Consider the following 72,089-nt stretch of genomic DNA (forward strand, 5'->3'; position numbering starts at 1 on the left):
TGGAGGCGTGATTGACATAAAATAGACTGCACATAAAGTGTACACTTGGTAAATTTTGACATATGGTTTCACGTACGTGTGAAACCATCACCACATTCAACGAACATAATGAACAAAGCTATTGTCTCCAAAAGTTTCCTTCCACCCTTTTGTAATTCTGTCTTCTTTTCCCTCCCCACTTCTGTCTTCTCCCTAAACAACCTTTTCTCTAACTGTAAAACAGACATGGTATTGGTGAGATGGTGTTGATCCCTTGTTCAATACAACGTTTAAGAGGATGCCACAAATTAAACATAGAAGGAACCGGAGTTCTTATATAATTGCATCAGTGGACTGAATACACTTTGCTCATTTGTCTCTGGACTGTCAGGTGAGGGGAAAAAATGACATAATTGAATAGGTGCACTCCATTTTCTGTTTTTTTTTTTTTTTTTTTTTTTAATTACCTACACCACTAACTAGTAGGATCCTTTCTTCTTAATACTCAAATGAATACTTTGTTCAAAATTAAATCAACAAAATGTGGGCACATTTCTTACTCATCGAGATATTTCTTGTTTTATCTCCCCAGGGCTCTCATTTTAAAAATTAAGGTCCTCATTTTACTGTGAAATAGTATCTAGTCAACATATTTCCAGAAAATGTATCTTCATTATTATTTTCTTGTATTTTCGAGTTTTGGTAAATTTGGTTTTGAAAAGACTGATTAATATTTCTTTCCAGTGGATTTCCTCTCTTATAATAAGGTGAATTTAAATATATCTTTAAATCATAGTGGCATTAATTCTTCACAGCGAAATCCAATGAAGTTTAGCAGCATTTTTGACCTACTTTCAAAGTGGATTTTCTCTGTCGAAAGATGTAGCTTACCTAAAAGAAAAAAAGAAAAGAAAAGAAAAAGAAAAAAAGAAATATTCAGAAAGATTAAAAATAAGTGTGTTATGACTCTACAAGTGTAGGAAATATTACTTTATTTCAGTCTCAAGTTCTTTTTATGTACATATCCAAATTCATTCAAATATGCTGTTTATAACATGTAAATGTGTAGATAAAATGGTGTTTAGAAAATATTATATAAATAGTATAAAGATAAATATATCATATATAAATGTATATTTTATTTTAATATTCACTAAACTTATTTTTAATAGCACTATTTAACTTATAGAAGGGGGATACAAAAATATGTAGATTAGAGCAAGCTGGTTAAAGCGTAACTTCTGGATCCAGAATGCCTGGTTTGCATTCGCTTCCTCTCAGCAGTGGGACCTTGGCCAAGTTTACCCAGACATGCTGTGCTTCAGTTTCCTCATTCATGAAGTGGGCAATAATAGAATCTTTTCTTAGTATAGCTGAGAAGATAAAAAACATTTTTCAATAAAATCACTTAGAACTTAAGGCCAAAAAAAAAAAAAAAAAAGCACAGATTGTCTCTGATTAGGATGAGGATGATTTGACTTACAAATTTTCAACTTTATAATGGTGTGAAACCATTGCAATTTCAACATAAGGTTTTCAATAAACTATATAACATAGTAAACACCTTATTACAAAATAGGACTTGGATAGATGATTTTCCCTAACTGTAGGCTAATGTAAGTGTGAGCACATTTAAAGTAGGATAGGCTAAGCAATGATGTTCAGTAGGGTAGGTCACATACACTAAATGTGTTTACCACTTACCGCATTTTCAATTTATGATGGGTTTATCAAGACATAAGTCAAGGAGTATCTGTACATATTTTTTCCTTTTTTCATTAAAATTATACACCACCTTATATTATAGGTGACTTTTCATTTTAGCATGGTATGTCCCATCACATTTTGTGCTCTGATAGAAAAAATTCTGACTGATTTACTCACAGTTAAATTAACTATCACACTAAGAATGGTTTGAAGATGTTATATTCCATGTTGACTTTATAAAACCGCAAAGAGTCACTTTTAACTAAGTACAGGAAATACAAATTCAAATGAGTTTATACATATCAAAGCAATGTTTATAGCAAAATTGTTCTAATCTTGTAACAGGGTTTGATTATCCCTCAGTTTAATTTGTGTAAGCATCAATTTTTATTGTAATAATTTCTTATATTCTTAAAATATTTTGATCTTTTGTATAATTTATGTAATACATTTCACTAGAAAAATGAAAAAAGTTTGAAAGGACACCAAGAATAATTATTTCCCATCTGCTTAATTAAATGAACAACAAAAATTATTATTTTAAAGCAGTTATTTTACTCTGTTGAATATAGAATTGCAAGGTGGTTCAATAACAAGGAATTAATAATTCAGTTACTCTAAGTGTCATTTAAAAAAACCTACCTATGTGCAAAAATATTTATCTTTATAAGTAAGAATGTTTTGAGTCGAATATACACCGGCAAATTCTTTTTTTTATCAATCATGGCCACTCAACCAGTGGGGAAACAAGGACATATTAGACTATGGAGTGCTATGTGGTCAAAAGGTATAGATTCTTGTGCAAGTTGGTCGCTGTTAATTTGGGGATCTGGAGAAATGCTTTGATTTCCTAAGGGAATTAGTTTCCATCTGTAAAAATTAGAGAATTAAACCAATAATTTTATTGTTTTAATCTGAAGCTTACCCTTTTGATCATGAAAATCTTATATACCCAGTAACATTACTGAGAGAAAAAAAATAAATGAATAACCCGATTATGAGCATCTTTGTCTCATTAGGTGATTATAATGAACATAACACAAAGTTCTCTTCATGAACCAGAGGCATTGTTGTGCACCTTGATCAGAGTATCAAGTTATACCCAATGACAAATTTTATGGAGACTAATGTGTTTTAAAAAGTATTTGTTTCTACAACAAATGGTCCAGGGTAGGTGTAATTTTCATGCCTTCTTTCTCACTCTTTAGTGTCTCTCTATTTTATTTATTTGTGTATCTATCTCTGACACCATCTTTACTGTCCCATTTTAATAGATTCCACTCTGAAACTATGTGAACTAAGAAAGGAGGACACTGATTTCTTATAGAAAAATCAGTGAACTATTACTAGAACAAGTGGAAGGACGTACAGAATGCTATGGTTTGAATGTGTCCCCTGTAAAATTTAGGTGTTGACAATGTGATAGTATTAAGAGGTGGAGCCTTTTAAGAAGTGATTAGGCCATGATGGCTCCTCCGTAATGAATGAGAGTAAATGCCCTTATAAAATGGCTAGATGGAGGTGGTTTGTCTCTTTTGTCTTTTGTTTTTCTGTCATGTGAGGGCACAGTATTCTTTATCTCGAGAAAACACGCCATCAAGTCACCATCTTAGAAGCAGTAAAAGCACTCTCCTCAGACAGTGAACCTGCTGGCACCTTGAACTTGAACTTCCCACCCTCCAAAACGGTGAGAAATAAATTTTTGTCCTTTAGGGGATGTTCTACTCTGAGGTATTTTGTTATAATAGTACAAATCACCTAAGACACTGATAAAAACAAACAAGAGAACAGCCAAAGCAAATAGCAAAGATTCACACACTCTAAAATAGATGGCATTTCATGAAGTGAATCATCTTTTACTTAATCCTAACAATATTGCAGAAATATCAAAATGATACCATTTTTGGACTTTGTAAACCTTACAGGGATATTTTTCTTACTATATGGTAATTGCATTATTACTATTATTTCTTTTCCCTCTGTAAATGTGTGCAATGGTATGTAACAAGAGTGGATTCCTTGTAAGGATAATCATATTAGATCTAAATTAGTGCTCTTCATTTGCTTTTAACCAATTGTGTGACTTTGGTCATGGAAACATGACTATTAATCTCTGTCAATTGCAAAGGAAGATAATAAAGCGATATTTGCCTCAATTTTCACTTACAATTAATAAATATCCTGTTTCATACCACTAAGGTTTTAGTATCATGATTTCAAATGCCTGGGTAATACATGCATTCTGCTTATATGTGATGAAGGTGATTTCTCTAATCTTGCTTTGTCCCTAGAAGAAAAGTAGAAATGAAAGTCCCAGCACTCATGTTTGTCCTCCATTACTATATGTTTATTTCTGGGAAAAAAAAAATAACTCATTTCTAAGTCATCCAGATTAAAATAGAGCCTCTCAAGGCACCAATTAACCTCAGCATTAAATTATTTTAATCTTCATTTTTTTAGTTCTCCAAATTTCAACACCAATCATGTTTGATTATATTTTCTCTGTTAGTGAAATTGGAAGGAAAGATTATCTGTATAATCTCCTCATATATATCATGTATATGAATATTTATTTCATTATATTAATGTATAATATAAATATAATTATATTAATATGTAATATGTAATATAAGCATATTATATTAATATATCATACATATTCACACAGCGAATTTTAATGGACTATTACAATAAATTCTTAGTTTTATGGCATATGTATATGGTCTAGAAAACTGACCAGTATTACTTTAATTCACAGCTAATAGTCTATCTTGGTACAGATGGTTGGCTGGTTACATGTGTCATTTTTCATTAAGTTTAAGATTAGATTAAATATAACTATACCTGAATATTTCATGAAAATATTTTAGGAAACCAATTGTAGTCTATTAGCTTCACTAGCACTTAATTAATGGAAGATTCTGGAAAACATAAAAAAGGAAGAGGAACATATACAGGTCATTTAACCTCCTAATGATGCAATAGAGTACTTCTGCAGATCATTAATATAGTCATCATGCTGGATCATTTTTCTATTGGAACAAAATTTTCTAAAGTAACAAACTTCTTCATAGAAATTCAGGAATTACATTGCTTTATTAAGAGTTATTTTAGAGGCTGGGCGCGGTGGCTCAAGCCTGTAATCCCAGCACTTTGGGAGGCCGAGGCGGGCAGATCACGAGGTCAGGAGATCGAGACCGTCCTGGCTAACATGGTGAAACCCCGTCTCTACTAAAAAATACAAAATAACTAGCTGGGTGAGGTGGTGGGCGCCTGTAGTCCCAGCTACTCGGGAGGCTGAGGCAGGAGAATGGCGTAAACCCCAGCAGGCAGAGCTTGCATTGAGCCGAGATCTGGCCACTGCACTCCAGCCTGGGTGACAGAGCAAGACTCTGTCTCAAAAAAAAAACAAAAAAAAAGAGTTATTTTAACCAGTTGAGATTCATAACAGTGATAACTTATATCCTAATTCTGTGTAATGTAAATTTTAGGAGAACTTTTTGTTTCCAATATAATAAACCTTCTTAATATTTTAGGAATAAAGGGGTTGCGATTGTTGATAAAAACATACAAGAATGTCTCCTAAAACACAAGATCATGAATAAAATCTGAAATTCCTACAGGAACCAAACTGTAAATGATAAAACTGTCATGGTCCAAAGTCATTCTACCCAATCTTTCTTTTAAGGACATTTTTATAATTATGTAATACTGTAAGCTACAAGATCTTATTTTAGAAATTGAATATGAAAAAAGAAAAATAATTATTTGCATAGGAGAAATGCGGGTAAATTGGAATCAATGGGTGAAGGACAATTTGAAAGAACTTTCTATTTTAGTTGCATGAGCTCTGACCTCAGGATCTGATAGTCTATCTCTAGGACTGTACATGGTGCCTTGAGTTTGTTTGGTTTGATTATAGTATTTAAAATATTTGCATGAGAATGTAATGATTCTGATAAAAAAATGAGACCATATTTTGACTAGAGAAAAACTTTTGTTACTGGGGTGTCAGAAAAGTTCATGCTTACAGTAAAAACAACTTCTGGCCGGGCGCGGTGGCTCAAGCCTGTAATCCCAGCACTTTGGGAGGCCGAGACGGGCGGATCACGAGGTCAGGAGATCGAAACCACTCTGGCTAACACAGTGAAACCCCGTCTCTACTAAAAAATACAAAAAAAAAAAAACTAGCCGGGCGAGGTGGCAGGCGCCTGTAGTCCCAGCTACTCGGAAGGCTGAGGCAGGAGAATGGCGTAAACCCGGGAGGCGGAGCTTGCAGTGAGCTGAGATCCGGCCACTGCACTCCAGCCTGGGCGACAGAGCCAGACTCTGTCTCAAAAAAAAAAAAATAAATAAAATACAGTAAAAACAACTTCTAACTGAGACCTACTGCTTTAATCTGCATTACTCATATGCTAGTAAAAGATTTATGCTAATGTGCAAAAGACTCCGGGCTTATCATAATTTTAAAAGATTTCATCTATATCTATTTTGAAATATGTGATGAGAGAGTACATGCTTTAGCGTGATTATAATTAGTTCAGCCACATTAATTGTTTATTCTAAAATCTGTTTTTTGAGGATTTTGTGGGGCTCTTACCTTTCAATTTCTTTTTCATCACTGATAAGAGCATATATAAAATAATGTATATACCATCCTTCAGCCTCTTATCCTTCCCAGAGCATATATAAAATAATGTACATACCATCCTTCTGCCCCTTATCCCTCCCCCTAAAAAAGATCCTTAATCAAACTTTGATCAGTCCCATTGAAATAAGTATGAATTAGTAGGGCCTTATCTGTCTCTGGGAAATACTGACGCCAGAAGTTTTATAGGTTAATTCATTCTTACTTTCAGACTTTTTAAAAGAGCTAACATCATTGAGTCTTTAAAACCAAATCCTGTTATATATGATTTCTTTTCCATTCATTTACAACTGTCATTTTTAATTCATTTTTAGATTGCAATTAATTGAGAATAAAATCTAGACCTTGACTATCATGAGGGGCACATTAATTTTAAAGTTCATTTGTGTAAGATTTGTTTTTAATCACAGTGATTTTTCCTTTTCATCTCTGTTTTAGGGCTGGGCAAAAGGGCAAGAAGAAATATTGAGTCCATCTAACTTGTATTGATTAAGATGATGTGAACAACTAACAAAGTTTCATTATCTAAACTGCTTACTCAATACTCAGAAATATGGACATTTAATTATGGTATTCCATTGGCTGAAACATTACAGTAACTTCTTGTGTTGACATTATTGCAGATGCATAATGGGGTGAAATTCTAAAATTTTCATGATCCATGGCCTATATGGGTGAAGAAAAAGCATTGGAATATTTAAATGAAGGCAGGAGAAGGGAGCCATGCCATAAAATGAAATAGATTTTTTGAAACATATATCCAAACTATCCCAATTCGGTGCATTAAAACCCAATGATGGTGTTCTAATTCTGCTAAAATAAAAGGCAAAAATCTGTGACTGTCCACTTTGAAGTCACCACCAGTTCTACACTCTGTCCAACTCACTAGCCTCATCTTAGGTTACTTTTTACATCCCTTTGAAGGCTCTGGACATGTAGGAGTTCTTTCAGATCTGCATTTCTCTAAGCTTTTAAGCAACCTAATTTGTTCCAGAATGCTTTTTCCCAGTGCCAGAAGTGCCTCCCTCTACTTTCTCATCCCTGCATTGTATCCCCCTTTGCTTTGGGTAACTCTTGTGTCTTCTGCTGTATCAGTCATCTTAATGCCCAACCCAACTTCCTCAGGATAAACTAGATGTTTTTCTTTTCATACTTTTGCATCACCATCTAACGGTACATGACAGAAACATCTTAACAGAGTCATGAACTTAGATTTAGCCAACTTCTGATTATAAATCCTATGGATATTATTTTTATAGAAGAAGTTATGTGCTTTTCTATTTCTTCTGTAACATAAGAATTAAGTAGCTTAAACAACAAATTATTATATCAAAGCTCTGAAGTTATTAGTTTGAAGTAATTTTATGGGGCTAAGGTCAAGGTGTCAATGGAACTGCTTTCCTTCTGGTGCTCCAAGGAAGAGTCTATTCCTTGCTTTTTCCAGCTTCTAGAGGGTGGCCATGTTACTTGGCATCCTGACTGCAGCACTGCAACTTCTGCTTCCATCAGCACATCACCTTCCGTGACCCTGACTCTCCTGCTTCTCTCTTATAAGGACTATCACAGAAATTAAACAAACATTTCTAAATAACTCATGAGCCGAAGGAAAAAAAATAAAAATGTTTTAAATTATAGCTACATTGTAGTTGAAATTCCTTCTACTAGAACTTTTGAACTGCAATAAAATAGTGCTTAGAACAGAAATCATAGCCTTACGTTTTCTTTAAAAAATAAAGTTGAAAATTGTATGAATTACAAAAAGAGGAGAATAGACATAAAGACAATGGAAGAAAGAATGATAAATCAGAATGCAAAATCAATAAGCTAGAAAATAAAGTCAGAATAGAGGATAAAAAGAAGAGAAAGTTCTTAGAAAAATATAAATAAAATAAACAACCCTTTTGAGAAGGAAACCATGTATAAAAACTACTAAGAATAAACAAGGGAATTTAACTACAAATATAGCAGAGATTTATAATTTTTTTAAATTAAAAAATAATTTTATACAATAATTTTGAATTCCTATGTACAATGGGAAATTTCTTAATAATTAAACTTGCAGTATATTGAAGAAGAAATTAAAATACCAAAGAACCGTATAGAATTAAACAAATTGTCATATTTTGAGATGTTAAAAGAAGGAAAAATTATCCCTTGAGCGATTTGTAGGTGGTTCTCTCAGATTTTCAAAAGTTATCTAATTTCAGTTATATAAAACTCTGAGGACAGAAAAAGTTGCACTTACTTTATTATTTTTAGATTAGCATAATGTTGTTACAAACCCATGTAAAAACAGTATAAAATGGAAAATTAAAGGTCAATTTCATTAATAAACATGAATAAAAATATCCCAAATATAATTTTTAATATTTTGCAGCCATGTGTAATAGATACAAATTTAATCCAATAAAATTGAATTCAATCCAATGTGGATTAACATTATAAAATTTATAAACGAGCATTATTGTTAATAATATCAATGGAGAAAAAATTATGACAATGTCAGTAAATAATGAGGAATTATAGTACACATTCATGATTAAGAAAATGTAAACCTAATTTTGTGTTGAACTTGCTGCTTTTTTTCATATTGAAAAGATGACATCGCCCCAAGAGCCAAAAATAAATGGGAATTGAAAAAAGCTAAAAAAAAAAAAAAAAAAAAAAAAAGAAAATGTAAACCTAGAAAACTGTGAATAGAAGGTGACTCAATCCAGGATTACACATTGGATTTCCTTTTATTTATCTTTAATCTTTTCTAGTGTGAAACAGTTTATTAGCCTCTCTTTGTCTTTCATGATTTTGAAACTTGTGAAGATAGTCGAGTATTTATTTGGTACAATATCTGTCAATTTCAGTTGGTCGATGTTTTCTTCTGATTTTTCTTATGCATTTTGGAGGAAATTCCACAAAAGTGAGGCTATGTTCTTCTCACTGTACCACTTCAGGAGACTCATGAGGTCTGGTGATGTTAACTTGATCACTGGGTATGGCGGCCTCTGCCACATTTTTAACTGTAAAGTTAATCAATTTCTTGTTATAATTATGAGTATCCTGTGAAGAGATATTTTGAGATCTTGCAAATATCTTATTTCTAATCCATTAATTTAGTATTCTTTGATAATTCTTGTTGGCAGCAATTAATACTTTCGTGTTTGCCAAGGCAAACTTTCCTCTTAATAGTACAATTTCAGAAATATTCCCATAGAAATTTTTTAAATGGTGCATGCCTTAGTTTCCTTGGGCTATCATAACAAAGTCCCACATTCTGTGTGGCATGAAACAACAGATATTTATTCTTTCACAGTTTTGGATGCAAGAAGTCCAAAATGAATAGTTGGCAAGGCCATGGTCTCTCTAAAGCCTTTAGGGGAGGATTTGTTATACCTTTCATTTAGCTTCCAATGCTGTCAGCTAATCTTGGGGTCCCTGGTCCTGTAGATCTATCTCTCCAATCTCTGCCTCCATCTTTAGATGGTATTATGCCCTTTGTATCTGTGTCTCTGTGTCTTCTTTTTTTATAAGGACACCAGTTAGATTAGATTAGGTCCTATCCAATGACCTTGTTTAACTTAATTATATCTGCAAAGACCCTATTTTCAGACAAATTCACATTTGCAGGTACCAGGGGTCAGAACGTCAATATATTTGGAGGGGGGCACAATTTGACCCGTAACAGTGTCAGTGGATCTTCACTTCTGCAGAAAATTGAATTGGTTGCACTAGCCAATACATGAAAACCAGCTAAAAATTATCAGACAATAAAACATGGTAAAAAGTGTAAAGCTTTAGAAGAATAAAAAAAAACCCTTACAGATAATATGATTGTTTATATGAAAATGTTTTAAATCTACAAAATAACTTTAGAATTATTAAAATAGTTTAGCAAAGTGGCTAAATAGAAATTATATGTTAAAATCAATTCCACTATTATAAACTACAGACAGAATGTGACACTTAAAATATATACCAATTACAATAATCAACACATTGAGTACATATGTGCTTCCTCTCTGTCATATCTACCTATACAAATATATATACAGATTATACATGCACATATAACCTTTACATTTTTAAATGTGTACTATATAATATGATGCATATGTATACATATTTGAGAATAAATAGGAAATTATAAATCCTTATTTAGCAACATTAAAGATTATCTAAATTGGGCCAGGCATGGTGACTCATGCCTGTAATCCCAGCACTTTAGGAGGCTGAGGTAGGTGGATCATTTGAGATCAGGAATTCAAGACCAGCCTGGTCAACATGGTGAAACCCCGTCTCTACTAAAAATACAAAAATTCACCAGGCGACCGTGGTGTGAGCTTGTAATCCCAGCCATGTGGGAGGCTGAATCAGGAGAATCACTTGAGCCTGGGAGGTAGAGGTTGCAGTGAGCCAAGATCGCGCTACTGCACTCCAGTCTGGGTGACAGAGGAGTGAAGTCCTGTCTCAAAAAAAAAAAAAAGATGATCTAAATTACTGCTGAGCCAGACATGTGAAAAATAATAAATATACAATTTTATTTACAATTATAAAAGGGACAATTCTATCCCACATCTTCGTCTTTTTGTTATATTTAAATTTCCATGATTTAGAGAAGAAAGCTTGAGAAAAATGTACTGAAATTGCTAGTTGACTAATACAGACATTCCCAATCCTCTTCTCTTTTATTCATCTCACATTGTAGACTAAGGTGAAGAACTGCCATTCTGAAATCCTAACATGGCTAAGGGTGTACATGTGACCACGACCTACTCAGTGAGGTAGAAAGAAGTCTGTTCTGGGGCTTGTGGGAAGGGTTTTCTTTCTACTTAAAGAGACAGAGCTTAGGAAGGAAAAAGCATTTTTTTTTTTTCTTTTCTTTTTTTTTTTTTTGAGATGGAGTCTCACTTTGTCACCCAGGCTGGAGTGAAGTGGCATGATCTCGGCTCACTACAACCACCACCTCCTGGGTTCAAGCGATTCTCCTGCCTCAGCCTCCTGAGTATCTGGGACAGGCATGCCACCATGCCTGGCTAATTTTTGTATTTTTAGTAGAGACGGGGTTGCATCATATGGCCAGGCTGGTCTCGAACTTCTGACCTTGTGATCCACGCCCCTTGGCCTTCCAAACTGCTGGGATTACAGGTATAAGCCACCACGCCTGGCCGAGAAAGCCTTTTTGACCCGTCTTTTGCTTCCTGCCTTTGGACCCAGCAAAGGAATGTGACACTAGAGTTGCTGTAGTCACTCTGAACACAGACAATAACATGAGGTGAACAACCAACACAGGCTGATGAAGCCGAAACTGGAGGAAGAGTTGTCCTCAGTAGCCTTTTTGAGTTGATGACCCAGCCCTGAAACTACCTCCTTCCAGTGTTTCTAAGTGAGATAACAGATGTTGCTGCTCACATTCATTGTGAATCTGGAAATATCTTGTTTACAGAAATGCATCATAAAATGTGCGTATGTGAAACATTATAGAGAAAGAAATGAATCAACTAACAATAAAAATACTGAAAAATGAGAAAATTGTGATAAACGTAAAAAAATAAAACCCAGCTTCTTCACAGCTATATATTCTCTCTTTTAAAAAAAAAAAAAAAAGGTACATGTGTTACAGTGACAAATTTTACATTTATTTTTGTAGAAGAGTATTTTCTTAAGACCAAATATTTCATAAGAGTTAAATATATGAAATGGAAATAAAATTTGCTATTATCCAGCTTCCTAGAATTTCTAGGGCTCAGAAAGACAATTAACCATTAGCTCTCTCCTGCCTCTGGCCTCCATTCTATATCACAACGCACGATGGATGAGGGATTTCAGAATAAAACCAAGTGGAGGTTTGAATTCCACTTTTGTAATTTGATAGCCATTGATCCTGAACAATATTGCTTAATTCCACTCAGCTTCAATTTTATAATCTAAAAGTGGTGTTATATATCTAACCTTAGGTATTTATTTTGGGGATTAAATGAGATGATATATGTAGTTCACCAAGCATATGCCTGACACATTGGAAAAGATGTAAAAGAAATTTCCTTTCACTATCTCCCTTCATTTTTAAAATTTGATCCTTTCTATCATTTAGCAATTTTCTAAGTAGTAAAGAACAAAGTAAATCATATCTTGAACCCCCTTGTCTCATCAGAAGTAGAGATATAGATTCCTGATGAAAATGTTTTACAAATGTAAGCACCAAAGCAAAAGTGCATTTCTATTGGTTAGCGTACACATTGTAGAAACTAGAAAATCTCTACAGTGAATATTCTCTGAGTGGCTTTTCTTTTCTTTTTTCTTTTTTTTTTTTTTTTTTTGAGATGGAGTCTCGCTCTGTCGCCCAGGCTGGAGTGCAGTGGCTGGATCTCAGCTCACTGCAAGCTCTGCCTCCCAGGTTCACGCCATTCTCCTGCCTCAGCCTCCCGAGTGGCTGGGACTACAGGCGCCTGCCACCTCACCCGGCTAGTTTTTTGTATTTTTTAGTAGAGACGGGGTTTCACCGTGTTCGCCAGGATGATCTCGATCTCCTGACCTTGTGATCCGCCCGTCTCGGCCTCCCAAAGTGCTGGGATTACAGGCTTGAGCCACCGCGCCCGGCCTCTGAGTGGCTTTTCAATAGAATCTGCTTATATGTGAAGATGCAGAAGTGAAACTGCCACTAACACACAGAGAAGTGCATCTTTGTTTGCAGCCTGTTCCCCTGCCAAGTTTCAACAAAAGCCCCTCCAAAAATAAGAGCAGGGCTTTCCATCGTGGTTGGTGTCACAAAATGGGGAGTTCTGTTCTGGAAACAGTAATAAAAAACAAACGCTTTCTCTAATTGCATGAATCAGTCGATTTCCATTCAAGACTCTCTTATCAATGAACCGACTGATAATATTATACTTCACTCTCAAAGATGGAAAAAATCAAACAGAAATAAAAATAGATAAATATTTAAGCCCAAGACACAAGGAAAGTGAGACAAGTGTGTGTTTTACTTAAAAGACCTGATGGTATCCAAACACATATACCTAATTTTTTTTTTTTTAATGTCGTTACAGAGGATTAGGATAGCTCTTTAAAATCATACGTCAATATAGGCAGTGGTGGTGCAGCTGTCCATAGCCTCACTCACTTACATAGCATGGCATGGCATGGCATGGCATGGCACAGCACAGCACAGAATAGCATAGCATATAGCATAGCATAGCATAACATAGCATGGCATCAACTTTAAGTTTTAAAATATTCTAATTTTAATTTTTTTTATTTTCCTGTACCCACATACTTATAATTTAAAGGAAGCATAGGCTTAGGTAGTTTTATTTTACTATCTGCATCTTTTGTTGCTAAATTTAGATGAAGATTGACCGAACTTCATTCGGACTGTTGAAGCTCCCCTCTCACTATCAGTGCACATCCTTGTGAAATACTGAAATATCGTTTTAGCTAAAACTCTGCTGATGTCTTTTAGCTAGAATCTCCAGTGCTTCATAAGTGATCATCCTAGATATCTCATCAAATTCCTCATTCTCCAGCATTCCCCAAGTGATGTCTGGTCTCCCTGGCCCATCTTCTGCAAAATCCTGTTAGGTTGATTAAGCCAACATCCCCCTTTACACTTGATGTTTCCTCTTAGTAATTTCCTACCCACTGATCACCACTCTGTCCTTGGCTATCAATTTCCATATGTCTATGCTGTATCTAGAGCTGGGCTCACTAATGTACAGATCTCTTTTCCCATATTGCAATAGTTCTGAATAACATCTGTTTTTACCACTTTAACTACTGTCCAGCTCTGATTTTCTCTGACAGTTATATACTAAGAAGTTATCTGATGTAGTAATATTAAATTGCTTTTTGATAACAAAATGTGATCCATTGAGGAAACAGTTTTATTAGATTTAACAGAATTACTGTATTTTTCTTGTTGTGTTATAACAATGTGTAATTTTATTGAATAATGAGCATTTAAAATCGTTCCTGTTTACTTCATTTTCATTTCATTGAACTTGTAATGGAGTAAATTGAGACTCATCCTCTACATACAAACTACCGTCCTTCCTGCCTCAGTTGTGGACATGATTTGGAAACAACAGGCAATAGCTAATTTTTGGCGGAATGAGAGTAACACCTGAATGGCTTAGGCATGAAAGGTGATTTTCAGGGTCTCTGAAGAAAATGAGAGATGTGTGAACTGAAAAGGGAGAACTTCGAGTTGCTTGATGAAGAAGTTTATGAGATTTCAGTAGAAATGGCAAGTTGTAAAACCTATGTCTCATCTCCTTACTAAAATGCTTGTGATTTATTAATGAGTTAGAAAACTCGATTGGTTGTTGTGATGTGTGGAACAGCAGTATTCTGCTTTAAAATGGGTTAATATTACAACAACAATTTCCCTGAGAGTTTCTGCCACTCTTAGTTCAACTCTTCAAAGTAACAAGCCATTCTCTTTCAAAACCTCACTACACTGTATGGATAATTTTCTAATTGTCATTAGTTATTTTTATGATTTTTTCCTCCTGTTAGTCAGTCAGTAGAGTAAAGTTAGAGGAAGACTGAAATATTTTAAGTACAAATTATATTACGGGATCCGTAGACCCTTTACATATTATAAAAATAAGGAATGTTGGCCGGGCGCGGTGGCTCACGCCTATAATCCCAGCACTTTGGGAGACCGAGACGGGCGGATCACGAGGTCAGGAGATCGAGACCATCCTGGCTTACATGGTGAAACCCCGTCTCTACTAAAAAATACAAAAAAACTAGCCGGGCGCGGTGGCGGGCGCCTGTAGTCCCAGCTACTCGGGAGGCTGAGGCAGGAGAATGGCGTAAACCCGGGAGGCGGAGCTTGCAGTGAGCTGAGATCCGGCCACTGCACTCCAGCCTGGGCGACAGAGCGAGACTCCGTCTCAAAAAAAAAAAAAAAAAAAAAAAATAAGGAATGTTTTCCACAAGCACAAGAAAACAAACTAAAAACTAATCATGTCTTAAACAAAGGCTTTATTTTTCTCACCACACACGAATTCTAGAGGTAATAACCCAGGGTTAGCTCAAATATTAAAAGATGTTTATTAGAAAAGAAATTATTTTCCTCATTTGAGCTTCACCATCCCTAGCACATGGCTTTTATCCCCCTGATGGCAAGATTAATCTTCCATCTTTTCGATATTTGGGGCAGCAAGAAGAGTAACAGGCCCAAGGCATACCCAATTCAGCCTATTTCATAAACAAAACATTCTCAGAAGCCTTACCCAGACCTTGACATGCATCTCACTAGTCAAAATCCAATAACGTGTCTACTTCTAGATGCAAGGGAATCTGGAAAGGAGAGTGGTTTGACTTAGTCCACATAAAAGAAGAAGTAAGTTAATATTTAATAAACTTCCATATATATGATATATCATATTTATCTCCTATTAGTTCTTTACTTCCAGAGATAATATTATACTTCTAAAGAACCCTAATTCAGTGGTCATACATCAGTTACAGGTATAAAAATGATGCATTAAAATATAAAGCATAGTAAAAGAAACAGCTCTTTTAGCTTAAATGTAAACATAAAAACATGAATAATATTTATGGATTGATTAGGAGGAAAAACACATGAAAGATAAATAAAGCTTCACTTCCTACATTAATTATATTTTAAAATCGTTATCGAAAAATTGCATAGAGGTTTTAACTCAAGTTTTTCTGAAAGCTTTTCTGTTATCTATCTCAGTTGGTCCAAAGACAATTCAAAATCTCACTATTACCGTATGTACTTGCTGTATCATAAAGTATCAGGGAACAGGGGCCATCGAATTCTGCTAATACGATTGAAGTCCTAAAAATACAATTTACATGTTTCCATAAATTCCTATGATAGAACATCTAATTCAGGTAATTCACTAGCAAAACTAATTTAAAAATTAAGTGACATTTGAGAAAGAAAGTATAGGTATGTTAGCGGATAACAGAGCTTTGTATCCTTCAATCCAATAAAGTTGACACTCAGTAAAAACCATCACAAGTTCACCCCTTGCCAACCTGAACCCATACACATCTCCTGAGATCATGCATAATCTTCAAATAAAGACAATAATAAGGTCAAAATTACACCTAAAATAATACAACTATCTTTTGTACAACCGGAAGTACACTAATCCCCAACCCAAATAAAGTTAACAATACTTAAATGCTACCATGAAGTCAATAAATCTTATGTCACATTATAAAGGAAAAGGGAATACAATGAAGATATTTTCTTAGTACAAGTGTATACATGCACAAACATGTTTTTAACAAATGTTAAAGCATTTGTTACAGTCATGACTCATGACTGTTACAGTCCTTGTTTCTGCAGCTGGTCACATGGTCATAGCTGGTACTGTTGACTACCTTCTACCACCCATTCTGTATTCCTTTTGCCTTCAGCAAGCACCTCAGAAGGTCGTGATTTTTTTCCTGGTGAAGTGAACCAATTCTTGATTCTTGAGGCATCTGGATCATTTGTAATCCTGTCTGAATCAGGCTGTTGTAGTTTCCCATTGACCTTACTCACAGGGCATGGTAATACAAAGACGTCTTAATGGATCTCCTGTATTCCATGCATACTCTTCCTTACCGCCATTATGGAGTAGTTGACTGATTTCATCGTGATAGTTTGGGTCAATCACCTCAGTCAATAATATAATTCCCTTCTTAGTAAGAGGAGCCCAAAGTGTCCAGGTGGCAATTTTAACTTCTATTTTGATGGAATCATTGTAAATCTGTATTAGTTAAGGTTCTCTAGAGGGACACAACTAATAGGATATATATAGTGTCCAGGTGGTAATCTTAACTTCCAGTTTAATGGAATCATTGTAAATCTGCATTAGGGTTCTCCAGAGGGACAGAAGTAATAGGATGTATGTATGTGTATATGTGTGTGTGTATATATATATGTAAAGGGGAGTTTATTATGTATTAATTTACATGATCACAAGGTCCCACATTGGGCTGTCTGCAAGCTGAGGAGCAAGGAGAGCCAGTCCGAGTCCCAAAACTGAAGAACTTGAAGTCCGATGTTCAAGGGCAGGAAGCATCCAACATGGGAGAAAGATGTAGGCTGGAGGCTAGGCCAGACTCCCGTTTCACATTTTTCTGCTTGTTTTATATTCTCTGACAGCTGATTAGATTATGTCCATCAGATTAAGGCCACACTTAATCTGATGGGGTGGTCTGCCTTCCCCAGCCCGCTGACTCAAATGTTAATCTCCTTTGGCAACACCCCCAGAGACACACCCAGGATTAATGTTTTGTGTCCTTCAATCTAATCAAGTTGACACTCAATATTAACAATCACAACAACTCTCACATTAATGTTCTCATTTTAACTTTACACTTAGGTTATCTAAATATCACTATTATTTGTTGTTTTTGCTTTTACACATAGAGACACACAAAAAGACAAAGAAAATAACTCAGAGAGGAGAGAGAAACACACAAAGAGGAACAGAGAGAGGGAATTTTACGTATGTGATATATATGATAATATGCGATATATGATATCACATTATTTTGGTAACATAAAGTAGGGTTAAGTTTTGGAACACATGTATACATAATGTCAACACTAAAATAAGGAGACGATGTGATGTTTTATTTTCAATTTCATCAGATGATTGGCCTCTCACATTTGTCCTAATTTAAGTCTAGAGACAGATTAGTGCAGAAAAGATAACGATCTAATTGAAAAACTAATGCCTGAGTCTTAAAATCCAGTTTCTCATTGATTTTGCCAAGTAGACAAAGTGTCATCTCTAGCATATTATCTTTCTCTGTAAAGCTTCTCAAACCACTTAGACTCACTTTGCCAATTGAAAACATTCCTCTTCTGCTTGAAAAGACTGTGATGAACTTCAAAACCAGAAATGTAGTGCATCTAAAATGGCCTATAATTTGTAGCATGTATTTGAAGGAGAGCAGATTTTTAAAATTGATATAATAGGTAAAAAAGTTATGACCATTTCCCTCTCTCAGGTTTTATTTTATAAAAATAATGTATCAAAAATCATTGATTATACATAAAACAATTCTTTTTTTTTTTTTGAGACGGAGTCTTGCTCTGTTGCCCAGGCTGGAGTGCAGTAGCGCGATCTCGGCTCACTGCAAGCTCCACCTCCGGGTTCATGCCATTCTCCTGCCTCAGCCTCCGGAGTAGCTGGGACTACAGGCGCCCTTCACCGCGCCCGGCTAATTTTTTTGTATTTTTGTAGAGACGGGGTTTCACCGCATTAGCCAGGATGGTCTTGATCTCCTGACCTTGTGATCTGCCCGCCTCGGCCTCCCAGAGTGCTGGGATTACAGGCGTGAGCCACCGTGCCCGGCCTACATAAAACATTTCTATAAATTCATCTTAAAGGGCTGCTTAGACAGTATGTCCCTCCAACCCTCCAAAATATTCAACAAATGTATGAAAAAAATCACTGAATAAGAAATGCATTTCTTATTACCCTATAAAATACTTTCCAAGTACATAGTTATGCAATGCGGGAACATTGCTATCAAGGATTATACAAGGTATTATTTATTCTATTTTTCCCATGGCTTCTAGAATGATCACCTAAAAATATAAATTGGGTAATATCCAAGATTGCAATACTCATAAGTTTTATTTCCCTCTAGGAGAAAATTGTAAATCCTTCTCTTGGGACATACATATTGTCTGATCTTACTCCTGTCACACTCACTTGCTTCTCAGTGTTTACTTTGTGTAAACTTGTAATAAAATGTACATTCACATCCAAATTTAAATTTATTTCCATGTCATCAAGTAGTTTTACCATGTTTATAATAATTTAGCCCTGAAAAGGTATTCCATATTCTACCATCAGGTCAGAAGTCCAAAGATGTTCCCTTTCATCAGAGTCATATGTTTGGGACACATAAATAGTTGAAATCCCTAATCACATTCTTAGCAAGATTTACAGTCTATATAGAAATTATCTTCTATTTTCCTACAAAGTCTATAGCGAAAGCATGTAATGTCTGTAAGGAAATTTTTCTATATACTTATAAGCAAATACACATGTACAAACACACATGTACATACTTTACAAAAAGTAGTACTCGTTTTCATTTTCCCTTCAAACTTTGATGATAACCATGAGATAGATTTTACTATGTTTAAACCATTTCTACATCACTTCTATTCATATTCTACCCTTCTGAACTTTAAAGCAGGACTCTTTGAGGCCATCTCTACTATTGCCCAGTCCTATCTTATTTCCTTCTCTTGAAATATCGTTCGTGATTAGTTTTTTTTGAGACGGAGTCTCGCTCTGTCGCCCAGGCTGGAGTGCAGTGGCCGGATCTCAGCTCACTGCAAGCTCCGCCTCCTGGGTTCACGCTATTCTCCTGCCTCAGCCTCCTGAGTAGCTGGGACTACAGGCGCCCGCCACCTCGCCCGGCTAGTTTTTTGTATTTTTTTTAGTAGAGACGGGTTTCACCATGTTAGCCAGGATGGTCTCGATCTCCTGACCTCGTGATCCGCCCGCCTCGGCCTCCCAAAGTGCTGGGATTACAGGCTTGAGCCACCGCGCCCGGCCTGAAAAAATTTACATTTAAGCCAAATTTTTCTTTAAAAATGTTTGCTAGGTAATTATTTCTTTCCAAATGGATTCACATTAGTTTATTTACTTATTCTACTGATAAGCTGTAAATCATGAATATATTTCCTATTCCTTAATCCTATGTAGTTATCATTGTTGTACTTCTTTCTACTCAAAAGTCTAACTAGATGAAAGGGTATGATCAGTATATGTTCTTTCAATGACATTAAAACATTTCCATATAGATAGACGGATAGGTAGGTAGATTTCAGATTTCTTCTGGACTAATCTATAGGTCCTAAGTAAGTGAAGTAAGCTTTCTGATTATCTAACCATTAGCAAAAACACAGCATTTTAAATACATAATCTACGAGGACAATTCTCTTTGTTAAATAAACCATGCTTTCAACACATTTTGTACTTATTTTTATGAGATATTTAATAATTAAAATTTACCTAATAAAATTTATCTAATTTAAAATTAATACCTCAGTGTATAAATTCATTAAGTACTATATTTTGTTACTTCTTTAAAATATCTGGAAAAAGACTATGCTGAATTTGAAATACTTCCCATGCTTTAATATGCAGATTTCCTCGCATATTATTTTCTTAAAATTTTATATTAAATTAACATTGCCTGTGGTAAAGTTCATTCTGTTAAAAAATAATAAAGTAATAACCAGAAATCCAGAGACCCTGGTAACAAAGTTACTTAAAACCAAAGGGAAAACTAAATCAAGTATCAAAGGAATTAATCAAGTTAATGTTAGCATTTAAAATATTCTAGAAAGACATAATAAAACGTATTTTTCACCTAAAATCTCAAACTTCATTACTTCTAACGGAACTCCCATTCATATCACAGACCCAAGACTATGTGAGACCAACTCAAATCAGTATTCTTTTTAAATTGAATTTTTAATGCCTTTCAGATAGATCTCATTATGATTATATGAAGGGATAGAGAGAGAGGCAGAGAGAGAGAAAGAAAGGGACAAAGAAATTGATCTCATTATGATCATATGAAGGAAGAGAGAGAAAGAGAGAGAGAGAAAGAGAGAGATGGAGAAATTGGCCATTGCCTTAAAATATTACTGACTTGGTCTGAAGAAAAGAGGAAATGCTTTTCGTCATGTATAAGCATCCTGTTAATTGTGTCAATTTTTGCTACCAACCTTATTCTTAGAACTGCCAAGTTTTAAATATTTCTCTTATGTTTTTTCTCAAATTATCTTTCAGTGACCTAGGAATAAAAATTTCAAATAAGCCCATCTTTGTTTTAAATTCACCAATGTTTCAGATGATTACATAATACAAATATTAATTATATAATACCAATTACATAATACAAATATGGATTAGTTTTTAAAATATATACTGTGCATAAATCATAAGCAGGGATTAAAGCAAGATAAATGCAGTTGAAGATTCAAATATGCATATGTTTTAACACCAAATAGTCTTTATCTCTTTAATGGATATTAATTAATATTCAACATTAGGAATTAGTCTTCTATTACTGCCTACCTGCTAAGGCATAATTACTAGACTGGAACTATTCATTTTTCTGATTTCTTTGTGTATTTGCTTAGTACAAAAATAAAATCTCAGATTATTAAAGAGGAGATTTACAGTATGTTATCAGTTTAAAGATTCAATTTTCCCCTACATCTTAACAGCTCTGTTACTGGTATATGTCTTACAAATGATAGTATTGCCATAATTTCACTGGCTAAGCTTGGATCGTTTGATTTTCTTTCTTTTTTTCATACTTAATAGTACATAGAATAATGATGCATCCTTTGATTGATTGGCAGAATCTTAGATTTGATGAAACATGGTATTGTCTTTAATTCAAACAACATAATGTTGGAATAAGAATACAATATATATTAGAGAAAGAAAATCACATGTGGGCTAATAACATGGTCAAAATCTTTCTGACCACATATTGTTTCTATCTCTAATACAATGTCAGAACAGACTAGGTCCAGGCTCCAGTCTCCGGGGCAGCCAGATATGGGCAATAAGATACTGCCATACAGATTGTTTATAGAAGTACCCAACCCACCACCATACAGAAAAGGTTCTCTTTAATGTTAACCGAAACATCTTGTCAGATTCAGTAGTCAATTTTCTGCCTTTGATTTACTCAATTTCACATTATAGTTTGTCAGTTAACCACAACATTCTTGAAATATTTTTCGTATATTGTACAACATGCTCCTGAGTTTCTTCCTGTGTCGTCACTCTCTCTTTTTTCTCAGTCTCTTTTGAGGGATAGAGTTAAGCTTCACAGTGTCTAAGTGCTCCCCTTAACCCACCTCTGCCATTTCTGCATGCCTTACCTAGATGATTTTTCACAAAGACTCTAAACATATAGGTATAAGTAAAGAAATTAATACAGATATAGATGTAGCAATAGATAATACATCTCTAGTCTTGGACATTTTTACTCAGATTCCTTTTGGACTCAAGAGCTATTAACAGCATTACTTTAAAACTATGTAGATGTTTATTATTTTTGATTAACTGAACATTAATTCTATATTAAAATTTGTCGTTATTTTCTTTTATTTTATACATTATTTTATGTTATTGTTACACTTAGCACACTGGCTGTAGTCATGAATTATAAACATCTGACCATTCATTTATCTATATATTATAAATTAGAATTATGATATTAATTAACTCAATTGCCAAAGTCACCATATAGCATCCAAAAATCAGATTTTTTTGTATCTTCCCTGCAGTTTAAAACTTTAATTCAGTTGGCCGGGCGCGGTGGCTCAAGCCTGTAATCCCAGCACTTTGGGAGGCCGAGACGGGCGGATCACGAGGTCAGGAGATCGAGACCATCCTGGCTAACACGGTGAAACCCCGTCTCTACTAAAAAAAATACAAAAAATTAGCCGGGCGAGATGGCGGACGCCTGTAGTCCCAGCTACTCGGGAGGCTGAGGCGAGAGAATGGCGTAAACCCGGGAGGCGGAGCTTGCAGTGAGCTGAGATCCGGCCACTGCACTCCAGCCTGGGCGACAGAGCGAGACTCCGTCTCAACAAAAAAAAAAAAAAAAAAACTTTAATTCAGTTAATGTTTTTGGATAAGAAAGTTCAAGATTATAATGAATACTGGTAGTCACTCATCATGCAGTTACTTAATCTCATTTATGGAAAGCCTATTTTCAAAGATTTATCATCAAGAATGATGTTTGTTGTAGGTTTTTAATAGATATCCTTTACTTCTTTAGGGAAATCTCCTTCTACTCCTTTGTATGTCAAAAAAGGAAAACTTTAGCATGTCTTAAAACTTTTTAAATTCACTATCAGTATTGATTAAATTTTTCCATTTCCCTGTGTTGAATTGTCTTACTATATTGTTTTGTTTGAAAATCAATGTAAACATTGACAGAAAATTGTTTTTAACTGCTTAATTAATCTGTTCATATTTTATTTAGAATTTTCATTTTTTTAGTAATATTTGTCTTTAATTTTCTTTATGTGTAATATCTTCCTCTGGTTTTCATACCAGGGTTACATTTGTTTCTCAGACATATACAGAGCAGAAGCATCATCTTTTGCCTCCTCTAGAATTTAGGTAAGTGAAATGTTAAAAGAATAAAATAATAGCGTTTTTAAAATAAGGAAATAAAGAAGCAGTAGACCAGGAAATTTGAAGATACCTAAGAAAATAACTGGTACTGCAGCAGTCTCCAGAAGAAAAATCAGTCGTTTCCAAGATGGTTCAGAAGAAGGTATAAACTTAAAGGAAAACAACAACAACAAAACCTTTTATAAGCATTAGCAGGCATTGGCTTTCAGGTAATCAATGATCATCCTGCAATTATAACAGCTAGGTTGGCTGGCTTCTAAAACAATTGATAATATCAATTGTTGGCCAAGATATAAATCAATAGGAACTCTCATTCATTGCTAAGTGGAAATGCAATTTATACAGCCACTTTAGAAAACAGTTTGGCAGTTTCTTAAAAACATAACATACTTCTAATATATAACCCATCAATGACATTTCTCTCTATTATCCAACTGAATTTAAAACTTATGTCCACACAAAATCATGGATTCAAAGTTTCATTTATAATTGTCAAAAGCTAGAAGCAACAAAAATGTCCATCAGTAGGCCAGTGGTTTTATAAATTGTGATTCATTATACAATAAAATATTATTTTGCCATATAAATAAATGAGTTGAACTATCAATTCATAAAAACACATAAAGCAACCTTAAACACATATTACTAAGTGAAAGAAGCCAGTCAAGAAATACTATATATCATATGATAACAATTATATGACTTTATGAAAAAGGTTGAACTGTAGAGACAATAAAATGATTAGTGAGTACTAGAGATTTAGGCATCATGAAAAGGGTCGACTAGGTGAAGCACACAGAATTTTTTAGAGCGATGAAATTGCTCTGTATGATATTGTAATTGCAGATACATAAAATAATGCATATATCAATGCCAGCTGACATTTAAAGAAAAACTTTAATGTATGGAAATTGAAAAAAATAATAATTTAAGAGGTTGAGGGATTTCAAAGATAGAATGTAGAATATGACAAATCAATCTAATTGTATTATAGATGTACAAAAGAGCCTCACTGAACTGTGTTGGATACAATGTCAATGTTGGCAATAAGGGGAGTCTTAAAATCTAATGGCAAAACAAATGGTGCATAAGGGCTGCACTCTAGTTGAAACCTGGATACTGTACAGGTTATTCACCTAATAGATTTTGAGAAACGTCTTGGCTTATAAGCAACTGTAATGATGTGTGCCATTCATTTTTACTTTTGCTCCTCATAGTCACCAAAGAGTGTCCAATGAACAAACTAAAAATAGAGAATTGATTTACTAGAAATCTAGTTAGAAAATACAATTTGGAGAAAATAGTCAGCAGGAAGGTATTTTAAATGTGAGGGAATAAATTCCTTAATCTCCATTAGTAAGAAGTTAACAAAAGTAAAAATCACAATCAAGAAATTGAACAATTATATATTTGAATGTGATTAACATCAGAAGCCAAAATAATGAGAAAACAGGAAAATTAAAAAATTTTAAATTTCCTGTTTGTTACATCTGATCAGTGGGACTAAGTGTAGGGTCAAGAAAGGATCATTTTAATTTTGGCTTATTTATACCATGTGTTTGAGTAACTCTATTTGAAAATTATACTCATATAGGAAAAATTAAGAAAAGTCTCTTGAGTAGTCATGCTAAAGGGGAAACCTAAAATTATATTCAAATTATTTCTTTTTTTCTTTTTCTTTTTTTTTTTTTGAGACAAAGTTTCACTCTTGTTGCCCAGGCTGGAGGGCAATGGTGCAATCTCTGCTCGCCTCAACCTCTGCCTCCCAGGTTCCAGCAATTCTCCTGCCTCAGGCTCCTGAGTAGCTGCTGGGATTACAGGCGTGCACCACCACGCCTGGCTAATTTTGTATTTTTAGAAGAGATGGGGTTTGGTTTCTCTATGTTGAGGCTGATCTTAAACTCCTGACCTCAGGTGATCCACCCACCTCAGCCTCCCAAAGTGCTGGGATTGTAGGCGTGAGCCACTACGCCCGGCCTCAGATTATTTCTAAAGCAGTATAAAAGAGAATACATCTCAAATACATGGGAAGTCACGAACACATAATTACGTTTAATTCATAGTATTGAAATATTTACCTGCAAACCAACAAACATTGAATATACTTACAATTTATTCAAGCCAATATATTGACAAAATATCAAAATCAATCACAAGAAACACAAGATGTTGGGAAGAATAATAATGAAAGAGAAAGACTGTAGAAGAAAACATTACAACTGTTAAATATGATAAACATATTTAAGAACTGGTTTAATGAAAACATAAAAATAGATAAGATATGTTACAATGATTTAAATGAAGACCATTTAGAGTAATATATAAAATATATAATATATAGCTGTACAGAAATAAAAACATATCAATGAAATCAATCTTTCAGAAAATATAAATTACTAAATTTTATTCTAGAGATGACTACAAAGAAAAAATTAAAACGTTATGTTAAAATAACAGAAATAAAAATGTTATCAAATACATATTTATTTATTTTTACTATTACTTTTTTTTTTTTTTTTGAGACGGAGTCTCACTCTGTTGCCTAGGCTGAAGTGCAGTGGTGCAATCTCAGCTCACTGCAACCTCCGCCTCCCGGGTTCAAGCGATTTTCCTGCCTCAGCCTTCCGAGTAGGTGAGATTACAGGCATGCGCCACCATGCCTGGCTAATTTTTGAAGTTTTAGTAGTGACAGAGTTTCACCATGTTGGCCAGGCTTGTCTCAGACTCCTAACCTCAGATGATCTGCCTGCCTTGGCCTTCCAAAGTGCTGGTATTACAGGCATGAGTCACCATGCCTGGCCCCAAATACACATTTTAAAAGGATTTTTTGCTAAAGTATACCTATATTTTGATTAAAAAGTTACAGATGCTATATAATTGCATGTAAAGTTAGTTAAACACCTCACAAAAGGAAACTATTGAAACCCATTTAGAGTATTCTGCTCAATACTTACGTGCTATGGAACAGTATTATGAGAATATCTAACTCTACATATTGGTGCATTAATGCAAGGAGAAAAATATAACATTTTGCATACCAAAAATAAAATTTATTATTCATCTCTCAAAGAGCAGTTTAAACATATTTTATTTGTAGTGAATCATCAATACAGTAATATAGATTTGTTAATTAAAAGTAAGGGTTTAATTGAACTTGACTATTTTAAGTTTAGAGATTCATGGCTCTTACTTTTTTTCAGAATGATCTGTGGACTACAGAATTTTAGAGATGGTCAATATTTCCAGAAATAATTAAAATAATGTTCCATAAGTCATAGTCTCAAAGGGAATGGTAAGCTGTGATGTTACTTTTATCTGATGGGACCCTTCTTGGATAGATTGAGGAGGAACACAATATTATGAAATGAGAAAACACTTCAAAGTCAAATAAACCTGCCTTTGACTTCCACCTCTGTTTCTTTATAGTTGAGGGACACTAAAACAAATCATTTAGTCTGTGAGCTTCAATTTCCTCATCTGAAAATGGTGATAATTTTCCTCTGACTCATGGGTTTTAATCAAGTATGTAAAATGCGTTGTATAGTGCCTGACACATATTACCATAAAGGATAGCTATTGGCTATAATACACACATTAATCATTCATGGGTGAATTCACTTAACACACATAATTGAAGTAAAATGCAGTTCAAGTTCAGCTGTTCTACTATACCTGTACCCATAATAGTACGCAAAAATTGGCTTGAACTCTGTCCTAATGAAGTATATACAGTATTGAAAATGATATTATTAACCATGTTTTAGAAAATGTCCTAAATATTCTCACCATATTCCCAATGGTAGATATTATTATGATCTCTACTTTATAAAACAGGCACTTGAAGCATAGAAGGTTAACCACAGTAACATGAGCTAGTAAGTAGTAGTGTAAAATAAGTTTTTCATTGTCTGAGATTACACCCGGAGTTCTTTGTCCTACCTCCAAGAAAATTAATGAGCGCGGACACATAGGTGAAGTTGGAGTAAAAGTTTAATAAGCTAAAGAAGAAAGCTCCTCCGGGCGTGGTGGCTCAGCCTGTAATCCCAGGGCACTTTGGGAGGCCAAGGCATGCAGAACACAAGGTCAAGAGATCGAGACCATCCTGGCCAACATGGTGAAACCCCCGTCTCTACTAAAAACACAAAAATACAAAAACAAACAAACAAACAAACAAAGCCGGGCGTGTTGGCAGGCGCCTGTAATCACAGCTACTCGGGAGGCTGAGGCAGGAGAACTGCTTGAACCCGGGAGGCGGAGGTTGCAGTGAGCTGAGATAGGCCACTGCACTCCAGCCTGGGCAACAAGCGAAACTCTGTCTCCAAAAAGAAAAAAAAAAAAAAAAAGACCAAGAAGAAAAAGAAAGTTCACTGCCAGCAGAAGAGAGAGTTCTGAATGGGAGTACCCACTATGAGGCCTGTTTTGGGTTTTTATGGACTGGAAAGGGGAAAGAATGTGCTTAGTCTGCGGGCTGTCTTAGCCAATGCCTGACTTAGCTTGGCCAGGGACCTTAGCCCAGGACCAATCAGGCGCTGAAATAATGATTCACAGATGCTGCTTAGCTTGACCTAACACTATCGGAAGCTGAAGTGAATGTCTGGTCCGGAACTTTGGCCTGGGACCAATCAGGGGCTGAAGTGATGATTCATAGAAGCCGGAGGTAAAGTTCTAATAAAGGAAAGTATAGTGTCCACCAGAACCTACCCGGGCCCACTATGCCCATACCCACAAAAAAAGAAGGAACTTTTCCTGGGAACCTGCTGACTGTAAAAAGGACAAAGACATTTCTATGCCAGGCCTTGTTCCCTTATCTGAGTGAGCTAGAGGTTTTGTGCAATTTTTATCCAAATGAGCTAGAGAGTTTTTGTTTTTGTTTTGTTTTGTTTTTTAATCTGTGCAGCCGTGGGCATGTCTCTAGGCACAACATCCTGTGCTAGTTCCGTCACTGGTGCCTGCAGCCTGAATTTTTTCCCATGCTGCTTTTTATGTTATGTGGGGATGAGGCATTGACCCCTGGGTCAGGGGCTATTCCGGGACCCTTCCCTAGCTATCTACCTAAGGCAAACTAATTCCTTTCAGTAGAACCAAGATTCAAACACGACAACCTTGTTACATGGCCCAAGAGCCTTACTGCAATGATATATCATTGATCAGAGAGGCACACAAATACACAGCAAACTGTATCTGTAAGATTCCAACAACAGCATTTAGCATAGAGATATGATTAAGAAAACAATATAGTCATGGAAAGTTGCCACAAGGATATGAAGATTTGCTGAGACAGGAATGAAGATCACTAATTCTTCTTGGATACATACATAAAAAACTTGTATCTACAAGGTAAATTAATTTTTGCTTTCTTCAGAATGAGAATGTGAAATCTAGCACATTTGGGTAGGGTAAACTAATAATCAAATCTCCTGGGGATAGACATCCTACTTTCGTCAACTCAACTGATTCATAGCTTAAATATATATAAAAAAGGCAAGAGTTCCAAATTTTGCTTATCATCATTTAGAAAGTATATCTCTTGAGAACCAACATAGGGAAAGAGCCGAATTAAAGAAAAACAAAAACAAAAACAGGGAATTCAAAATATAGAATCAGAATTGTGAAACTTTTAATGCAATATTTTAGTTTAATATCAGTTATTTTCATAATGTGCATCAACATTAAATTTTCCTAATCTCCTTTATTCCATCTTATCCATGTGTGTACCATTTCACCTCTTTCCCTACTGCTTGTGAAGAAAAAATATACTTCTCACTGTTCAGGATAAATTTAACCTGCCAGCATTCATCTAATTTGACCTACTTCCTTTGAAACTAGATTTATCTTTTATTCTTCTCTCTTCCTTGGTATCTAAAAGTTCTCTTCCATTTCTTTGTAAACCATGATGAAGTAATGTTTTATCTCCTTCTACTCAAAAATAAAACATGACAAAAAGTTGGCATCTTTTTTTCCTTGGGCCTTCCTCTAAATTTAGTCTGTGTGCTTTCCATTATTTTATTATGTCTATTTCTAACTCACTCTATCTGAGTGTGTTGTGTGTGTGTGTATGTTTAATAATGATCACCTTAATGGGTTTAAATGTCTTATTACGGTTTTCATTTGCATTTCTATAATGATTAGTAGTGTTGAGCATCTTTTCATGTACTCCTTAACAATTTGTATATCTTTGGAGAAATGTGCATTCAAGTATTTTTCCCCTATTTAAAGTTTTTAATTGTTTCGTGTTGAATTGTAGGAGTTCTTTATGTATATTGGATATAAACCTCATATTAAACATACTTTACAAAAATTTTCTTCTATCACATAAGTTGCCTTTTCACTGACTTGATTTGTCCTTTGACAGTAAATATTTAATTTTGATGCAGTCCTTTTTATTTCTCTTTTCTTGTCTGTGCTGCTGATGTTATATTCAAGAAATAATTGCCAAATTCTATGTCATGAAACTTCCCCACTTTGTTTCCTTCTAAGAATCTTATAGTTTTAGCTCCTATGTTTAAACCTTGATCTATTTTGGAAAAGTGTTTTTTTTTTTTTTTTTTTTTTTTGAGACAGAGTCTCGCTCTGTCGCCCAGGCTGGAGTGCAGTGGCCGGATCTCAGCTCACTGCAAGCTCCGCCTCCCAGGTTCCCGCCATTCTCCTGCCTCAGCCTCCAGAGTAGCTGGGACTACAGGCGCCCGCCACCTCGCCCGGCTAGATTTTTGTATTTTTTAGTAGAGACGGGGTTTCACCGTGTTATCCAGGATTGTCTCGATCTCCTGACCTCGTGATCCGCCCGTCTCGGCCTCCCAAAGTGCTGGGATTACAGGCTTGAGCCACCGCGCCCGGCAGAAAAGTGTTTTTTAAATAATCAATTTGTTATTTGTTTTCTTTATTGTTTCTGGACTTTCATCTTAGTCCCCTCTGGGGACAGGGCACAGCTAAACAACAAAAGTGGAAGCAGCAGAGGCCTGTGCAGACCCGAACGACTCTGTCTAACAGCTTTGAAGAGAGCAGTGGATCTCCCAACACGGAGGTTGAGATCTGAGAAAGGACAGACTGCCTGCTCAAGTGGGTCCCTGACCCCTGAGTAGACTAACTGGGAGACATCCCCCACTAGGGGCAGTCTGAAACCTCACACCTCACAGGGTGGAGTACACACCTGAGAGGAAGCTTCCAAAGTAAGAATCAGACAGGTACACTCGCTATTCAGCAATATTCTATCTTCTGCAACCTCTGCTGCTGATACCCAGGCAAACAGGGTCTGGAGTGGACCTCAAGCAATCTCCAACAGACCTACAGCTGAGGGTCCTGACTATTAGAAGGAAAACTATCAAACAGGAAGAACACCTTTACCAAAACCCCATCAGTACGTCACCATCATCAAAGACCAGAGGCAGATAAAACCACGAAGATGGGGAAGAAGCAGGGCAGAAAAGCTGGAAATTCAAGAAATAAGAGTGCATCTCCCCCTGCAAAGGAGCACAGCTCATCGCCAGCAACGGATCAAAGCTGGTCAGAGAATGACTTTGACGAGATGAGAGAAGAAGGCTTCAGTCCATCAAACTTCTCAGAGCTAAAGGAGGAATTACGTACCCAGTACGAAGAAACTAAAAATCTTGAAAAAAGAGTGCAAGAATTGATAGCTAGAATAATTAATGCAGAGAAGGTCATAAATGAAATGACAGAGATGAAAACCATGACACGAGAAATACGTGACAAATCCACAAGCTTCAGTAACTGACTCGATCAACTGGAAGAAAGGGTATCAGCGATTGAGGATCAAATGAATGAAATGAAGCAAGAAGAGAAACCAAAAGAAAAAAGAAGAAAAAGAAATGAACAAAGCCTGCAAGAAGTATGGGATTATGTAAAAAGACCAAATCTACGTCTGATTGGGGTGCCTGAAAGTGAGGGGGAAAATGGAACCAAGTTGGAAAACACTCTTCAGGATATCATCCAGGAGAACTTCCCTAACCTAGTAGGGCAGGCCAACATTCAAATTCAGGAAATACAGAGAACGCCACAAAGATACTCCTCGAGAAGAGCAACTCCAAGACACATAATTGCCAGATTCACCAAAGTTGAAATGAAGGAAAAAATCTTAAGGGCAGCCAGAGAGAAAGGTCGGGTTACCCACAAAGGAAGCCCATCAGACTAACAGCAGACCTCTTGGCAGAAACTCTACAAGCCAGAAGAGAGTGGGGGCCAATATTCAACGTTCTTAAAGAAAAGAATTTTCAACCGAGAATTTCATATCCAGCCAAACTAAGTTTCATCAGTGAAGGAGAAATAAAATCCTTTACAGATAAGCAAATGCTTAGAGATTTTGTCACCACCAGGCCTGCCTTACAAGAGACCCTGAAGGAAGCCCTAAACATGGAAAGGAACAACCGGTACCAGCCATTGCAAAAACATGCCAAAATGTAAAGACCATCGAGGCTAGGAAGAAACTGCATCAACTAACGAGCAAAATAACCAGTTAATATCATAATGGCAGGATCAAGTTTACACATAACAACATTACCTTAAATGTTAATGGACTAAATGCTCCAATTAAAAGACACAGACTGGCAAACTGGATAAAGAATCAAGACCCACCAGTCTGCTGTATTCAGGAGACCCATCTCACATGCAGAGACATACATAGGCTCAAAATAAAGGGATGGAGGAAGATCTACCAAGCAAATGGAAAACAAAAAAAAGCGGGGGTTGCAATCCTAGTCTCTGATAAAATAGACTTTAAACCATCAAAGATCAAAAGAGACAAAGAAGGCCATTACATAATGGTAAAGGGATCAATTCAACAGGAAGAGCTAACTCTCCTAAATATATATGCACCCAATACAGGAGCACCCAAATTATAAAGCAAGTCCTTAGAGACTTACAAAGAGACTTAGACTCCCATACAATAATAATGGGAGACTTCAACACTCCACTGTCAACATTAGACAGATCAAGGAGACAGAAAGTTAACAAGGATATCCAGGAATTGAACTCATCTCTGCACCAAGCGGACCTAATAGACATCTATAGAACTCTCCACCCCAAATCAACAGAATATACATTGTTCTCAGCACCACATCGCACTTATTCCAACATTGACCACATAATTGGAAGTAAAGCACTCCTTAGCAAAAGTAAAAGAACAGAAATTATAACAAACTGTCTCTCAGACCACAGTGCAATCAAACTAGAACTCAGGACTAAGAAACCAATCAAAATTGCTCAACTACATGGAAACTGAACAACCTGCTCCTGAATGACTACTGGGTCATTGACTACATAACGAAATGAAGGCAGAAATAAAGATGTTCTTTGAAACCAATGAGAACAAAGATACAACATACCAGAATCTCTGGGACACATTTAAAGCAGTGTGTAGAGGGAAATTTATAGCACTAAATGCCCACAAGAGAAAGCTGGAAAGATCTAAAATTGACACTCTAACATCACAATTAAAAGAACTGGAGAAGTAAGAGCAAACACATTCAAAAGCTAGCAGAAGGCAAGAAATAAGTAAGATCAGAGCAGAACTGAAGGATATAGAGACACAAAAAACCCTCCAAAAAATCAATGAATCCAGGAATTGGTGTTTTGAAAAGATCAACAAAATTGACAGACCGCTAGCAAGACTAATAAAGAAGAAAAGAGAGAAGAATCAAATAGACGCAATAAAAAATGATAAAGGGGATATCACCACGGACCCCACAGAAATACAAACTACCATCAGAGAATACTATAAACACCTCTACGCAGATCAACTAGAAAATCTAGAAGAAATGGATAATTTCCTGGACACTTACACTCTTCCAAGACTAAACCAGGAAGAAGTTGAATCCCTAAATAGACCAATAGCAGGCTCTGAAATTGAGGCAATAATTAATAGCCTACCAACCAAAAAAAGTCCAGGACCAGATGGATTCACAGCTGAATTCTACCAGAGGTACAAGGAGGAGCTGGTACCATTCCTTCTGAAACTATTCCAATCAATTGAAAAAGAGGGAATCCTCCCTAACTCATTTTATGAGGCCAACATCATCCTGATACCAAAGCCTGGCAGAGACACAACAAAAAAAGAAAATTTTAGACCAATATCCTGATGAACATCGATGCAAAAATCCTCAATAAAATACTGGCAAACCGGATCAGCAGCACATCAAAAAGCTTATCCACCATGATCAAGTGGGCTTCATCCCTGGGATGCAAGGCTGGTTCAACATTCGCAAATCAATAAACGTAATCCAGCATATAAACAGAATCAAAGACAAGAACCACATGATTATCTCAATAAACGCAGAAAAGGCTTATGACAAAATTCAACAGCCCTTCATGCTAAAAACGCTCAATAAATTCAGTATTGATGGAACATACCTCAAAGTAATAAGAGCTATTTATGACAAACCCACAGCCAATATCATACTGAATGGGCAAAAGCTGGAAAAATTCCCTTTGAAAACTGGCACAAGACAGGGATGCCCTCTCTCACCACTCCTATTCAACATAGTGTTGGAAGTTCTGGCTAGGGCAATCAGGCAAGAGAAAGAAATCAAGGGTATCCAGTTAGGAAAAGAAGAAGTCAAATTGTCCCTGTTTGCAGATGACATGATTGTATATTTAGAAACCCCATCGTCTCAGCCCAAAATCTCCTTAAGCTGATAAGCAACTTCAGCAAAGTCTCAGGATACAAATTAATGTGCAAAAATCACAAGCATTCTTATACACCAGTAACAGACAAATAGAGAGCCAAATCAGGAATGAACTTCCATTCACAATTGCTTCAAAGAGAATAAAATACCTAGGAATCCAACTTACAAGGGATGTCAAGGACCTCTTCAAGGAGAACTAGAAACCACTGCTCAGTGAAATCAAAGAGGACACTAACAAATGGAAGAACATACCATGCTCATGGATAGGAAGAATCAATATCGTGAAAATGGCCATACTGCCCAAGGTTATTTATAGATTCAATGCCATCCCCATCAAGCTACCAATGACTTTCTTCACAGAATTGGAAAAAACTGCTTTAAAGTTCATATGGAACCAAAAAAGAGCCCGCATTGCCAAGACAATCCTAAGTCATAAGAACAAAGCTGGAGGCATCACGCTACCGGACTTCAAACTATACTACAAGGCTACAGTAACCAAAACAGCATGGTATTGGTACCAAAACAGAGATATAGACCAATGGAACAGAACAGAGTCCTCAGAAATAATACCACACATCTACAGCCATCTGATCTTTGACAAACCTGAGAGAAACAAGAAATGGGGAAAGGATTCCCTATTTAATAAATGGTGCTGGGAAAATTGGCTAGCCATAAGTAGAAAGCTGAAACTGGATCCTTTCCTTACTCCTTATACGAAGATTAATTCAAGATGGATTAGAGACTTAAATGTTAGACCTAATACCATAAAAACCCTAGAAGAAAACCTAGGTAGTACCATTCAGGACATAGGCATGGGCAAGGACTTCATGTCTAAAACACCAAAAGCAACCGCAGCAAAAACCAAAATTGACAAATGAGATCTAATTAAACTAAAGAGCTTCTGCACAGCAAAAGAAACTACCATCAGAGTGAACAGGCAACCTACAGAATGGGAGAAAATTTTTGCAATCTACTCATCTGACAAAGGGCTAATATCCAGAATCTACAAAGAACTCAAACAAATATAGAAGAAAAAACAAAAAACCCATCAAAAAGTGGGGAAAGGATATGAACAGACATTTCTCAAAAGAAGACATTCATACAGCCAACAGACACATGAAAAAATGCTCATCATCACTGGCCATCAGAGAAATGCAAATCAAAACCACAATGAGATACCATCTCACACCAGTTAGAATGGCAATCATTAAAAAGTCAGGAAACAACAGGTGCTGGAGAGGATGTGGAGAAATAGGAACACTTTTACACTGTTGGTGGGATTGTAAACTAGTTCAACCATTATGGAAAACAGTATGGCGATTCCTCAAGGATCTAGAACTAGATGTACCATATGACCCAGCCATCCCACTACTGGGTATATACCCAAAGGATATAAATCATGCTGCTCTAAAGACACATGCACACGTATGTTTATTGCGGCACTATTCACAATAGCAAAGACTTGGAATCAACCCAAATGTCCATCTGTGACAGACTGGATTAAGAAAATGTGGCACATATACACCATGGAATATTATGCAGCCATAAAAAAGGATGAGTTTGCGTCCTTTGTAGGGACATGGATGCAGCTGGAAACCATCATTCTTAGCAAACTATCACAAGAGCAGAAAACCAAACACCGCATGTTCTCACTCATAGGTGAGAACTGAACAATGAGATCACTTGGACTCGGGAAGGGGAACATCACACATCGGGGCCTATCATGGGAAGGGGGAAGGAGGGAGGGATTGCATTGGGAGTCATACCTGATATAAATGACGAATTGATGGGTGCTGACGAGTTGATGGGTGCAGCACACAAACATGGCACAAGTATACAAACCTGCACATTATACACATGTACCCTAGAGCTTAAAGTATAATAAAAAAAAAAAAAAAGAAAGAAAGAAAAAAAATATGTCTTGGTGTGAATCTTTTTTTAGTTTTTTCTGCTTGGAGTTCTTCGTTGTTCTTGCATGTCTATATTCATGTCTTTCATCAAATTAAGAAACTTTTCACCTATTGTTTCTTTAAATCTTATCGCTGTTCCTGTATCTCTCCTTTCGTCTTCTGAGACTGTCGTTAATACATATGTTGGTCATGTGATGGTAGCCCACAGCTCCCTTATTTTCTGATCATTTTTAAATAATACCTTTTCTCCCTTTTAGTTCAATTGGTTTGCCTGTTGTCCTATCTTCAAGCTTACTGATGTTTTCTTCTGTCTACTCTAATTTATCTTTGAATCCCTCTAGAAATTTCTTATTTCAGATATTTTATCTTTTAATATTGATTTTTGTAAGGTTTTCTACCTCTTTATTAATATTTCCATTTTGTTTATACATCATTTTCTTGACTTTCTCCACATTTTCCATTTGTACTTTGAGGAGTTGTTATAAAGGCTTTGTCTAGTAGGCTTTTTATCTAGTCCATCATTTAGAAATTATCTTTTTTTATTATTTTTCCTTTAAATGTTCCAAACTTTCTTTTTTTTTGTATGCCTTGTGAGTATTTTTTTAAAAACTGGACATTTTAAGCTGTAGTAACTGTCGAAATCAGATTCTTATCCATCACCAAAGTTTTCTTTTTTTATGTTATTATTTTAGGATGGGAGATGGTTGCAGGTTATCTGTCTGCCAAGGATTCGCCTGAGATGTAAAATTGATTGTCTTTTCAAATATTCTGTAAGCTTTTCTTTTACCTGGGTGTGTGTGGTTATTTTCTAATTTTACCCATATATGTAGCTGTTATTGAATTTTCTAATATTTAATGTCTGACTCCCAAAAATGAGAAAAAGAGAAAAAATTTAGAAAGCAAAAATGGAGGTCCTGTCCCTTTAAAACCTCTGGGAAGTCCCTTCAGCTGAAATTGGAGCAGTTTGCAACAAAAGGAGCAGTACAACCTCATTGACTCCCAACTTACTTGTCTTTACCTCAGTATTCAAAAGCAGCAACCAAAAATCAGAGCATAAATCCCCAATACTTGGTGGAAAGGATTTATTATACCTGTGTTGCCCTACAACAAAATTTGTGCATGATTTCCAGAAACATGTGTACAGGGTGAGTGCTAAGAACTGAAATTAACCTCACTTTATAGTCGAAGTCTTCTTTAGAAAATTATAAGCCTGAAATAAACTCAGAAATTCTAAAATGGTTATATCAGACAGATTCTACTTGTGTGATAGTATAAGCATAGAAACAGATTTCTGGTGTCTTCTACTCTGCCATATTCTGAGAATCTCTAACTCAGAGTTTTTAGGAAATTCTGTTAAATGTGTAGCTCTGTATTTCAGTGATTTTCTTGTTATTTAATTTGCTGTTATAAAAGTGATCCTCCTTCTGCTATAGGTTCATTCTAGCTTTTGTTAATACATGTAACTTATTTATTTTTATTTTTGTATGTTGTATTTATTACCTGTTTTCAATGGTGTGCTTAGTTGTATTATTTGCTAATTTCTATGGACAATTTCAGATATTCAGTATTTCATTCAGTGGTTCACAAAATTCCTGAACTTTTAACCATGTACTCTTACAAACTAGTACAAACCAGCTCCAGCATTATTCTGCCTTTTACTTCAGTAAACTGTATTTGCAATAGTTTTTTTTATTAACTAATTCTATTGAATTTCCAAATGCATAATTATACTCTTGGTAGTTTTACACTTTCTATTTTTACAATTTTAATCTTTTTTATTGTTTAATTGTTGTAGTTAATATTCTATAATTTATATAAATTGTTAGATGTTACTGGAGATGTTAAACAATCATACCTTGTTGCCAATTTTGTAGTGAAGCTTCTTGTGTTTCCCACTGAATAAGCTTCTGGTCCTTGAACTCATGTAGATGTGTTTGTTTATGTGTGTGCTTGTGTGTATAATTATGTTAATGGTAACCTAGTAAATTCTATTTTACTGAGTGTTTTTAATCTAAATTAATCTTTATATTGCTTTTTGTATGGTGCTTATGTGCATCCATACAGGATCTCTGAAATAATAATCATATGATTTTTTCGAAGTTCTATTAATGTGATTGTAGTAATAAATTTCTTAATAATGAGCCACTATTTTATTTTTGGCATAAACTCTCTTTGGCCATGTTTTGCTTAGTACTTACTCTATTTGACTGTGATTCTGTGTTTTATGACATACTATACTATTTAAGTCATTACATCAGTATTCCCTAATGTGATTGGTCTATATTTATCTTATTTTAAGTTAATTTTTGCATGGCTTTAAAAAATTATCAAATTTGGAAGAGTTATCAGTATATATCTTCAAATCGTCCAGCAAGATGGCCAATCTAATTTAAATTCATTCCTCTCTTAAAAGAAAACTGATGGTTGAGATCTACACTTCAATGGTAACAATCCTTTATTTAGGAATAGTATATCACAGATGATGTGAAGTATGCAATTATATTCTACATTTATCTTTTGAGATCAGTTACAGAGGCTGTCATTTCCATTTTAAATATGGGAAAATAAATGAATGACTTGAGATGTTCATTTGGTTAACTAACAGAAATAAATTCAAATTTCATTTTCTTGACATAAGAGAAAAATTATCTACAATGTTTTGCTGCGTTCCCTTCCAGAGAAAATAATGAGGGACACTAAGCCATTCACTTCCATGCTTATTGTTCTTTCTTTAGTGAATAGTTTGAAAGTAAAATCTGGAATTACAGAATGGAATGGTTTTATCTGTCTTGATGGCTAACTAGACAGCAAAGTTACAAAGTGCCCTATGCATCTTGATATAATATAGCCAACAATTCTTAATGAATGAACAGATGATTTTTATCATTCCAGAGTTATTTTGTAATTTTTTTGGAACATGCTAATTTATAATTTGGCTCTGCTATTTGAATTGAGGGAGGAAAAAAGAGTAGAAAGAAAAATAATATCTAGGGTAATTTGAAAACAAACCTTATTTCCCATTTGATTAAAAGTAAGTTTTTTAAGGAAAAAATTGACAATTACATTAATTATAATTAATCAATTTTTATTATCATGATGCAATAAAAGCAGGTAATATTACCAGCCCATATATTAGCACAAGTTAAGAAAAATGACAATAAGCTTTAAATAATGTCTTCAATTAAAACTATTTAAAATGGCAGTAACACACCCTCTGAAATTTTCTTTTGAAAATAAAGGTGTTAAATTGCCTTAACAACATTTAATATAATTCAAAAACTACTGTGAACATACTAAATAACTGTAAAAAGACCATTATTATTTTAACAGATTTTTTAAAAGGAAGAATTGGAAAGAAAAAAATGCAATAGCTGTAGACAAATAAAAGATCCTTATTCTCTCTTCCCATGCATTTATTACCAAGGGCAAAATGGGAATCCAGAATGATGAGTACTTTCATTTTAAATTTTGGTTGGGAAGAAAACTTTACTCTTCCCAATGTCATTAACAGGCAGAATATATTCCAAGTATCAAGACAGTGAAGTCTTGTGATCATAGAAAAAGGGAAAGGTTAATTCTTTGTGTCTCCGATCCCACCTCTTTTTGGATTATTTAGTAACCTCATGCTCTGTTTTCGGTCTCAATTTTGTCCTGATTCACTGCTTCTATTTACTTTCCCAGACGTATTTTCTTTCTCACAAGTGGAAGCTGATTAGTTTTTGTTACAATTATATGACTTGATCTCTGTGGAGACTTTGGGGGAAGTAGAAAGGTGCATAATAAAATGATACGTTGCTTCTACTGGGATTACAAAATTAAATGTAATGCAAAACTTATGCAAAAATAATGCAATCACTTGAATGATTTGAAGGAAAGTTGAGAAATAACAGCACTGTGGATGGCTATGAAGTTAATCTAAATTAAAATATATACAAAAATTAATTTTGTCTTCTTAGATATCAGAATACTTCTTGCTATTTCCCCTGCTTGTTTTGTCTTAGAATTCTAAATAATGCCCACACTTTCAAATGCATATGTTGCCAACCAAAACAATCTCCGGGAGAAAATCTGTTAAGCAAATAACTTTTCCCAAATTGTCATAGTTCCCCATTAGGGCGAATGAGTCAGGAAATTTCAGAGGATTGACCACTTTTTATGGGTACTAAAATGAATGTTTGATAAGAATTTTAGAGCACATTCAATCTTACTCCCATAGGCATAAACTAATTTGATTAAGTTAAGCCTAAAAGAAATCTAGTTGAAATGAAATGTTAATAGACAAGCTATGAAAATTTGCATTAAAATATTTATAATTAGTTTTAATACAGCAACATTTTAAATACAGAAGACAAAAACTCCATTCAAATCTTGCCCTTTTGGGATGCCTTTCTTAGCAAAGTTAATCTGGATGACAATTTATTTCATTTTAATCCTTATAATAATTACTGTTACTGTACCCAACTTGAAAAGATATACCTTTTCTATTGGTTATCCCATGTTGTTTTAAATATTAATTTTTTTCCCTCATGTCCCTAGTTAAATTGTAATTTCTTAGAAGGCTGAGAGTTATCCTTACTTTTGTAAACTTCATGTCGATCAAAATTTCTTGTGCATACCAGGCATTTAAAAAATATTTTATATAAAATCAGTTGAACTGATAAACTCTCCAAATTAAAGTTAACTTCAATGTACCTAAAAATAATCTGTACAATTTATCAAAATTTTCATTGGTCAGGGGCCACCTTAACCTGAAATTCTATTTCAGTAGGTCTGGGTTCAAATTTACAATTCTACAGTTTTGATATGTGTGTGTGGTCAAGGCAACACATATGAAGAAACACTGTATAAAGGGACTAATTTAATCCTCACAACAAAGATAGGAGATAGATACTATCATCTCATTCATGATACTTATGTTAAATTACCAATAATAAGGCAGATATTTGAATTTGGTACCAATTGTAAAAATGGATAATGCATCTTTGAGAAGTTCAAATCCTAGTGCATTTGTTCTGTCCTAGAAAAAATAAGGGAAAGTATAATTTTCTTGCTGAAATTTTTCCTACCTTGCCTCTCTTCTCTGCTTTGGTAGCTTTATTCCTCTTTGTGGTTCTTATTTGTATCTCTATATCATTTGTGTGATTTTTAGATAGAGAATATAGTTAGTTCTGTACTATAATTTGATAAGGAAATTGGACTGCGTATTTTCCTTAGTTTATAATCTATGTTTCTAGCTTTTCTACTAGTTATTTAATGTGAGCATTCAAGTAGTACTTGTTAAAGTTGGAAAAAAAAATTTTTTTTAAATATGCTGTGGTAGTTTTTAGCTTAGTTCCCTTCTATCCATGCTCAATAATCTCACCGGTAGTGACAGAGCAAGAGCACCACCATCTTGGACGAACACCACCATTTTAAGTTCCCCTTGATTAAGAACTGGCTAAATTCAGTCCGAAAAAATCAGCCTAATGACTAATGTCAGTATGACTAAAAACCACAAGTGACATTTCAGACCAGAAACCTGCTAACCAGGAGATAAGCTCCCCTCTGACCAGAAACATGTCAACCCCCAGATAACCTCCCTTTTGAGCAAAGACATTCCAACCCCACAATAAAACTCCTCCACACAGAAACATTCCAAGCCTGCAATAAGCACTCCCTTTCAAACCCTTAAATACCCTTAGTCTGTAAGAGAGAACGCTCCTGATCAAAATCGGCTGAAAGCCCCTCTCTGGTTTATTCTCTAAAATAAATCTGTCTTTGACTGCTTAGCCATTTTTCATGTTTCTTTCTTCTTTAACTCTTGCAAGTAGTAGCTATTTTGTTGGAAATAATTTTCACTGCAACTCTCATAGGGGAGTCTGAAGTGTCTTGTCAAAAGATACGTTAAATAAAATATTTCCGTAACTATTACAGATCAATCTCTTGATAGAAAATAGAAGACAGAAAGCAAAATAGGATTATATATTTTTGTATTTACTTCTGTGGATGACAGCTGTTGTTTTAAATTACCCCTCTTTTGTTGCCTGGCTTTTCATTTGCATCTCTGCCCAGCTTCAACAGGGGCATGCTCATCCAAGGTCGAAAGACAAAAACTAATGTGTCAGTGGTTGAGCAAGTATTCATTATCATTAAGAATGACAGTCATAGTAAACACTTCAAAAGCTTGATTCACACAGAGAACAGGGCAATAAGAATGACTAATTGTGAAAACTATGAATGCAATTTTTACTGTGTTTCAGAGACAATGTTTTTTTAAGTATAAGGTGATAGCCCTCCATATTCTAATTCTCTAATATCCTTTTTTAAAACATAGAAACAAATGGTCTCTCCCTGCAATTCTTTTAATATCTAATAGCTTGTATTTCATTTTTCTACCCTAAAACAAAGTCGAACTATTTTAAGTCAGTAAACTTTCTAAATGGAGATACAGATATAAAACACAGTTTTTCTGTAATAATCAAAATCTGAAAATTCCACAATCAAAACACTGAGAGCAGATTGGCTGTATTAAGCTTTGTTCATGTCATTCACTATGTACAGGAGCTCTGTTGAAAATATTTACCAACATCATCATTCCTATAAATATAAATATAAAAAAAAGGTAAGTGCTTATTCAGAGAAATTGAATTACATAAAATTATACTAAGTCTGCCATCTTTAATGGAGCATACAGCACACTTTCCATACAGACACAAATCTCGTGAAATCCTATATTATATTATCTGCTATACTTATCCAATTGCCACAGAATCAAAGGTGGTTAAATGATGCTTAGTCTCGTGCTGCATTTTAATGTCTTGCAAGCCATGGCTTCAGAAATTTATTGTCTATGACAAATTATTGACAGATCATAGAATTACAAATTGACCTCACATACTTATCATACCTACTGTGTTCTCTTTATTTCTTATAATCTTCAAAGAGCATATAGAATCTATAGTTAATTTGTGTTCAAATAGTATTTTTTAAATCAAAGTTATCAGATGTGCTTTCCTTTTATTTCCCCCTTGAAATACTAAACTACAAACAAACATATTCTGAATTAACAATCTATTTGAATGCAGAGATAATTAAACAAGTCATTTCTCTGTACCACAGAATGAAGTTCAGATAGGGCCACATAAAACATGAAAACTTTCTGAAGCATTTGAAATAGGAGAACATAAGAAATCATGGACAAGGAACTCAATGTAGGGACAAAGATCAACCCCCACAAAGCTACAACCAGAGAAACAGATCAAGGTCTCTTAGTCACTGAAATATGAAAACTTCTTCCCCAACACCACAAATTGATGGACTTTCTAATTATAGAAATAACAACAAATGAACCCTGACTTCTGGCTTCTAGTGGAATGGCAGAAAAAAAAACAGGATAAAATATATATTTTTTAAATCAACACTTTTTGTGTGTGTGTGTGTGTGTGAGACGGAGTCTCGCTCTGTCGCCCGGGCTGGAGTACAGTGGCCGGATCTCAGCTCACTGCAAACTCCACCTCCCGGGTTTACGCCATTCTCCTGCCTCAGCCTCCAGAGTAGCTGGGACTACAGGCGCCCGCCACCTCGCCCGGCTAGTTTTTTGTATTTTTTTAAGTAGAGACGGGGTTTCACCATGTTAGCCAGGATGGTCTTGATCTCCTGACCTCGTGATCCGCCGGTCTCAGCCTCCCAAAGTGCTGGGATTACAGGCTTGAGCCACCGCGCCCGGCCTAAATCAACACTTTCAAAATAATGCATTGAGGAATAATCACAAACAAAGCCTGCAGAATCCAGAAGAGAATTAATAGCTGAAAGATGAGAACTCCGCTACATAAATTGAGACATTTGCAGAGGGCACTCTGAAACCTAAAGGACCAAAGTAATCAGAAAAATGTAGTTTACTATCTTGTTGGAAGGCAGAGTACTAAGGTAGAAAAGCTGCAAAATTAGGGAAAGAAATCTAGAAGGAGCGATATGCAGAAAGGGAGAGCTCCATCCTATTCATAAAGTCTCCGCTGACATCTATGAGTCACTGCTAACCTATGAAGTTGTGGGGACATCACTAAGGGCCTGGCATAAAAGGCAGAGCTGGAAGCTGAAAGAACTGAGAAAGATTACAGCGCTACCTCTAGAGATTTCTCTTTAGATACATAGGTTATTTGCAAGTAGATTTCTTAATTTGCAAACATGCAATGATTTTCTGGTTATCTTCTAGATTATTAATTATTATATTAACTGCTCTGTGATTAAAGAACAGACTGTTAACTGTTGATGATTTCATTTCTTTGAAACAGAGATTCATTTATTTGAAAGTTATAACGATTGTTCTACAGTTTAGCACATGGTTAATTTTGGGTAGACACCTCATAATTATTTAAAAAGTATATATTTTATAGTTTTGGCATACATGTAAGTTAGGTAATGTTTATTTTGTTCTTTACATCTGTACAATTATTGTCTTTTTTTTTGTTATTTAGTGAAAGAATAATTCCAATGTGATTATGGATTTGTATAGCTCTTATATTCTTGCTGATGCTTATTTTATATATTTAAGCTACATTAATAGGTATATCCATTTGAAATAATTTTATCTTCCTGGTTAATTAAATATTTAATCATTCTGAGCTCTCCATTATTGCATTAAAAGGTACATTTTTAATATGAAACTAATAATATTTTAACCTTTTATTAGGTTTGCATGTTATATATATTTAACTTCTTTACTTTCAGTCTTTTTCTATCCTTCTATTTTATATATGCTTTTGGAAAAGACCCATGATTCCTTTTTTTCACTAGGCCAACCATATTATCCTTAAGGTCATTATTAAATTTTTATATTAATTAAATTACTATTATATAAATGTGAGTCTTCCCTCTTACTATTTGCTGCCATAGTCCTTCTGTTTCTTTTCTTTCTTTGTGCCTTTTAATTGATTATTTTTTATTTTAAAACATTATCTTCTCCTCTAATAATTTGACAGTATTACTTTACTGTATGTTAGGGCTTCCTCTTAAGATTGCTAGCCAAATTCTTGACTTAACAAGTGTAATATAATTTCAAACATTCTCTTCTTTCTAGACAACAAACAAGTGTAGAACATTTAAAATCCATGTGCCTCCTTTTGATATTTGCTGTAGAGACAAAAGTGACTCATCCTGGATGCTCATCTGTCATTTTGACCTGTGATTAGCCCCAATCCTGTGAATACCTCCTGATTTCTGTTTTATTTAATGTCCTTAATGTAAGAAAAAAGCAACCTTGATTCTCTTGCACAATTTGTAGGATTCTCGCCTGTCTGGAAAGTTGCCTTTAATTGTCTTGCTAGGGTCCATATACCATTTCCCTGTGGTATGTAAGCCTTGAGTCAGGAGAGTAAAGAGTAACAATGTGGAGACCTACCTGTGTTGTAGCAACTCAAGACCACACCAACAAACTGGATTTGTCTGCCTTCTTCTTTAGTTTCTCAGCTTCTTCTGCATTTGGGGGAACATCCTTTGCGTGTTCGACCTTTTCACAGAACATGTGCTATTGGAATTTTTGTTACATATTTATTAATACTACCAGGATTTGCCAGGATACCTGGTCCAATATAGCAAGCCCTGCTTGTTTAGATATTTTCCCTGAAATTGTTCATTGCCTTGGTAGTTTGTCATTGCTTTACTCTGTATCAGGAGCTCTTACCCATAGAAATTCCACAGATGGGCTTTAAAAATTGTATGGACTGGGTATAAAATGAAGGTTCAACAATCTTCATCTTCAGAGCTTAGGCTCTTTGTGGGAAACTGGATTTACCACAAGTATATAAGGAATCCCACCTAATTTTTGTTTTATTTTTATTGCTAAAAATATTTTCATGCAATGTAACAGGCGTGGTGGTTTCTGAGTTGCAAGTTTCTTGAAAATGGAAGCATGAGGTTTACAGAGCTGAAGAAACAAATTCCCTCATTGATTCATGACACTGGGCCATACATGTCAGCTTCGCCTGGGAAAGAAGGATCAGTTCCTATTCTTTGTAGGGACACGAATGAAGCTGGAAACCATCATTCTCAGCAAAGTAACACAAGAACAGAAAACCAAACACCTCATGTTCTCACTCATAAGTGGGAGCTGAACAAAGAGAACACATGGACACAAGGAGGGAAACTTCACACACTGAGGCCTGTTAGGGGTTGGCGGGGGCGGGGGGGTGTGCTAGGGGAAGGATAGCATTAGGAGAAACATCTAATGTAGGTGACGGGTTGATGGGTGCAGCAAACCACTATGACACATGTATACCTATATAACAAACCTGCACGTTCTGCACATGTACCCTAGAACTTAAATTAAATAAAAAAATAAAATTTAAAAAGACTGCTTTGTCCTTACTAAAACAGCCATACCTAAGACCACCACTGGGGGCTGAACAAGATAGACATTATAATTTCAAATTTAAGTCACTCATGCTAAATGACATTTGCCTTTTGATTTCTGTATATCTGAATGTGTTAGAAAGTATTAATGTATGAATGAGACAAAAAGGTAGCTGCTCATGAAATAAAATGCCTAGAAGTATACATCTTTTCTGGTCGTGAAAGCCACAAGCAGAACTATGCTCTGCATAGCACCAAAGGAGAAAGAATATCCCTTCCTACATAACAAGATTTTTAAGTAGTTGAAGCATTTAATATGATAAATTTTACAACTAAATTTTTTTTCAGTAGGCACACATACTACTCTTTTAATATAAAGCATATTATAGGGAAAAGAATTATCTAGAAAACCCTTACAAGTATACTGGGGAAAATAAATGCAAGGAAGAAGCTAGTTTTATATGCCAGTCTCCATTCCTCTAAGGGTAACCTACAGATCACAGAATTTAAGATACTACTTGTTAACTTTCTCCCAGAGAGAACAAAAGAAGTATGATATTATATAATCAGAATATTGTTCCTTATCCTGTATTCTATCCTCTTGGAATGAAACCTGTTTCTCTTTCCCAGTAATATAGAGAATAAATGATGCTATCTTCTCATCAAAGAAGATACTCTACTATTATGCATACATGGTGTACCAGTTTTCTTTCAGGCATCACAGTCATAGTCTGTAAAACTGTTATTAAAACAACAGAGCTTCTGTCTAGGTCCTGCTGCTTGCCACACAGAAAGCCGATCACTGAGATGCATATTGCCGAGGAAGAAGGCTTTAATCAGGTGCCGCAGACATGGAGATGGGAGCTCAGGGTCAAATCCATCTCTGCGACCCACTAAAACTAGGGGTTTATATAGCAGGGGAAATGTAGCAACATGTGAGAAAACAGGAGCTAGGGAGGGAAAAGGAAGCAATCACAATGCATGAGGGGTCTGCCATCTCATTGTCTGAATGGGGTAATCTGGTGAGTTTCAGTTCTTTGATAATTTTTTTGAGAGACCTGTGGGATCCTTTCCAGAGGGAGAAAGATAAAACAAATATAAGACTGGAAGGATCAATTTCTATGTTTATTCAAAAAACTATGGGACTTTTGGGTTGGTTTCAAAACCCTACTCATATTCAGAAATCACTCAGAATATTTTCACACTGGCAAAAAAGCAGCTGCCCAGATTGTATCCCCTATTCTTCAAGGAGTGGATTTTAAGATCTGAAGGATTTATTTTACAGCCACAGAACTTCACCTAAATTTTCTTTCCGTAGAAAAGTTCAAGTGCCAATGGCTGCTAAAATGAAGGGCAATTTAAGTGACTGTATACTAGGGCTGAGTGATAAAGCTTGAGTCATAGAACTTTAGTTTACTCATAGCAGGATCAATAGCAAATAAAATTGAAATAAAGTCCTTCATGATCTCCTAATCTCTGTACAAAAAAATGTATTATAATTGAGATGGTGAACATATGATACATCAAAATACAAAACATAGGAATAGATATAATAGAATGAAGCAGAGAAAGATATAAATGAGGAAGAACAATGACAGGAAAAACAGTATTTACTCCAGCTTTCCTTTCTGCAAAGCACTGTACTAACTCCTTTTTATGCATAATCACATTCAAAATTTATAGCTTCATTCATATACACTTGGAGTTACTGTAAATGATTGTGAGAGCTAATATTATCACCATTTTCCAGATGAGAAGTCTGTGGTTTAGACAGGATATGTGACTTGTTTAGTGTTGTACTTAGAAGAGGATTCAAAACCAGATCCTCCTGCAGAGTGCACAGGATTAACCACTATTTTATACTCTCCCTCCTTTTAAAAATGTTAAGCCAAAAGGCTCACCTAATTCAGGTTCCAATGAAAATCTACACTTATTTTATAAAATTCATTTTGTACTAGTTATAATAAGAATATTAATTCTAATCCCTTCAGGTCAGAAATCAGGATAAGCAGATTATAAGAGGAACCAAGAATGCATTCATTTAAAAAACAAACTACTTATTTCTCCCATGCAGAAGCCTTGTAGGTAAGCTCTCCTCTTGTACCTGTGGTCTGCAGAGCAAACTGGTGAAAATTAAGAAGCAGATTAACTGGGAACACGTTTAAAATAATCAGTGTCTTCCAGATATATTGCAGTCACTTTACGGAGTGGCTTAAGTAAAAAACAAACAAACGAACAAACAAACAAAAAAAACCAGAACGAGAACTGAAGCAGCCTGCTTTCTTTATTTGGAAAGAAGACCAGAGCTAGCATTATCCCCATAGACAATCATGACCCACAAAACAAAACTAGAAAGAAGAAATTTCTGCTTTTTATATTTTTGTTTCTTAAGCCAGGCTTATATGTATTATTACTTTATGGCTTCTCACTCCTCTGTCATAACTTCAAGATTTGGGAATCAGTCAACACAATAATTGTAGGTAAAGAATAGGAGATTAGAATACACATTTTCTCCTTTAGAATAAATAAATCTTTACCTGTCACATAAGAAATAAAGCTTCCTAAACCAGCAAAGAGTGAGCAATGCTTCAAATCTCCCAAAACCTGCCTTTTTTTTCTCTCTCTCTCTTTAGGAACAATATTCTTTCCATTCATACGCCATCCTACTTCTGCCAGACTCTGCCTTTCCCAAGAGCCTCCTTTGTCTAAATTTTTCTCTCTCAGGATACCTTTTATCAGCTCCAGCTGTGGAAGGTACAATTTTTTCTTTATTTCACAAAGAGTTTTCAGAATAGAGAAGCTTTAATTACAACCCTTTAGAGGGTCACCTGGATTACTTAGAATTGTTGCCTGGATCCTCTAATTTCTATCCAACCCTGCCTTTGGGGCTAGTGAACTCAAGTGGAAAAAGCAGGTGCCTTTAAACGAAACTATCTTTATAAAAATTCCTCCTATGCCATTTAAAGCTGATGGTTGTAGGTGAGTTAAACCCCCATTCCCATTTTGAAAAACGAAGGCAATGATTCCGGTGAGGTAGGACTACTGGGAGATAACGTAGTGGAAGCAGCTGGGATGATCTTGGCACATATTGGGAAAAATTGGGAGAACCCTTGGAAAGAAAGAAAGATGAAAGCTTTGACAGGGGTTTGGGAGCTGTGGAAAAGGTGGAAGAGAAGAGAGATTAGGAGTGACGAAGATTTATTGTTTTTCACAGGAAGAAAATGCAATAACCAGTTGTGAGGGTGAGATCAAGTTAGGGATTAGAATATGTTGATTTCTGAAGAAAATGTTTTTAGGGCTCTCTCCTCCCAAATAAATATTCTTTGTATCTAATTCCTCAACTTGTAAATTGGCCTTCCTGCCTTCATCAGTCTGGGCTGCTGTAACAAATTACTATAGACTGGGGGGACTTATAAATAACTGAAATGTATCTCTCACAGTTCTGGAAGCCAGACGTCTGAGAAGAAGGTGCCAGCAGGTTCCAGTGAGGTCCGTCTTCTGGGTGGCAGGTTGCTGCCTTCTCTTTGTATCCTGACATGATGTGAAGATGGTAAGAGGACTCTCTGGGGTCCCTTTTATAAGGTCATTAATCCCATTCGTGAGGGCTTCACTCTCATGACCTAGTTATTTCCTGAAAGCCTCCTAATACATTAGGGGTTAAATTTCAGCATCCGAATTTTAAAACACAAGCATTAAGTGCATAACATTTTCCTAATGCTTTTGTTACCTGCCTCAGCATCTCAGGAAACTCCTGGGGTAAAGGACAAGCATGAGGACAGGCCAAGCAGCACCTCTATTTCCATTCCCAGGATGCTCTGCTTTTTCCGCAGGAACCTCAAGCAAAGTCAGGCTTCATTTTTATAATATTCATAATTTTGTCGCCAGTGAAGGGATATTTAGTGTGTGTTTTATGCAGCTTATTTAGAAATGAAAAGTAAAGTTAGGGGTCCTGGGTGTCCCAGTATCACCTAACCGTCTGATGATATAGATTCTAGTCAGTGTCAATGCCAGGTTGGTCTCCTTGGATAGGTGGCCTCGGATTTCTTAGCTAAACACCCTTTGTCAAAGGAGGGATTCATCATTATATTGTCTTCGATTTGTATTTTTTTGAGAGCAGTATGCGTCCAAGACATATCACATATCACAAATTAATGACAATGGAAATCATATCAATTAATGACTAGGACAATGGTACTAGAAAAAATAATAATAATGAGAATTTTAACAACAACATAACAAATTATCACTAAGAAGCTACTAGCTAACATCTCTGTGACAATTACTTTAAATGCATTGTCTCATGTAATTCTCATAAAATGTTTGTAAGTTTCAATATTCTTATTTTGCTAATAAGATGACTAAGGCTTGTATCAGTTAAGTGATAGTCTCAGGCTCACACAACTACTTGAGCTACTTAATGTTACTGCTGAGATTCCAGAAAAGGAGTAATTTTTCCAATATGATTCCAGAAAATTGGGCAGAGACACGATTTCTAGAACTAACACCCTAAAAACTATAGCACGACAAAAGGGTGGAGACTATTCTGACCCTTTTCTCAATGCATTTAGGCATTTTCTTTGATTTTGTGTGTGTGTGTGGTGTGTGTGTGTGTTTATCTGCTATATTTTGGACACTATGTGGTCTCACACTTAAATGACGAACAGCAATTCTGTAACATACACATTGTCAGTTCCAAATTTGCTGATGTGCCATAGGAAGCTCACAGAAATTAAATAATTTCTCTAAGATAATTCCCATAATAAACATGAGAAATAGAATTCAAATTAAATCCAGATTCCCTGTGCTTTTTCCATGGTTCATGCCTTCTAAGGTTGATGGCAAATTTACTCTGTAAAAGTTAAGCTCTAATTAACTATGTTTTATGTTACCTGTGGATTTGTATATATCAATTTTTTTCTTTGAGTATTTTATTCAATAATTAGTAATAGCCGACCAAAGTTGTGAATGGGAAGGAATTTGCATTTATTAGATGAACATGGCATTATGCTGACAAAGTTATTATTGTCACTTTGGTAGAAAATTGAGACACTTCTGCAGTTCAACCTTTGAACACAGGTTAGTAGTATGCTGATAAATACTTAACAGTTAGATCTCTGGAAGAGCAGGAACCTTCATTTGCAGCATGTGCCAGGTTTCCTGGTGTAGATAGCCTCACCATGACCAATTCCAAGCTGCCATCTCAGCATACCACTGATGGTCAGGCCAAGAAAGCCATACCTTTAATGAATACAAAGCAAATAGGTAATGGAGTCATGAAGTATTGCTACCTGATTTTACTCAATAGCAAGCTAATATTATTTCAAAAGGGAAAAGCCAAATTGTATCCTGTAAGTCTCTTGGCATTGAACAGCATTGGTATTACGTTGTATTCAGTGTACTTCTGATTTTGCATCATTCAACCTCAGTTTATTCTCTCCATGGCCACATTTCTAAGACACTTTACAATTTCCTTCTCTATAAAATTCAAGAATTGGTACCAGTGCTAAACTGAACTTCTTACAGAAAGGTGATTCACATTCATCAAAAATGACGGGCTATATTGAGCAGGCAAACTTATTCCTTTCTTTCATTGCTCCAATAAATCATTCATTTATGGAAAAGGACTTTAAGGACACCCTAATAATTTCACTTCCACAACTCCACTAATATCAAATCCTCAACATTGAAGGGCTAGGGGCAACTTTGTGATAAATAACATCTGCAAAGCAAGAAATGGTTTCCAAATCACCCATGAGAACACTTGATCAGGGCAAGTATCACTGGACTTCAGACAGATTGCTGTGGCTCCACTGAGAAGCCTAGTAATTCTGGATTGTCAATCAACCCTAGGAATACAGTTTAATCGGGTTGGAAATGAGTTTCAGTGATATCATTTTGAGATTATGTCCCACATGTCTTTATTAGGTTCAGGTTTGTGTAAGACCCCGTAGATGATGTGAGAGAAATAAAATCACAGTTACATTAGCTTGACAAAATTTACACAAAAACATAATAACAGAACATACCTATCAGAGGGTGACCACAGGTTATGCCAGGAGAAGCATTTCTTAGGACTGAGAGGAGTACACAGAAATGACAAGATTTTGTGAACTCCTATAATCTGAGGAGAACTTTGTGTAGATGACAGATCCAAGTCTGGATTTGAAATTGTACCAAGGCATAGAGAAGGGGAAGCATCCCAAAGCAAGGTGCTGAGGGGAGACAAATCTGATAATTACATCAAGGGAATACGTTGGAACCAGTCTAAGAATCGACTCAACCATCACTGATGAAAGGAAAGAACTTTTGGGGAAAAAGGGTATGGGATAGAGGTCTCAAACTGAGATGTCTACATGTTGTAGTTTATGCAAAACAACAAAGTAGGCCCAGCATAAAGGGGAAAAAGATCTGAAATGTGCAGTAGTGCCATGTATTTAGTCCCAAATTTCATTGAACATTTACTTCTTTTTTTAACTGAAAAGTTATCATTCACTTTATCATTTATTCCTCTATGGTTTATCTTTTCCTGAATAATAATATTTTCATAGGTATGATATGCTGTGAAAACTTTATACAGAATGTAATCAGGAAAAGCTACCTACTCATATAGTTAACTATCAATCCATGCCAAAGTACATGCTATAGAGGATATCATCAGGAATTTTATAATAGTTGGTTTTGTAATATCATCTTAACTTACTCAATTACACAAAAAATTCTCGCAAAGAAATATACCTTCTCCCCATTTCCAGACAATTATAGTCCTCGTGTTCTATTTTTGAATCTTTCAAAGTTGATAGATACCTGGATAAAGAGTAATATGAGACATATGTAAATAGGAAAACTATAGAAGATTTATTTGTGAACTTTATTGAGCTTGCTGACTGTAAAATTGCCAACTTTTATTGAGTGTATTTAATCAATCAGTCATGTGCCAATAAGTTCTTCTCTCTGGAATGAATAAAACAGACACCTAAAGGGTATTTTTTTAAATTAAAAGTTCATATGAGCTTAGTGATAAATACAGGGCAGAAAAGTAACTGAAAAAAAATATTGCCTGGTACTTGAGAATAGTATTTCTGCATATGTGTTTTGATGCTCTAAGAATTACTTTCACAATTAAACATGGTAAAATTGCAACAAATATTGGTTGAGCTCATTGATAGATGATAAATTTGCCATAGATCATTCCATTTGTGTTCTAGACATGATACACTATGAAAAATCTACAGAGAATATAATCAGGAAAAGCTACCTACTCACATAGTCAGTGCCCAAGAACATGCTTCACATCCTCCAAACAGAAGAGTATTTTTACTCTTTGTATTTATAGCTGCTCTAGTGGTATGCTATTTTAGTCTTGATTTTGTAATTTTTGTCAGTTATATGTACTGTGACATCCCACTCTACCGCTGCTCTTTTCATTTCTCTTAAAATTGTATTGTATATTTATGAACATAATCTCTTAAACTGAAATAAAGTATTTGTCACTTTTTCTTTATAATCAGAGACTTTTTGTCCAGTTTTATTCATCTTTTTTTACCCCATGTGGTGAAAATGTTCTCTATATTATCCTCTCTTAGGATTTACTATTTTTAACTTTCACATAAAAATCTAAAAACCACATGAAATTAATATGCTTATACTATGAATAGAAATAATTGTCTCTCTGTCTTTTCTCTATGAATAGAAGCAATTATATATTATACTATGAATAAAACAATTTTCCTCTCTTTCTCTCTCTCTGTTTCTCTCTCTCTCTCAGATATACAATTGATGAAGTGCAATTTACAGAAATAACTGTCTTTTAGCCACCCTCCTGTTATGTCACCTATATCATTGATCAATATAAGCCTGGGTCTGCTTCTAAGCTCTCTATTTTGTTCTCTTGGATGGTTTGTATATTCTTGTACTATTGATCACTATCTTTATTACTGCAATCCTCAAATAAGTCTTGATTCTCCAAAATTTCAGTTTGTCTTCAATATTGCATTAGCTGTTATTAGATCTTTGAATATTTATGATAATTTGTTATTGGCTTATCAATTTCAACACAAAAGTTTCTACTTGAATTTTTCTTGAGATTGCAGTAAACTTAGAGATGAATTTGAAGATAATTTGCTTCTTTACATACTGTCTTTCCCTCCATAAATAGCTTTCTATTAATTTAGGTTCATATTGACTCTCCCTCAAGAATGTTTTATAATGTACTCTCTATAGATTTGTCTCTTCTTTTGTTACAGCTTTGCTTAGGTATTTGATTCATTTGGATCATTGGACCAGCTCAGATGTATTTAGGACTTAAATGTTAAAGACATTTAACAGCTTTGAAGAAAATTTAGATTAATATCTTTATGATTAATGATCTAGAGTGATTTCTTATACATGACAAATACCATAAAATATCAGTTTAAAATAGAATACTTGAAAACATTAATATAAATTTAATTTATAAAATGACACCAGAAATTGAGTGAAAAATTGATCTACAGAGGGATGTTATTGACAATATTCATAACTCACAAATGAAAATAATTCATGTATCAATCTGAATGAAATATCTTAATTTTAATACAAGCCAAAGTCATAAGCAGACATTTAGCAGACAATGAAAAACAAATGCAGTATTTAATTATCAAGCAATAAATGACAAAAACAAGTGGTGGTGAAGACATATGGCAAGGGGAATATTCATACACCACTTGTGAAAAGCAAATGATAAATAACTGACAAATCACTTTATAAAACCATTCACATTGTATGTTAAGGAAGAATATAATTCTGCAATTACACTCTCAAATATATACTTAACATAGCAATTTTTGTTTTTATTCATTTGTTGTTTAAACTGAGGGTTACTACAGATTATTTTGTGAAATCATTTTGGTGAGTCATACTCAGAATTATTGAAAATGAAATGGGACAGCGAATAAAAGATCCATATTCACCTACCATTTTAAAGGAAAGGGCTTCAGTCATAAACATATTTTTGGGAAGAGGCAATCCACTTTGAACCCTGGTGTTCCTGAGCATACATGCTGAAAGTGCCAGGAATTTAGAACTCTGACCACTCTTCTAGGCCATTATTCAAGGTTGTGTCTACAGTAAACAGCCTTGAATGATGAGGGAATATCACCCCTGAGACAAAGTGCAAGCTTACTGCATAAGTAGAGATCACCTGAGCTCAGCGTTACTCTCTTCTAACACAACCCACTGTGTATTCAGACATCCATCATGGACCCTTTTGTGTCATGCTTCTGGGACTTGAGGGTATGAGAAATTGACACCCGCAAACGTGAAGCTCTGATTGCTGCTTTTGCCATGAGTATTGAAATCCTTTGTCCCTGACTTGGAAGTTTTGTGTCTTCTACCGGGATCTATGAAAGAATAACAGGCTGGGTAATTAGCTTCCAAGTAGGATAATATGCTACACTCTGCACAGCTCTTCACATTATTTTTCTGGTCACAATATGAAATTTTTCTAGTTGTGGGTCACTATCAAAAAGCTTGTAAGAATTTCCCTAGACAATGGCCGGGCGCAGTGGCTCAAGCCTGTAATCCCAGCACTTTGGGAGGCCGAGATGGGCGGATCACAAGGTCAGGAGATCGAGACCATCCTGGCGAACACAGTGAAACCCCGTCTCTACTAAAAATACAAAAAAAAAACTAGCTGGGCGAGGTGGCGGGCGCCTGTAGTCCCAGCTACTTGGGAGGCTGAGGCAGGAGAATGGCGGGAACCCGGGAGGCGGAGCTTGCAGTGAGCTGAGATCCGGCCACTGCACTCCAGCCTGGGCGACAGAGCAAGACTCCGCCTCAAAAAAAAAAAAAAAAAAAAAAAAAGAATTTCCCTAGACAGCTCTCTTGCACATAAGAACTATGAAACATGTAAAATACAATGTACAATAGTGTTGTTTGTAATGACCAAGATAAAACAAAACAAAACCTCAAAACAATACAGATGCTAATCATCAGGAGGATCAATAAATAAATTGTAATATACCTGTTTGGTGCAACCCTATACAGCAGTGAAAATAAACAAACTATCACCACATGCAACAAACATTTGGATCATGAAACAGTATTGAGCAAAATCAAACCAATAACTGAAGGCCACCAACAGTATGATATCACTTTAAGAACTTTTAAAATATGGACAATTAAGCATATTTTGCTTAAGACTGCATGGATGTGAGCTAAAATTATATAAAATAGCAAGAAAATTATGAGGATATGTATTGAGGATAGTGGTTAGTGCTAGAAAACAGTCAGGGTCATGTGATTGGAGTATTAATATTTAGATAGCTTAAATGAAGAGTGTGTATACAGTTCATTAATTGTTCACAATGTAAAAATATAAAATATATACTTTCATATGTCAAATATTATTTCATTAATCAAACATTATTTGATAAATTAAACAAAATAGGTCCCAAATCCTGAAATACTATAATCCAGAGTTGGAAAAAAAATGAAGAAATTATGAACACTAACAATAACAAAAATTATTTCAATTTTAATATAATTGCCACCAGTGGTGAGTAGAATAATTTAATTTCAAACTGCATTAGTTTTTTCTTTTTTTCTTCTTTTTTTTTTTTTTTTTGAGACGGAGTCTGGCTCTGTTACCCGGGCTGGAGTGCAGTGGCCGGATCTCAGCTCACTGTAAGCTCCGCCTCCTGGGTTCCCGCCATTCTCTTGCCTCAGCCTCCGGAGTAGCTGGGACTACAGGCGCCCGCCACCTCGCCCGGCTAGTTTTTTGTATTTTTTTTTTAGTAGAGACGGGGTTTCACCGTGTTAGCCAGGATGGTTTCGATCTCCTGACCTCGTGATCCGCCCGTCTCGGCCTCCCAAAGTGCTGGGATTACAGGCTTGAGCCACCGCGCCCGGCTGCATTAGGTTTTTCTACATGAAGCATTGCTGATAGATTGTTAAAAGGTATTTTTTTTTTTTTTTTTTTTTTTTTTTTGAGACGGAGTCTCGCTCTGTCGCCCAGGCTGGAGTGCAGTGGCCGGATCTCAGCTCACTGCAAGCTCCGCCTCCCGGATTTACGCCATTCTCTCGCCTCAGCCTCCCGAGTAGCTGGGACTACAGGCGCCCTCCATCTCGCCCGGCTAATTTTTTGTATATTTTAGTAGAGACGGGGTTTCACCGTGTTAGCCAGGATGGTCTTGATCTCCTGACCTCGTGATCCGCCCATCTCGGCCTCCCAAAGTGCTGGGATTACAGGCTTGAGCCACCGCGCCCGGCCGTTAAAAGGTATTTTTGAGTAATTGGTTTTATGTTAAATTTCATTTTCTTTTGTGTAAATGGAAAATTGAAAATAACACTAGTAAATTCAGATTCTAAAGCTGATATTTGTTCATAATTTGGGACTTAATGTGAAACACCCCAGTATCACTCTTTTTCATTGAAAAGAAGCTCAGGGAGTATTATATTTAAGCCTCTACTCATAATTTAAGAAACCAACTGCAAGAACATAGAGAAAATGTTTGAGAAGTTGAAAGTTAAATAAATCACTCTATATATACACCATGCTAAATGAAATATAAAATTAAATTAAATTAAATTTTCAAGTGTTGCTAGTTGTCCTCGGCTTCCATACTACAAAGAGAGATTCAAAATTACATTGAGATATAAAGGCATTCACTTTCTTGACGATGAAGCAAAATTTCTAACCATGGTGCCATATGACCAATGAACTGTCTAAAAGGAGAAGGAAAATCTTAAAAATCATTATTCAAGCATTACCCTTATTTTACTGCATGCATTTGTTCATAAAGTTAAAGTAAATGCACAGAATACTATTCATTGTCCCTTTATAAAAATAAACAGATAAAGAAAAGCAATAAAAGGTAAATGATCATTCTACTTTGTCTATACCATCGCAAGGGATTTATTCCTAATTCTGTTTGTATGATACTGTGGTGAGAATGCAGTCTTATTAAATCCATGGCTTCTAGTCTCATGATTACTTCTTCATAATGTATTCCATATGCCATATGGCATTTGTAATTTTTACTCCATTAAAACTCTTCGTTTTTCTGGCTTTTCAGTGGTTCCATCACTTTCCAGGGAAGTCAAGTCTATTTTGTTTGCAGAAATGTCACCTTAGCTGAAAACCTCTCTGAACAAAGGTATTTGTGTGGCCAAAAGCTGTATGGTCATGGCTGGATTCCTGCAACTTTAGGGTCAGCAGCAAACAACCTGCTCACTACCCCTGCTCTTTCCTGGACCTCTGCACTGTAAATTTGGGCAGTCTTTCTTGCTATGGAGAAAGAAGCAAGCCACAGTTACTTTACAACCAGCTATTACCCTTGGGGTTTCAGAAGAACTTCGCCTTCTTTTTCGAAGCAAGATTGCCTTACTTTCAATAAGATATGGGGAAATTGTTAAAAAGGGGAGAATGTGAAGCCAGTGGGAATGTACTGCAGCCCTAAATTAATGCTGGAATTGGCTCCAACCTGCTGAAGGAATTTAAGAGTTCTCAAGGCCTGGATACAATGTAGCAGAAATAGATCAAAAGCCAAAATAGTAGGATTCCAGATGGTAATGTTGAAATAACTCCGAATAGAAAAGTCCACCATCTCTGAGCTTGCTCAATTCCTCTTACTAATAAGAACATTGTACAAATGATTAACCATGTTATTTCTAGAGAATAAAGAAGCATATAGCATTAAGGAGTGATATAGTAAATGCAGACACATTTTCCTAGCTATCATGCGTTAATATTTACAGCCTAGGATGCCCTCCTTTTAAGTAGCAGGTTTGGTAATAATGTATGTAGTAAGTTAAACACAGCCGGCGTTCTTCCAATTCTGCCTGTACTCTTTTCTATGGAGAGTATTACTTCAATTTTTCTACCCAATTTTTTTGTCATTTTAATTCCTCCGGGAGGGTACATTCTTATGGAGATCACAGTAAACACTGTCCTAAATCCCCGTGATATTCTGGGTGGCTATAGCTTTCTATCTTCTGACCACCTTTATCACCACTTTTCGAAAACAGAACCACTGTCAGGCTCAGATGTCTTACTTTCCTACATTGCCACTGCTCCTCAACGTTGATTTTCCTCTCTATTCTCTTCATTGAAAGAGTAGAGATTGAAAGAGTGGGCTATGGACTGAACTAGGTTGAAGCTTTCAAAAACTGTCAGCTCAAATGTGAACCCAGGTCAACTAGTGAAGGTCTCTGAGATTTAACCTCCTCCTCAGAAAAACACTTGCCTCATCCTCTGATTTTGAAGATTAACTGAGCTGATTTGCATAAAACATCAACCAGCGACCGGCACAGAGAACTAAGTTGATTCATGGTATTGATGATGGTGAAAGTGAGAAAGAGGCAGAAGATAGTAATAAGAAATATAATAAACGTTATTATAAATCAAATGAATGTAAAAGTCTTTCAATATCTTTAGATCAATGTCAAAATGTTCTTGATAATCAAACAAAATGCTTTTAAGTATCAAAATGTTATAAAGTCAAGCTCTTTGGATCTCTGCAGCCACACCCTTTGAACACCCAACTTCTCCAAGAGCATAAACTCTAGCCTGATGGAATGTCAAATGTGTTGCATTTTTAACTGTGCGGAAGAGCTATGCATGATTGAGATCATATCAGAATGTGTCCTGCCAGGCAGGAGAATATCCAAATTATAACCCAGGAAAATGATAAAATACTACCAATTTAACGTTAGAAAATGGGAGGGATAAATCTTACAATCAACAAACTATTTTCAAAGACATTTTCTAACCATAATGTCTTTTTTAAAGAAAGTAGACTTGAGAAAAGAAACTACATATAGCATTAGGAGAACTAACTAATGTAGATGATGGGTTAATGGGTTCAGTAAACCAACATGCCACACGTATACCTATGAAATAAACCTGCACATTCTGCACATGAATCCCAAAACTTAAAATATAATAATAAGAAAAAAACTACACATGTACTGATGTGAAGCTGCAGGTATATTCCCTTTATGATTTGTATTTGAAACGTTTTAATTAACTAGATATGTTGCACCCGCTTTTAGTAAAATATGCCAGTACCTTTGAGAAAATATTTTATTCTTTTAAAAATATTTTGTATATTTTAATATGTCAAAATATGTTAATTTTATCTTACCAGCTTTATGAATTGTAACATTTTTTCTCAGATTTTGAAGAATTAGTATTCACAGCTCCTCATGCTTACATAGAGCATTTAAATAACGTGTTTTTATTTATTTTTCTGATAGAAATATATGCTTTGATAATTTGGAGAATAGAGAATATACCTTTCCTCTTAGTTCTAAATGGTCCTGAAAACATGAGGGGGAACATAGAGAAACACTGTAATTGAAAAGTGTAGAAGTCAGTAGGGTGATATTTCACAGAAGGAAATTGATCAAGTCAAGTCACGGAGACCAATAGCTTGGAGTACTACCACCTTAGCAAATGGTTATTTGATTGAGTTCAACAGAGGCCAATTCAAAGTAGATCATCCAGAAAGAGAAAATTTAGCAGAAGAACACCTGGGTATCACAGGAAAGCCATTGCCAATGGTGTGTCTGGGCCTCACCAGAGTCCAGAATAAGGACATGAACATCACTGAGAAGAGAAGCAGTTCCTCTTTTCTCCGCCTCTGTGTAAAGAAAATGAATGCTCATCTCTGATTCTCCCTGTGTCATCTTTTGACTGTTTCTCTATTTATACCATTTTTCTCTGCCCTTCTTGTACTTGGTCCACTAAAACTATCTCAAAATGGTGTCTCCAGTCGTCTTTCAGCTTAAGTACCTGTCACTGCCCAACTAGCCTTTGTACTAATTTGGCAGAGAGAATATAATTCATTCAGTTTTGAAAATATAATAATTTGTATAAGCAGCTGTGACTTCATGGAAGAATAATGTGGAGTATTGGTCTACAAACCCTCATTGCTGTAAGATATGCAATATACAGCATACAAGGTGTGTCTTTTACACATGTAAAGTGAAACAGGCATAGTTTCACTTTTGCTACAGAAAAATATTTCTAAAGGAGAATATTGATGTAAACAAGGGCATATTACATAAAAAGCACTATATGATGTAACAGATAAGCCTTAACATCTCAGTGGCTTAATCAAATAGAATGATACTTCTCATTCATATAAAGTCCAATCTGTAGATATGCTGGATACATAGAGAATTTGCTCTCCACATTCAACCATATCTGCTGGAGACTCTGCCCTCTTTAACATAGCTCCCAAGATTTGCCTTGGGTTTTGTTATGCAGACAACAGACAGGAGAAGATCGTGGAGAATCATTTATTGGAGTTTGTGATGGATCAGTTCTGTATATGAGGTACATCATTATGATTCAAATTGCATTGACTGAAACTCAGTTCCACGTGCACACCTAACTTTAAGGATGGCTGTCTTAGTCTATTTTGTGTTGCTATGACAGAATAGCAGAAACTGGGGAACTTATAAAGAAATGAGGCTTATTTAACTCAGACTAGCAAATACAAGCGCATGGTTCTTGCTTCTGGTGAGGACTTTTGTGCTATGTCATAGCGTATCAGAGAAGGTTAAAAGAAAAACAGTCACATGCAAAAAAAGCAAAACCTGAGGGAGGGGTATCCACTCTTGGAGAAGCTAATTCGTTCTCATGAGAACTAATCCAGCCTTTCTATGGCAAGAACTCACTCCCTACCCAGAGAATGACAATAAGCCGTTCTTGAGGATCCACCCTCATGACCCAAACACCCCCGACATGTCCCCAACACCATCACACTGAGGATCACATTTCAACATGAGTTTTGGTGGAGACAAGCAAATCATAAGCCAACCAGAGCAGCTGAAAAATGTAGTAAAGTTTTCAGGAAGACAGAATTTAGGACTTTGATTGCCAGTCTGAAATGGTTGGGTATCATGCTTTTGCTAATGTGGACTTATTACATATTTTTGAGTTAAGAAGATGAATTAATTTGAAGGATGGTTCAGGTGATGTAATCTCTATGTAGAAAACTGGAAGTGGGACACAAGTGATTTAAATTTACAAACATTGGGGCAGAAGTTTGTAATACAAGGTTTTTATGGAAGTAATTTCAACAAATCTGGAAAGTAATCTGACATGGAACTAATGTCTCCTTTATTCATCTGTGAATGATTGATTAAATATTTACTCTGTGCCAGATCCTGAGCTAGATGCTAGGGATAACATAGTCCATCCTTTATGTACTGCATACAGCTGTAGTCTAGTGGGATTGGAGGGTGGGGAGAGACAATAAATTATTACTGTTGTACCTAATTAAGTTGTGATAAATATTGCAAAAACGATAGAAATGAATAAATGAATATAGTAGACTAGCCAAGATCTCTCAGAGTAAGTGATATTTAAGCTCTGTGTGTGTGTGTGTGTGTGTGTGTGTGTATGTGTGTTTACATGATTTGGAAGATACTCATAGATAATTGAGGAAAAAACTGTACACAAGAAAGCCATGTGTGGTGGGAGATAAGTTTAGGATTGGATCCACCAACTGGGGACACCAACTAATACCGAGGTGCATATATATATTAGTTCACTATAAATGAGGGGCAGGAAATGAAGGTAGAAATGCAAAGAAAGTTGAAATAGATTCAGACAACTCTGATACAATGTAGACTATTTCAGTGCTTATTTAGATGAGATCCAAGCCTCACTTGGATACTACACAAAGATATTTCTTACAAAGATTTCTAATGTACTGTTGTCCTTTGCTTTTAAAACTTGTGCTTTTTTCTCTTAATTTTGGTATGTTGCTAAATTGCAATTACATGTTTACATGACTGAAGTTGTCTCTGGACTATTAGTTCCTTAAGAATGCAGTGCATTTACTTATTATTTTCCCTCCTTCTTCCTCACTGAGTGAGAAACAGAGCAGGAGCTCAATAATTACATGAAGAAAAAGAAAGGATGCAGAAATGAACAATGAATGAGTATTTTTATGTGAACATGCACAAGGTTCTGAGAGAATAGAAAATGATGCAAAAGACTGGGTGCAGTGGCTCACACCTGTAATCCCACCACTTTGGGAGGTCGAGGTGGATGGATCACCTGAGGTTAGAAGTTTGAGACTAGCCTGACCAACATTGTGAAACCCTGTCTCTACTAAAATTAAAAAAATTAGCTGGGTGTGGTGGCGCACACCTATAATTCCGGCTACTCAGGAGTCTGAGGCAGGAGAATAGCTGGAAACTGGGTGGCGGAGGTTGCAATGAGCCGAGATCATGCCAGTGCATTCCAGCATGGGCAACGGAGTGAGACTCTGTCTCAAAAAAAAAAAAAAAGAAAGAAAAGAAAATGATGCAAAAATCTTGGAAGCATGAGAAAGCATGATATACAGCAAGACTAAAGTGCGGCATAGAAAGGTGGTGGGAAACAAACCAGAATAGTTGAATCAGGGACATATAATGCAAAGCCCACCATACCTCATTAAACAACTTAAACCTTCTCCTGGAGGAAATAAGAAATCATCAAAATGGTATAATGTTACAAGGACTTGAAAAGAAATTGTTGGGAATATGAAGGACAACTAGTAAATGGGGGAACAAAAAGTTATTTCAACATTTCAGATGAAGAATAGTGACAATAAACTCAGGAATATCCTGTCTGTATGAAAACAAAATTTCTGTTTCAAGAGAATTCTTTAGACAATTGGAATCTATAAAGCCAGAGAAATGCCTACAGAAGGCAAAACCACTAATCATATATATATATGATATATATATCACAAGGAACATGATTAGTGCTTATATATATATTGTAATATATATATACAGATATATATACACATACACACACACACACATATATATATATAAAAATGTAAAGTAGTGAAAGGAAATCCTACAAAGGTTTTCATTGTTGTGTTTGTTTTCCAAACATCCATGAGCAGGCTTCCCCATCAGATGTGGTTCCAGGAACTTCAACGATGATAAATCAACATCACAAAAGCAACTATGGACTATACATAAAAGAATGAGCATAGCTGAGTTCCAGTTTCAATAAAACTTTATTAACAAAAATAACTGGTCAACCAAATTTGGTCCATGGGTCATAGTTTGCTAACCCATGATCTGTTAACTTATTATTTAAGAACCAGTATTTGAGCTATTTAGGTCAACATTATGAAGAGTAATAAAATCCCCACCAAAAATGTCTCAGCATTCTTTTGCACATCATGCAATTCCAGTACTAATAGACTATTATTTGGGCAAGAGAAAAATAATGCAAGTGAGGCACATATTGAAATTTTTCATTTGATATTGCCAAGGTCAGTCGCTTTAGGAATGTGATGTTGCTTCACATTGAGTCCTCTCAGATTACACTGATGTGAAATATCTCCTTACAAAATCTGCTTAATAACTGCATATTTTTTCAGGCAGCATGTCACTGTTAACAGCTCCTTGCCCATCCCAAAACCTAGAATAGCTGGATTAATTGTAGTTCTCCAGAGAAAGAGGAAAAATAGGATATCTATCTATCTATCTATCTATCTATCTGGAGAGAAATTGGGGAAATGCCAAAGAGATACATTTCTCTGGCATGTGTAATTGTGGAGACTGAGAATTTACACTATTTGTAATCTATAAGCTACAGATTCATAAAAATCCATGGTCTAACTCAGTTCAAGCTCAAAGGTCTGGGAACCAAGGGGACTGATTATGTAAATCTCAGTCCAACCTCAACATAAGATGAAATGAGGTATCCCAGCTCATGCAGTGAGGCAGAATAAAAGGAGGTGAATTCTTCATGTCTGTGATTTTTTTTTCATACTTTTCAGGCCCTCAGCAGATTGGATGATGGCCCCTGCACTGGGGAGCACCATCGTCTTTAATGAAACCATGAATGCAGATGCTAACCTCATTTGGAAACATCCTCACAGACACACCTAGAAAAAAGGTTTATTTTGGGCACCCCAGGGTGTGGTCAAGTTGACACATAAAATTAATTATTACAGCAGTTTGTCTACTGACTATATAATTATTTGATGACAAAAGAAATGTCTTCAGGCTTCCCCTTCTTGGCTTCTATTTCCCCTTATATAAAACCATTTCACTGTGCTTCTTTTCAGCTGGATTTCACCCCACTACCAAGACTTTTGACTCTGAAATCTCATACGAGATTTGAGTTTCACTCTGTGATAGAATTTTTCCAGTAAACTTCTTTGCTTCTTTTATTTGAGGACTTTCCATGGTCATCATGGGGCCCAGTTCAAGGTCCCAGAATTTAAGCCTGAACAAATACATGTGCTCTAGAGGGTAGTTCAGATATTTATACCAATGTATAGCATTCATTCAGGTAATAGTTTATAATAATTATAAGTAAACTATTACAATAGGATTATAACATTCAATTATTATAGTAATTGAATGTTTACTTTGTGTTTAGTATGTGTACATGGGCCCTGTTTCCATTCTTTAATAATAGTCTTTTGGATTGCTTTGCTTATTGTAATCTTCACATTATGTATGTATGCATATGCACATGTACACAAACACATACTTATATGTTAATATAGTTTTATCCCAAAGCACTCCCTACTTACAAAGGAAAACTCTTCTTTTATATATGGATTTATAAGGAAGCTAAACTGTTCACTAAGACATTTTGACTTCTTTCTTATGAATTCTGGAGTTTTCTGGGAGTTCAGTCAATGTTACGTAATGCTTAATTTTTAATCAATTATTTAGACCCAGGATTGATAGTTTTTAACATTAACAACTAACGGTTCTTCTGGAAGTTTTTTCCATGTTTTCTGCATCTCTTCTTCATCACTCTCTTTTATTATTCTGAAGAGTAAGTATTATTTTTTATTTTATGACAGTTCTGCTACTTCTATCAAAGAACAATCTTTGTCATTTCTCACTACCTATCTTCTTTGCTGATCTCTTGCTCCCTCTGAATCAAAAACATTCCTTAGATTTATGGACACTTCTTGTACAATGTTCTTTTTATTTTGTTGCTTGGATCTTTACTCACTTGCGTCCGAGTATCTTTAGCTTCATTTTTTTTTTTTCCAGTCTCCCAGTCTTTGAAGTTTCAGTCTGTCTATTAGTCTTTTTTCACTATATGCTCTTTATTCACTGGTAGACAAGACTAACCCATTCATTTTTCTTCCGAAGCAGAGAGAATTCTCCTTTGCAATAGATGACGGGTTTTGGTCAGTGTATTTTTCTCATATAGTCTTCAAATACTAAATGATTAAATTTTTCACCTACTGAGGGCCTACTGGGTGTCAATAGTATTTAAAAATAAGGTTAATTAATTCTCACAAAACCATAGAATTGATATAATTTTTCAAATAAGTGAATAGTAGCTCAGATGGATTAAGAAGCCAAATATTCTACAACAGGTCCTGGATTCATTCTCACAATATTTTATTTCACTATTTCCATATTCCAGGCACTGGGTCAGATGTAGGGAACATAGCAGAGAATAAGACTTTTGAAGTTTATCCTCTCACGGGGCATTATGTAGGGCATAGTCAGTAAGTAAGTAGATGTGCATTGACATATAAAGTAATAAGAAGGATTTAAGCATATAAATAAACACATAAACTGATATCCTCAATGAAGAAAACAAATATGTATTTTGATAACTATATCTGGGTGTGTAGTGGTTGGAATAGCCCTTACAGAGGAGATGGCATTTTAGCAGATATCTAAAAGGACAGATGGAGCTAGTTATTAGAAGTGAGTGGGAAGAGGCTTGGTATGGTGGCTCATGCCTGTAATCATAGCACTTTGGGAGGCTGAAGAGGGTGAATTACGAGGTCAGGTGTTCAAGACCAGCCTGGCCAACATAGTGAAACCCCGCCTCTACTAAAAATACAAAAAATTAGTCCGGCTTAATGTTGGGTGCCTGTAATCCCAGATACTCAGGAGGGTGAGGCAGGAGAATCGGTTGATCCTGGGAGATGGAGGTTGCAGTGAGCCAAGATCATGCCACTGCACTCTGGCCTGGGCGACAGTGTGAGACTCTGTCTCAAAATAAACCAAAAAAACAAACAAACAAACAAAAAACAAAAAAAAAAGAAGTGAGTGGGAAGAGCCTAGGTGTGGTGGCTCATGCCTGTAATCACAGCAATTTGGGAGGTTGAGGAGTGTGGATCACAAGGTCAGGTATTCGAGATCGGCCTGGCCAACACAGTGAAACCTCTTCTGTACTAAAAATACAAAAAATTAGCTGGGCGTGGTGTCAGGCACTTGTAATCCCAGATACTCGGGAGGGAGAGGCAGGAGAATGTGTCGAACCTGGGAGGTGGAGGTTGCAGTGATCCAAGATCATACCACTGCACTCCAGCCTGGGCGACAGTGTGAGACTCTGTCTTCAAAAAAAAAAAAAAAAAGGAAGAAGAAGTGAGTGCGAAGAGCATTCCAAGCCCAGGAATGTGATGAAGGCAACGATATATGGTAGGACAAGTTGTATGTGTGTTTAAGGAACAACATATATTCAACATTGTTAGAATATGAGTGGTATGAGATAAGATAGAGACATAGGAAAAGACCAAACTGTCATGACCCAAAGGGCATAATCGTTCACCTCTTTCAAGTCCATGTTGTTTTCCTGAGACAGCAATAAAATAGCCCCAAACACTCCATTGCATTTACTGGTACATGCTATTGTATCAACATTAAGTGTCTCAGGTCTCAATCTTTATCTAAATAGTTCACATCCTTGCTGAACTCCTTTCAAATGCTGTATTTATCCTAATGACTTTCCACTCTTTTCTATAGCATGGACCTTTCCCTCGAACTCCAGAACTGCACACTCCAGATGTACTAGACATCTTCACTTGAATGTTTAGTAAACATCTCTCATAAACATCTCTCAAACACAACTGACCAAAGTAAACACCAATTGCTGAGTTCCTAACAGGCCTGGGGTTTGCTTTCATCCCACTTACAAGCAAAGAAATTAGCTTGTACTCTTTAATGGATGTTATCAGAAGACACAAAACTCTTGGGTCAGAGATAAAAGACTTTATTACTATGACACCACAAACAGTATTAGCATCAATATATTTGTATGGTTTTCCCTCCTCTTCCAGTCCTATAATGTTAGGGTACCAGGATGGATGATACTCTTGCAGTGGATTTTCATTGCTCTACTGCTCTTATAGCTTGCAGTAGGCAAGGTTGCTGTTTGTCCTTGAAGGAAACAGTATCTCATCTTTCATGATTATCTCTGCAAACTCATGAGAAATGGCACAGATAAAAAGCAGTTAAAGCCTTGCATTCTTGGCATACTGACAAGATAGGGACTATCTCACCCAATACTTCCATAAAATAGGTGTAAGGTGGCTGGTGTCATAGAGGAATGGAGAGAAGGGAATAAATCTACAGGCTGCTACCATAGCCCTTTACTATTGTAAAGGTAGTTTTGTGGCACTTATACTTAGGTAGAAAATGACAGCAGTGAACTAGTCTAGATTCAGTTCCTCATCCTCAGAGTCCTAGGTAGACTGATGGCTGCCTGGGTTGGAAGGACCTGGGAGTCTAAGCCAAAGTTTAGATGCCTCCCAGTTTTATTCTCCCACGCATATCCCATAGTTGCTAGAGTCCCTCTAATGCAGATGTTTCTTTTCTTTTCTTATTTGAAGTTCTTCACCTCACCAAAGAGATAAAAATGGACATGATTAACTGGGCCACTATCCCAAGAACCCAGACCTCCCTATCCACACACACCTTGTTTGGTCTTCAGGCAGCCTCTTACAATAGGTGATGATTCATCTGTGAGTAAAATGGTGACTCCTCACTGCTATCCCATTCCAAGCAATGACAAAATCAGCTTCTCTACCCTCTCTTCTGGAAATTAAAATTTTACAGGGTCCTCATCTGCTGTCCTTCTTCAGATCACCTTGTGAACAAAGATATTATTTGTGTTATGAATCCAGTAGAGGGCTTCATACCCATCTCCACTGTGAAACTATGAGATAGTGCCCAAGCAAGATATGGGTGCCGGCATGGGCTTATTCAACTGGGTTATCGGCTGAGTTGTGGGGTTCCTAGCACTGCTGCAGCACATGGATCCCCTGGCCAGAGCCTGGCTCAGTTTCTGCTTTCTGTAGCTCCCCCATACTCAACAGTCTCCACATCATTATTGTTCCTGACCCCAGCTGGTAAAATGGGCTTGTTCAGTTCCTCATGCCCCTGTTTTTCCGTCATGCTGCAGCTGACCCACTAATATGCTTGTATTATTTACTTGCATAGTTTGTTTACAGCCCATCTTTTTCCACTTGAATCTAAGTCAGTGGTCCCCAACCCTCAGGTCATGGACCAGTACCGGTCCATGGCCTGTTAGGAACCAAGCAGCCCAGCAGGAGGTGAGTGAGCTTTACCTCCTGAGCTCTACCTCCTGTCAGATTAGTGGTGACATTCGATTCTCATAGAAGCATGAACCCTGTTGTGAACTGCACATGCAAAGGATCTAGGTTGCCCGCTCCTTATGAGAATCTAATATCTGATGATTTGTCACTGTCTATCATCACCCCTAGACGGAACTGTCTAGTTACAGGAAAGCAAGCTCTGGGTTCCCACTGATTCTACATTATGATGAGTTGTGTAATTATTTCATTATATATTACAATGCAGTAATAATAGAAATAAAGTACACAATAAAGGTAATGCGCTTGAATCATCCTGAAACCGTCTCCCCAGCCCAGTCTGTGGAAAAACTGTTTTCCACAAAATTGATCCCTGGTGCTGAAAAGATTGGGGACACTGATTTTAGCTTTGTGAAGAAACATTTTCAATATTATTGAATGGATGAATATATGCAATTATTCATTTGTTCATCTGCTGCCTGCACCACTAGAATTTAGTCTCTGTTAGAATAGGTAGTTGGATGATTTTATTCACTGCTGTACCCCTCATGCCTAAAACAGTTGGTAAGTCATAGTTATTCTATAAACAAACACTGAATACATTTATTGAATGGCCAAATGAACTTCTAACTCAATAATCTCTCTAGAGAATGGTTAATTTTTGTTTAGGCATTTTGCTAGTAACTTAAAAAATTAAGTTTATTTTGGAAGAGGTGATTCATTTATTGATTCAACAGGATTTATTGAATACTTGTTATTTGCAGGACCTATATTAAGAGTTACTCTCTCACAGTTTTTAGTGGAGTATACTAAAAAACCTAACTCAAAGAATGCCCACTGAGTATGGCAGAAACTTCTGGTACTTGACAAAATCCTATATTTCTTTCTTCTTGGGCTGGAAGACTCCACTCTCTAGTTCTCTAGCAGTGATGTGTAGCACAGGAAGTGTTTTGTGACCAGAGGAAGGAGGCTGAGCTGTGGTACTGGAGGTGTTTTCTCAGCAGAGGAAGGAGGCTGAGGTGTGGCACTGGAAGTGTTTTCTCACCAGTCGAAGGAGGCTGAGGTGTGACACTGGAAGTGTTTTCTCAGCAGAGGGAGGAGGCTGAGGTGTAGCACTGGAAGTGTTTTTTCACCAGATGAAGGAGGCTGAGGTGTGGCTCTGGAAGTGTTTTTTCACCAGAGGAAGGAGGCTGAGGTGTGGCTCTGGAAGTGTTTTCTCACCAGAGGGAGGAGGCTGAGGTGTAGCACTGGAAGTGTTTTCTCACCAGAGGAAGGAGGCTGAGGTGTGGCTCTGGAAGTGTTTTCTCACCAGAGGGAGGAGGCTGAGGTGTAGCACTGGAAGTGTTTTCTCACCAGAGGGAGGAGGCTGAGGTGTAGCACTGGAAGTGTTTTCTCACCAGAGGGAGGAGGCTGAGGTGTAGCACTGGAAGTGTTTTCTCACCAGAGGGAGGAGGCTGAGGTGTGGCTCTGGAAGTGTTTTCTCACCAGAGGGAGGAGGCTGAGGTGTAGCACTGGAAGTGTTTTCTCACCAGAGGGAGGAGGCTGAGGTGTAGCACTGGAAGTGTTTTCTCACCAGAGGGAGGAGGCTGAGGTGTAGCACTGGAAGTGTTTTCTCACCAGAGGGAGGAGGCTGAGGTGTGGCTCTGGAAGTGTTTTCTCACCAGAGGGAGGAGGCTGAGGTGTGGCACTGGAAGTGTTTTCTCACCAGAGGGAGGAGGCTGAGGTGTGGCACTGGAAGTGTTTTCTCACCAGAGGGAGGAGGCTGAGGTGTGGCACTGGAAGTGTTTTCTCACCAGAGGGAGGAGGCTGAGGTGTGGCACTGGAAGTGTTTTCTCACCAGAGGGAGGAGGTTGAGGGGTGGCACTGGAAGTGTTTTCTCACCAGAGGGAGGAGGCTGAGGTGTGGCACTGGAAGTGTTTTCTCACCAGAGGAAGGTGAGCTGAGGGATTGTGCCCTGATAACCATGGCCCACAAAATCCTCCCATGTGCAAATGTATGTGCTCTTTTTCACTCTGGCTTCCAGTAAGGCAGTAACCTCCAGGGCAATTTTGTGAGCTTCACCTACAAGATGAGAGGTCCTCAGTAATATTTAGAACCTGAATGAAAAGATGAGGAAGAGATTCTTGGCAAAACTACTTTTTTTTAGATCTGACCTTAGAAATTACTTTTGGTTCAAGCACTTAGATATTTTTGCAGCCATTTTGTAAAGCAATTAGTGTACTCTTTCACAGAAACTATTTTCTAAAATTTTACTCAATTTTTTTTTTTGGCTCTACAGATTGTGTCACCCACACATGGGAAGATTTTGTTGCCTCGATCAAGTACTAATCCTTACTTCCTTCCTCTCTTCCTCTGATAACCTCAGGTCGTGTTTCTTGAAGAGGTTT

At 36.0% G+C, this 72,089-nt stretch overlaps 1 long non-coding RNA gene across 2 annotated transcripts; it reads right to left on the reverse strand.

Annotated features, from left to right (window-relative positions):
* Positions 1-2,467: 2,467 nt before the first annotated feature.
* LOC117071148 lies at positions 2,468-55,411 on the reverse strand. 2 transcript variants are annotated; one of them, XR_004432160.1, is made up of 5 exons: positions 55,328-55,411; positions 53,111-53,179; positions 15,565-15,631; positions 4,531-4,607; positions 2,468-2,556 (listed from the first exon to the last, which is right to left on the reverse strand). It is a non-coding gene; the product is annotated as an uncharacterized LOC117071148 (long non-coding RNA). The 2 variants fall into 2 exon arrangements; XR_004432161.1 differs by lacking the exon at positions 4,531-4,607.
* Positions 55,412-72,089: the final 16,678 nt, after the last annotated feature.

This window comes from Trachypithecus francoisi, unplaced genomic scaffold, assembly GCF_009764315.1.
Source record: "Trachypithecus francoisi isolate TF-2019V2 unplaced genomic scaffold, Tfra_2.0 Lachesis_group3, whole genome shotgun sequence".
NCBI classification, from domain to species: Eukaryota; Metazoa; Chordata; class Mammalia; order Primates; family Cercopithecidae; genus Trachypithecus; species Trachypithecus francoisi.